This window comes from Vigna unguiculata, chromosome 8 (genome assembly GCF_004118075.2).
Source record: "Vigna unguiculata cultivar IT97K-499-35 chromosome 8, ASM411807v1, whole genome shotgun sequence".
Taxonomy (NCBI): Eukaryota; Viridiplantae; Streptophyta; class Magnoliopsida; order Fabales; family Fabaceae; genus Vigna; species Vigna unguiculata.
The window spans coordinates 13,527,031-13,599,119 of NC_040286.1; the positions used below are offsets into that span (position 1 = coordinate 13,527,031).

Consider the following 72,089-nt stretch of genomic DNA (forward strand, 5'->3'; position numbering starts at 1 on the left):
CCTACCTCTCTAGATGATTCCTCTTCTCTACCACTGAAAACTCTAACTTGCACCCTTCCTCTCTTTTCCTTCTCCGGTCTCCCTCTTTTCTCTAAAGAAAATTCCTAGGATTTAGCTTTATCTAATTCCACCCAATAGTTCTGTTAAGATTGTTTTTAGCCCATTTTATTTTTTTCCTTATCATTTAACTCTAAAAAATAAAATAAAAACAGAAGATAAAACAGAAAGAAAATGAGCAACGAAATTTTGAATGCCTGGAAACACAACCCCATTCAGCTCCATGGGTCCCACACCTTTAAAGGAGAGAAAAATATGGATTCTAAAACAAACACAAATCATACTTTACACCAGCCAGATTTGAACCCTGCACCTGCTCTTCTATGCACGCAATTATCACCACTAGGCTATATGCCTTCACATGATATTATATACATTATAAGATTTAAAGCCCTTAAACTCCACTAACCTTAATTCCTTAAATCACTTAAATAATTATTATAAACACCACAATAACTTAAATCACTCAAATAATAATTGTTTTCTATTTCATAATTTAATTACCTAATTAAATTAAATGAATCAACAATATTAATCTAACCATTAATTTTCTTTCTATGTGTTTTCCTTTAATATAATTTTTCCCGGGTCTTACATTGGTCATGGCATTTGGTTCCATGTTATCAATCGAGTTAACAAAAGCCTCCGACAAATTAATATCTATATCCCATCGGACAAGCGTCTCCAACAACTCTATAAGTCCGACTTCAGATTTCTTAACACCGCTAGAAGATCCTAGCCCCAACAAGCGGCCCTCACCCTCTTAACATCCTTTCCTCCACCATGCTTAGCGGCACCTCCGCTTTTCTTTTCGAACCCCCGTGTACGTGCACTTCAACCAAGGATTCTTATAAATTGGGTACTTCAGTGCTCCCAGCAGCCTTGACTTTCGTTGCTTTCTCCTTCCTCAGAGCTTGAAAAAGGTTCAATTTCTTCTTCCCAACCTGTGCCATGTGCCCTACAGTAATCACAACAAACGTCGATTAGTTAACTCAAACACAACATAACACTTAAAAATACAAAAAGATACCTTCTATATCAACAATTGGATGAATCAAATTATAAATCCTAACTAAGCCCTTATTGGGCAGCCTATCATTAAATTTCATTAGAGTCTCCACCACCTCCCTATCCGCCAACAATAATCTCTCAATCTTCATGTCCTTATACCGCCAAGGGTTGTCAGTGCAACTAAAAGGGAACTTAGTGTTCCCGTCATCATTATAAAAGTACGACTGGCCAAGCTCCTTCACTACCACCTTGAAGAACTCGTCCTTAAAATGCTTGAATGATTGAGTGAATGCTTCTAGCCTGCTTATACTCTGGCGGCTTATCAATGATAACCATGTTGTCAGATGTTGGGCCTCGTATCATAGAAATACAAAAATGATTGTGGGGAAGGCTGTAGATATAACAATCGACAAAGAACACGAAAAGCTTACAAGTATGCCCAACTGTTCGGATGCAACTGACTAGGGGCAACGTTCAGCAGGCGTAATATCACCATGGTAAAATCATCAAAGGGCAGCCTCACGTGGAGTTGTGAAAAGTGGCACATATACATGTAGAAGAACCCCTCGGCTGCTCCCTCTTGGCCGTGACAAACACAGTCGACGACACTTACCCTCTCTCAAGCCATTATGTCACGACTTATGTCTCTCTTCATGATAAGTATGCAGTTAAGCCGTGACTTAAGCAACCTAGACCATCTGAACAAGGAATATTGGTTTCGCACATCTTCTGCAACCCATTCATACCCGGCGTTGGCCGGCCAGATGCTCTTTGCTATTTCCTCTGAAGGGTCTTCTCTTACCTCAATGATTATCTCCATTGTAATCCTCCCCGTACCTACCATTGGACCACCACTCCCACCATCAGACCAACCACTCCCATCTCCCCTAGACCGTTCACTCCCACTACTCGAAGAAGACAATGACACACTATCGCTAGCACTAGACATACCTTTTTAAAAGTAAGATGGCGGCAGATACACAAAACTTATGGGATAACTCTCACACACAAATAACTCCTCTCAAATTTCTTGCAAATGAACCACGTGAGCAAACTTCCAACAACAACTGTATTTATAATCAACACACACGAAGCGTCATAATGGACGTGAAACCTCACAACACTCAAAATGGCGGTGCAAACCCCACGATTAGACCTCTGACATCTGGCACCCTTTCACCTCCTATCACCTCTTAAACTTTAGCCTTAACATTGTTCATCACACTTAAAGGTTGGGGAACTGGTGTACTGCAGCTAGACGGATCAAGGAAACTACCCACACATTTCCAATCCTTTGCCACTACACCTCCCCCAACAAAGGCTGGGGGACTGGTGTACTGCACCTAGGCGGACCAATAAAACTGCACGGCCAAGCCCGCCTACGTATAACCCCGCAAATGAAATTATCAAGTAAGTAACGGGTCAAGCAAAAGCGCATAACGACCCAGGCCGCCTACTTCAGAGGATAAGACGTCATCTATTGATCACTCCAAACTTAGAATATCACAAACAAGGCCCCTGGTACCAATAAACATTAACTAAGGGCCTAAGCTTAGCCCAGGCCCGTATAAGACCCAAACAATGGCCTAGCCCACAAGAAGGACAAAGATAATTAATGACTCTATAAATACACGTGGACCCCAGCAATTAAAGGTACGCTTTCATTAATCCCCTAATCGGAGATTTGACTTTCTGAGAGCCATTTCGCTGACTTGATCTTCGGAGCCCTCTCTGTAGGTAAATCCCTCAAGGGTCCAAACCGCATACATCGACAGATGGCATATGCAAGCCGAGGAGGATCCAACTTGAGAGGTTGAGGATTGAGGTAAGGCAATAATTAATAAACTCAGATTATGGTAGCATAATTAATAAAGATCAACTACAATCAATGTTATAGGCAAGGTTATAAAGACCAAAGTTATTATAAAAAGATTGTTCAAAACATTTTTCTTGAAAGGTTTTAGCAAAGAAAAAGCAAGGGAAAGAAGATTGAACAAATGCACACAAAATTTTATACCAGTTCACTTAAATTTGAGCTACATCCAGTTTGTCAAAAGCAACATTAGCATGGCTTTGCACTATTTCAAAATTTTTACAAAAATGTAACAAGATTATACTTTTGAAATCACAAAACTACACAAAGACCCTTGAATCCCATAAGAATCTAAACAAACCACAACAAGATTCCCACTTGTAGATCTGCAATCACATCAGACAACACCTAAAAATTTAAGAAAGACCAAACCTTGGTGATGGCTCTCCCTAGCCAATAAAAAATCTTTCTCTAAGTCTCTACGCAATATCTTCACCAAATCTTCATGCCTCAAAGTCAGTTGTGCTAACAACACATGCTTTGTTTTGGCTCTAAAATTCAAATTTCTAGACCACTTTTTGTCTCTCCTTTTTTAGACCATTTTAAGGTTAGCTTGGCCTATAAATAGAGGCATTCACTTAGGTATTTTTTAGCTTGAATTGAGTAATGAAAAGTCGCCCAATTTTGTGCACATGCCTCTTGTTTTATCTCCCTCTAGAGTAGTCTTCTTTGTGGTCTACTTTAGCTTCCTTCCCTAGGAGTTGGCCTCATTTTGAATATGTTGTGTCTAGAGTCATGTGTAGTCGTTGGATTGTCATTACATCCCTGTTTAACCATTTGATTTTCATATTTTTCTATGCCTATTGTTCTGCTCATATGGTATTGCACTTTGAGTGATTGAACTCAATTTCTCCTCTCTTCTTGAGCCTTGGAAATGAACCTTCACATCTAGGTAACCTTTGTTATCTTAATGTCCAGTGGAAATCTTCCTTGTGCTTTCTTAATCACTTAAATATATTGTGCTTTGTGTGCTTTAATTTTTTGAAGTTGAGTTCTTACTTGCTAATTAGTTCTTAACAAGTTCTTAGAGCCAAGATTCTATTATGTTTCATGTGTTTCATATTATATATTTTGATTCCTTAAGTTTCAATTATACTATTATCTTCTTGTTTCATTACAAGTTTCATATTACGAAGTATAGTGTGGTAGTGATTCTGCTCTGAATTAAAAGTGTTGCTGAAAAAAGTGTCAAAGATAAAGAAAATAGTACAAAAGAGCAAAAGAAAAGTGCAAAAAGAGTTAAAGAAGTTAGAAAAACAAAATTGAAAAAAAGGAGTGCACAAGAATCACTACTACTACTACTTGATGCATTTAATAAACAAAGCTCTTTCCCAAAATGCGGGAAATTTTCAAACTTTATTAAAAGTAGTAAAAAGCAAAATCCATAAATGTGTTCAACGCCTACAAATATAAAACAATTTATAGTAACTGAGTACAAAAATAATCCCTAAAATCCATAAAATAATTCCATGTAAAAATTTCCATGCTGACCCCACTCTGCTCTAAGTATCCACACGCTCACTTGCACCAATATCTACTCTCATGTAACAAGTTACATGATCATCGCCAAGAAGGAAAATTATAACATGACATAATTAAAGCATTTCATAACCATAACCCATGTTAACCCCAATCCTCAATCCTCCACTTCCAAACTTTCTGTTGGACGCATCTTGATTCTACGCCCTTAGATGAGAACACTGATTGATCTTTGCAGCACGAGTGTCTACTCGCCCCTTTGACTACAGGCCACCACCTAATAGTCCATACGCGGGAATAAATTGCCACGGCCACAATCCATGACACCAAGTGGAGTTTCTCAAAACGGACTGTAGTTCGTAGTTGTCCCCAGACTACCAAACTCAATCAGTTACATTGAAGAAGGCAATCTTCCTAAACCTCGTCGTACGAGCCACGATCTCGCACACTCCAATACAAGTTACACTTGTAATTGGGCCCCAGCAAAGCATCGTCTCATGACCTCCATCAAAAGCGATGTAGGAATCCTCCTCGTGATCCAACCTTACTCCCAAAACCGCCTGGCGCACCTCTTGCGTCGCTAGGCGGAACTTGGATCCAGACCGCTTGGCAGACACCTCACGCCGCTAAGCGCCATATGCTTTCGGGAGCCTCTACCAAGTCTTTTCCGCCTGGCGGGATCACATTTTCCGCCATGCACCATTCGTTCCAAGCTTCTCTAGTTTTCCCTTATGACCTGGCAGCAGACCCCAAGCCGCCAGGCAGCACACCTTAAGTCGCTAGGCGCCATACCAGTAGCATCACTACTACTAGTTTTTGGCACTTTGAAGCAAGTTCCAAAGAACCCCAAGCACTATACATACAATCCATAACATGAAATATGATTATCCAGTCATAATCACATGACTAGATCATAGTCCAACACAATCCTGAACAATGAAATAATATACAAAAGTAGGAAGAATACATAACCATTGTCACAAAATATCGCACAGACAATAAAATAGTAATAATGATAATAATAAAAAAATTAACAACAACAACAACAATAATGATAATAATAATAATAATAACAAAATGAAACAATACAAATTAAAAAATAATAATGAAAATAATAATAAAATGAAATGAAACAATAATAGTAAAACAATAATAATAAGATAAAATAATAATAATAAAATAATAAGATAAAATAATAAGATAAAATAATAATATTAAATTAATAAGATAAATTAATAATAATAAAATAATAAAAATAAAATAAAGTAATAATAATAAAAATAAAACAAAATAATAGTAAAATAAATAAATAAAATAATAATAATAATAAAGATAATTATATAATAAAATAAAATGAAAATAATAATAAAATTATAAAAATAAAAATAGTAATAATAATAATAATAAAATAAGAATAAAATAATAGTAAAAATAATATAAATAATAATTATAACAATAATAATAATAGCAATTAAACGAAATTTTAAAAATAAAAATAGAAATAATGAAAATAATAATAAAATAAAATGAAACAATAAAAATAAAACAATAATATTAATAAAATAAAATAATAATAATAATAAATAAAGCAATACTAATAAAATAATAACAATGATAATAAAATCATCAATAAAACAAAACAACAAAACAATGATAACAATAACAATAATAATAAAATAAACAAAACAATAATAATAATAAAGATAATTATAAAATAAAATAACAAAATTTTAAAAATAATAATAATAAAAAAAATGAAAATAATAATAAAATAAATCAATAATAATAAAACAATAATATTAATAAAATAAAATAATAATAACAAAATAATAATAAAGATAAAATAAAGCAACAATAATAAAATAATAATAATAATAAAATCATCAATTAAATAAAACAATGATGATAATAACAGTATAATAAAATAATAGTAAAATAAAATAAAATAATAATACTAATAAATATAATTATAAAAAAAATGAAATTAATAATAATCAAAATAATAATAAAAATAAAAATAAAAAGTATAAATGACAGTAATTGTAATAATAATAGTAAAATAAAATAAAAATAATAGTAAGAATAATAATAATAAAAATAATAATAATAACAGTAATAATAATATATATAATAATACTAATAATTATAATTATTATTATTAGAATTATAATTATAATTATAATAAAATAATAATTATAATAAAATAATAATAATAATAATAATAATAATAGTAAATAACAATTCCAACCTTCAAATACTCTCCTAAGTTCTGTTTTTAGGGTTCTAAAACACTCTTTTGGTAGCCATACGAAAATGCCTTATCAAATAATTGCACAACCATTCAACCAATTCATGTTTCATGACAAATCCTACACCTTTAGGATTATATTATCACACACCATGATCAAGCATATTATTAAAATAATTAAATAATTAAATTAATACGCTAATGACATACATAAAGCTTGAACCCAAGTCCTCTCATAATAGCCAAGTACTCTTAACCACTTGAGTTACCATTACTCTTTATCTTCTCTTTCCATATTAATTAACTTAGGGATTCCAACTCTCACATTTATTAAATAAATACTTATTTATTTATTTAATTTTCTCGGGTCTTACATCTTTAATTACTTATGTTTTGTTTGGTAGCTTAATGTGTGTCATCTTAGTCTTTAACTTAATTTCCATTAATAAGTCTTGTGTGACAACATTAAGTTCCCTTGACTAGGAAAGACTTGGTACATAAGCAATCCAAGTAATTCATGTCTCTTTCCTAGAGGAGAACTCAAGAAGCTTGTTATCTACTTTTTCTTTAACATTTATTTTAAAGACCAAAGTTTTTAAGTCTTACAAAATAAAAAGAAAATTTTAAGATGTTTAAAGATCCCTCATACCAAATTGGAAGTGACTTAAGCGAATAAGAGAAAAGTTTAAACCAAATTGCCTAAGAGCTTAAGTCACTTAAAATTTGGAGGAAGCAAAAGGCTATTTTTAAAGAGAAAGAAAAGATTGAAAGAGAAGCCCAACTTGACATCCTAAAAGAAGATCTTAGGCTTTTTAAACAAAAAGAAGAAAATTTGCAAGAAAGAATGAAGGGTAGGAGCAACTCTAAAAGCTCCAAGACTTTTACACTTATCACACACTGTGAGTAAGATAGTAGATTAGTGGATAACTTCTATCAACTTCCTCCTCCACCACCTAGAAGACGTAGGAGAGACCATGTTCCTAGGAACTAAGAGAACATAAAATAGACCTCCCTCTCTTTTATGGAAAATAAGGTGTAGAAATTTACCTACTTTGGGAGATGAAGGTGGAACAACTCTTTGCTTGCCACCAAGTAAGTGAGGAGAGGAAGGTGATCCTAGCTACCCTAAGTTTATGAGGTAATACAATATTGGTGGACATCCCTAGAAAGAGAGAGGAGAATAAACAATGCTCCTCAAGTACAATATTGGAATGACTTTAAGAGTGCCTTTAGAAGGATGCACATTCTCGCCTACTACCATAGAGAGCTTATGGACAAGCTCCAAAGACTCTATCAAAATATCATAAGAGTTAAGGAATATAGGCAAAAGATGGAGTTATACACGATGAGGGATAGGATTAGGGAGCATGAGAATACCACAATTTCTAGGTTCCTTAGTGGTCTGAGACTTAAGATAAGGGATAAAGTGAAATTTTTGCTCTACCAAGATCTAAATGACTAGTACAAAATTTGCATAAAGGTAGAGTAACAAATCTTAAGAAAAAGTTTTAAAAGTAACCACTCTAGTTCTTATGAGAAGAAAGACTATAAAAGGAAGGGAAACAAGTTAAAGAAGAACATGAACCCCTTAGGACCCTAAGCAAGGAGAAAGAAAAACCAAGGGAAGGGCCATCATCACACACTCATATTAGTGACATCAAGTGTTTCAAATGAAAAAAAAAAATGAAGAAAAATAAAATTATACCTACATGCATATTAGTTAAACAACGTGTTCCAATTGTTTAGGTAGAAACACAAGATTTCTGAGTGACCTAGCAAAAGAGTCGTCATAAGGGGCAAAGACGTGTGTGAAGGATAGACATGTCAAAGTGAGCCAATCTGGTTCACCACGCAATCAAGCCGGGTCGGGTTGGAAAATGAAAAAAATTGCCGATTATGAGCTAAAATGGGTTCGGCTCACTTATCCCACGGGTCAAGCGGGTTCGAGCCGGGTTATAGCGAGTTGACCCATAACCCATCTTATTAAAAAAAAAACTAATTTAAATTAAAACTAATAAGAGAAAAGTAAAAATCAGTTCCCCCCTCTTTTTGAAATCTCAAATAACCCTAATTAAAATTTTTGTTTTAGTCTCGTTCTTCTTCCTTCATGGTCATCATTTTCACTTCCACAATACACAAACCTCCATCTTCTTCGTCATTCTTCCCTACTCCATGCATCTGGGGTGGACGTTCACGCATCAACATCAGTTCTTGTTCTTCATCTACGGTAGCTTCTCCTTTGCGCCTCAGTGGTGGACGTCTGCACATCAATGATGGTCATTTGTGCATTAGTGGTTGTCAGCATCATTATCGTTGCTCCTCTGCTTGGCTGCAATCGTTCTCTATCTAAGGTACTTTTTTTCCTATTTTAAGTGAGTGTGGTGGAATAGATGCAATTTTGAGTTTAATGTTTAGTGGCTTCAAACGTTATCCTCTGCGTGGATTCAAATATTTTCTTCCTATGTATCAAAATGGCACCATGCAATAATTTCATAATGTTTACTTTGTTGAAGAGTTTTTAAGCAGTTTTGAATTCTTAGATACTTATATTGGTTTCATTTGTTCTAGTGAGAAACTCCATTTAAGGTTTTGTAGAAGGTTCATGTAGAAAATGAGAAGTTATGTGATAAATTGAGTGAGGAGAAAGCAAAGCATCTCTGGCTAGATAACCTAAGGTAGGATATTTATTTTATAGTAGTTGCCATTTGATAAATTGCTATATGTTATTTGTATACTAATCAAACTCAATTATCACCATTGCTATATGAATCTGTTTGTTGAGAGATGCCTAATTTCATAGTTTGTGAATGTAACTTTTGTTCACTTTTGAGGAGTTATGACTTATATTTTTTTTTTTTACAAATTAATGTGCAACATGGAATCTGAAACTATTCATCAAAGTGTTAATGTGAATTTTTATGTTGATGGTAATATAAATAATGAAAAAGATAATGACACTACAAGAAATATGGATATTATCTATGCCAAAAATTCGTAGGTAATGAGTAATTTTTGTAACTAATTTGATGTTATCTATAAATTATCTACGAAGAAAATTTCGTAGGTAGAATGCTGGTAGGTAATTTTATCTACGAAATATATGTTCGAAGGTAACTTACCTACGAATGTTATCTACGAAATCGCGACGTCAGAAATTATCTACGAAAACTATTCGTGGAAAAAATATTTGAATTACCTACGAAAGAGTTTCGTAGATAAATTACCTACGAAGATTTTCGTAGATAAATTACCTATGAAGATTTTTGTAGATAACTTAAATATAAAAAAATTGAAAAAGATTTTCAATCCGTGGAACAATATATAGAACTCAATGCAATAGTTAACAATATATGATTTTTAGCTTAGTGGTAGAGCATTTGTCTACTCTCCAAAGGGTCACGAGATCAAACCCAATTTGGCCACTTTTTTATTAGCACTATAATTAAAATACTATTGAGCTATGAAGAGAATTTTAATTTACTTGTTCCTGAAAACATTTTATCTGCTAGACGTCGTAGAGAGTTGAGAATTACAATTTGTTTAGATCCAAATAATATAAATAGTATGCATAGAAACACAAAATTTTATAATGAAAATAAAGTCCAAAATTGTTTTAAAGTTTTAACTAAAAAAATAAATGAGAAAGAGAAAAAAAAAACTAATGAATTTCAAAATTTTAAGTCTACAATACTGTTGAGCTATGCAAAAATTAGAAGACTGCTAGAATTAAATAAATGCTAAAGAGACTAATCCAACAAGTTTTAAATGATGAAACCATATTCAAGAAAATCATAACATATCAAAATGAAAACTTATACTAAAATTTACTGTGCAAAACTAGAATTTAAAAACTATTCTAATAACTAGCAACTATAATGAGTATGCAAAACTGAGACCGACCTAACACTATTAGGATTAACTAGAAACAATTAAACAAGTTTGAATGCATCAAACTAAACTACTTATACATGTATTTAGATATATAGATCTAAATTGCACAAATACACTATATGCCTAGAAGTATACCACTAAAATAGAATCAAAGAATAAAATCTAAAATCGACAGTAAAATCTAAAATTGACAGTAAAGAAATCTAAACATTTATGGTTTACTTCTTATCCTCTCTCAGGTACAATGTGTGCAGTGGCGGATCTTGCCCACTAATATTGGGAGAGTCAAAAAAATGTATTCAAAATTTATATTTTTAATTATTGTCACTATACAATAAAAATTAATATATAATTTAATATAACCGTAACTACAAAACAAATCACACATATCTAAAGTATTGTTTTTTCAGATTCTTGAACTCATCAATAATTAAATAAAAACTAAAATTTTCAGCTATTTCTTTTAATATAAATATGAAAACCTTTCAAATAATTAATAGGATATTTCTCATGTCACTCGTTGAACTTTAAGAAAAGGATCCTCTAATTGAACAATATGATCATTAGTATTATGTTTCAAAATATGTAAAAAATTGAATTAGTCTTGTTTTCATCTTCACATGTAACTTTCCTTTTATCACTTTAAAACAATGAATCTATTATCTTATTCTTCATTAATATTTATCACAACCTAATAAAAGATTGAGAGTTCCTAAAAATGATTAAAATCAAAAAAAAAGTTATTACAATCTAATGAAAAAATGAGAGTTCCTAAAAAAATCTATGATAATAAAGTCACAATTCAAAATCGGTTATGAAAAAACGCATCATACATTACTTTTACTTCCATATTCATAAAAAATAAACATAAGACTCATGAGATAAAAGATAATGCTAACTATTAAACAAATATTTCAGGATCAAGTAAGACATGAGAATTTCCTTTTTTTTCTTCAATAGTGAAAGAGAACAAATGAAATGAAAAGAAAAAAAAAAGTTTTTATCCAACTTTTTTTTTTTCAAAAACAAAAAGAAAACATGTGAGAATAAGAAATAAATCTAATATGTAAAAAAGCTCAAAAAAATAATAAAAAAGATGTATCTTAATAAATATTTTTAATTTTTATTATATTTAATTTTATGTTTTATCATTTATTATTATTAAATGTTATACTTTATAAAAAATTAAAAAAATACCTAATTTAATAATCATAATTTTTTTAATATAAACTACATATAATTTAAACTTTTTAAAAACATTAAAATTTTCTAAATTACATATAATATATAAAACAATTTAAAAAAAATTAGGGGGGGCATGGCCCCTCCCTGCCCCTCAAAACATCTGCCGCTGAGTGTGTGTGTGTGTGTATGGGTTGAGTTTTGAAGGCAAATGTCTGGTTTGTGTGAGCCAAGTAATGCAGTATTATGAGGAATTAAGAATAACCCAATTTTTCTTTTAGTGAGTACGTAGGTCATGTACTATAATGAAGGTTCAGTCACATGCCAACTATAGCACTCTAAATTATTCATAACTATAAATATGTCCATTCGGATCTTCCAACTATGATACACATTTCTTCTTGTTCACACACATACACACACACACACATATATATATATATATATATATATATATATATATATATATATATATATATATATATATATATATAAAAAGAGAGAGAGGATCTGCATATTGTTCTGCTGGGATGAAGGTACCATGAATTTGGAGTTGGAGATAGAGAAATTAACAATCTACAAACAACTACATAATAGTGAGTGAAGCTAATTTCAACTGTTGAACATTAATCAACTATTGAACAATGACAATACCTCAAAACAGACTAACATTAATACCTCAACAACCTTTAGAGACTTCTTCAGCCTTTTGGGCTCATTCTTGATAGATTGTAAGATGCTAATTCCATACTAGATGCTCGCAGAAAAGAAAAATCTAATGATTAATAACATGACCCTTAAGAGTTTTATGTGTACATGTATATTAAATAATTACCTCTCAGAAGACAACACGAGCTTTACATCAGGATCAGTTTCAACATTATAGCCCAACCAACAATATTCTTCTCTGCATCTGCAATATAGTCCAACCAACAATATTGTCCTGTGTGGCTTTAGATATCAAGAATACTTAGATATCATAAAAGGAAACTACTCCTTCATTAATAATTTAGAAAAAGTAAGCCACTAAACTTTACAGATCCAATTAAAAGCAAGTAAAGACATGTTGTCGCATGCATTTAGTAATTGTTTCAGAGAATTAAATTTAAAATACATCTTTTATAAAACCTCTATTAAAAATCAATAAAAATAGGAAACTAAATAAACTGATTTTTTATTTTATCATATATTTTCATATATGATAAAACAATATACATTATAATAGTTATTTTAATAAGTTGTATATGAAATTATTTATAATTGAACGTTAAAATACTTTTGTTAATATAAATGAATTTAAATTCTCAAAATGAAACACTTCAAATATGGGAAAAGGAAGCAAGAAATTTGGCTTTGGAAATAAGAAATGAAAAACATGAGAAATGCTTCCCTTGCACTCTTTATAAACCATGTCCTTTTATTTGACTAAAGTTTATTCAAAATAGTTGTCTTTTTCCCAAATTGTAACCAATAAGCATTTTTCTCATCCCTTCGAAAAGTATAATTCAACAAACCAAGAACAAAGAGATAGCACATGCAAACACACCAAGAATTCTTCTCATCCTATGGAAAACCAAGGGCATAAATTTCAAATTCTTAAAAAAAAGGTGAGAGTTTTTAGTTTTGTTCTTAATGGGGAATCTTATCTGTTAGCAGTACTTGTGCTTTGAAGCAAAACCGCAGAGTGTCACGTCATCTCTTATGAGGATTTGGAGATTTATCTTTTTCTTCACAAACCCCTAAACTTTGAACTGATATAACATGATCAAGACTGGAAATAAGAATTCATCAATCAAAAATGGCTTTTATATTTTGCCTAAAGCATTTATATTTTAAAACATCACACAACTTCGAACTCAATTCCACAGAAATTGGATATATCATCACTATAAAAGGTAATAGAATCAAATTAATGGAATTTAACATAAAATTCAAATTAAAATCTTCCAAGGTTATGTCATGTGTATTAATGTAAGATCTAATTAAAATCTAGTGACCAAGACCCACCCAAACTTACTTGCAGACCACCACATACAATCCCTTTCACCTCATTCAAAATGGCTCCCTAACGAAATCTCACCTAAGGATATGCATTCAATGGCTGAGCTACCTCGCAACACTTGGGGCTCTAATTCCTCATTCAAAGAGGTTCTTGGTGGCAGGTTTGGAGAGCGTGAGGCTGCTCGTGCTCGAGGTTGGCAGAGAAAGCAAGTAACTCTAAAAGAAGAATGAGCGATTTGGGGGTTTAGGGTTTTCAGACACCCTGGCTTTACTGCCCGATCATTAGTCTTGTTGTTGTCGTTGAAGTCATTTTGTGTGGGTCAATGAAGGTTGACATGAGCTGCTGTGCGGGATACAGGCCAAGTTGTTGCGTTGCTGCAACAGAGGCACGGTCCCATGCTAATGGAGGTTTTGAGTGAGGGTGGAGGTTTCGAGTGATGTCGATGGAGGTGCAAGTTACTAACTTGGAAAAAAAAAATAGATCAATATTAGTTACAATGTCTCTAATTTAAAAAAAAATATTTTTAATAAAAAATAATATAACTTTTTTTTAAAATAATTTATATATTTTTTTAATATATTTATTATCTACACTGAATTTTGTAGGTAATGTTTCGTAGAAAATTTTTTTACCAAAGTCTGTCATATTTATTTATAAAACTCTTGTAGATAATTTTTTTTATTTTTATTTATGAACTTTTACTTTATCTATGACCAATTTTCGTAGATAAAATAAAATTATCTACGAAAAAAGTTTCGTAGATAATTTTTCATAGATAATAACCAATTTTCTTGTAGTGTTAGTCAAAGCTACCTTTTGTTAGTAATGAGATAATGAGGTTCAAAAAGAGAGTAAGAAAGCTAAGACTTCTACCTCTAAAGTTAGGAAATATTTTTCTAAATTTGGGGTGAAAGATGGTAAAGAAAAAGCCAAATGTAATGCATGTAGGCAAGAATATGTAATTGGAGGCACTAAAATAGGTACTTCAACATTCTTGCATCATTTGAAAAAATGCAATGTTACCCCAAAATATAAAGATGTAGGAGGGATGATAATTGTTAATACGGGAAAGTTAAGGAGTAGGGAACTTGATCATAAACATGTTCGAGAGATTATAATAATGGCTATTGTAAAACATGGTTTGCCTTTTAAGTTTGTTGAGTACAAATGGATTAGAGAATTGCTTTCATATTTGAATCTTGATGTGGAGCATGTGAGTAGGAATATTGTTGTTTCTAATTTGTGGAAATTCCTGTTAGTATTATGGTGCTTGATTTAGTCCCATAACGCTTAGAATTGTGAGATGTGGTTCTCCATTTTACTATATAAGAGACCCTATGTAAAGCTTGAGATACACCAGAAATAAAAATACTTCCTAGTGTAGTCGTGGACGTAGGCATACACATTGTACGCCAAACCACGTTAAATTCTTGTGTCATTTATTTTTCTCTCCTTATTCTTTCCTTTATTGCCTTGTTCCTAACAACTAGTATCAAGAGCCATTTTTCTTAGTATGCTTTGTGGTTGCACCATTGTTTGATCTTCCACATCATAAAAGATTTGGTTTCTTTTTCTTCTTGGGAATCTTAGTTTAGAGAAGTAGTGGGAGCTTTGGTCAAAAGCAGCATGAGCTTTGGTCAAAAGCAGCATGAGCTTTAGTCAAAGGCAGCAGGAGCTTTGGTCAAAGGCAGTAGAAGCTTTCATCAAAAGCAGCAAGAGCTTTTGTCAAAAGCAGCAAGAATAATGGCATTGGAAGAAGGTCAAAAGCAGCAAGAATAATGGCATTGGAAGAAGGGAATATGAGGATTGAGAAGTTTGATGGCAGTGACTTCGGGTTCTGTAAATGCAGATAGAGGACTACATGTATCAGAAGAAGTTGTATCTACCCTTAACAAGGCAGAAACCAATCGACATGGCACAGCCAGAATGGGATTTGTTAGATCGACAAATACTCAATGTGATCCGGTTGACATTAGCTAAGAATGTTGCATTCAACATCATGAACGAGAACACAACCGTAGATTTGATGAAGGCATTGTCAAATATGTATGAGAAGCCATCTACAGTCAATAAAGTGTATTTGATTTGCAGGCTAGTCAACCTAAAAATGGGTGAAGGTAACTCGATTACTAATCATTTAGTGAATTTAATACAATTATTGCGTAGTTGACATCAGTGCAGATAACACTTGATGATGAGGTGAAAACATTAATTTTATTATCATCTCTTCTGGAAAGTTGGAGTGCAATTGTTAGTATAGTTAGTAATTCTGCAAGTAATAGTAAGTTGAAACTTGATAACATCTGTGACTTGATCTTAAGCGAAGATGTTCGCAAGAAAAGTTCAGGGGAATCTTCCAGTTCTAGTTCTGGTTCAGCATTGAGTATTGAAACTAGAGGAAGAAGTAGCCAGAAAGGTCGTAATCAAGGCCGAGGCAAATCAAAGTCTAGAAGGAGATCAAAACCAAAATTCCGGTATGATATCACTTGTTGGAATTATCAGAAAAGGGGTCACTTTACAAATCAATGCAGGGCTCCAAGGAAGAAGAACAACAATAAGAAGCAATATGATGATCAATCAGCAAATGCAGCAACTAATGAAATTGAAGATGCATTATTATGCAGTCTAGGTAGTTCTATTGACTCATGGATTATGGACTCAGGTGCGTCATTTCATACTACACCTTCCTTAGAACTATTATCTAACAATGCTCCAGGAAAGTTTGGCAAGGTCTACCTTGTAGATGGAAAATCTCTTGATAGTATAGGAAGATGTGATATTAATATCAGAACTTCTAATGGAAGTGTGTGGACTTTGAATAATGTCAGACATATTCCTACTTAAAGAGAAACTTAATATCTATAGGACAGTTGGATGATGAGGGGCATTACACCACCTTTGGAGATGGACATTGGAAAGTAGTGAAAGGTAATCTTGTTTTTGCTCGTGGAAAGAAGCAAGGATCTCTTTACATGATTGTAGATGAGGATATGATATCAGTTGCAAAACTTGGCAACAGTTCCTCTTTGTGGCATTAGAGGCTTGGGCATAGGAGTGAGAAAGGAATGAAGCTCATGGTCTCAAAAGGTAAAATACCTAACTTGAAGCATGTTGACGTTGGACCTTGTGAACATTGTATCTTTGGAAAGCAAAAAAATGTTAGCTTCTCCAAAACAAGTAAGTCGTCTAAAGTTGAAAGACTAGAACTAGTGCATACAGATGTTTGGGGGCTAGCTCTAGTGAAATCCCTTGGAGGTTCACAATATTACGTAACCTTCATTGATGACTCTACAAGAAAGATATGGGTTTATTTTATTAAAAATAAATCTGATGTGTTTTCTATGTTTAAAAGGTGGAAAAAGGAGGTTCAGACTCAAACATGTTTAAAGATTAAATGTTTGAAGTCTGATAATGGTGAAGAATATGACAGTAGTCAATTCAAGGAGTTTTGTTTAGAGAATGGGATCAGAATGATTAAGACGGTTCCAGGAACAACAGAACAAAATGGTGTGGCAGAAAGAATGAATATAACCTTGAATGGAAGAGCAAGATGTATGAGAATCCAGTCAGGATTACCCAAGGTATTTTGGGCAGATGCAATAAGCACAACAACTTATCTCATAAATAGAGGACCATCAGTTACTTTAGACTATCCATTACTTGAAGAAGTATGGTCTGGAAATGAGGTAAACCTTTCACATCTTAAAGTTTTTGGTTGTGCTTCATATATTTTGTTGAACTCTAATAGTAGAGATAAACTAGACCCTAAGGCAAAGCGATGCTATTTCATTGGTTATGGATCTGACATGTATGGCTACAGGTTTTGGGATGACCAAAACAAGAAAATTATCAGAAGTAGAAATGTTACTTTTAATGAAAACATGTTCTATAAAGACATGACTGCAGAATTTTTAAATGCAAATAAACACCAGAGCATGTATCATTAGAAGAAATTTCAGAAAGTGATGTAGTCAATAAAAGGCAAAATATAGAAGTAGAGCCTGAGTCAGAGCTTGAGTTAGAGTCTGGGTCAGAACCTAAACGAATAGTAGAGTCGGTAACTCCTGAATTACCGCTAGAAGGTATAGCAAAACAATTGTAGCACCACAAAGTTATTCTCCTTTATTGCATTACTTATTGTTGACTGATGCTGGTGAGCCAGAGCATTTTGTTGAGGCTATGCAGGGAGATGAATCTATTAAGTGGGAGCTAGCAATGGAAGATGAGATAAAGTCTCTTTAGAAGAATAAAACATGGTCTTTAACCAAGCTTCCAGAAGGAAAGAAGGCTTTGCAAAATAGGTGGATTTATCGGTTAAAAGAAGAATTAGATGGCAGCAAACGATATAAGGCTAGACTTGTAGTGAAAGGGTTCCAACAAAGACAGAGAATTGACTTCACAAAAATTTTCTCTCATGTTGTCAAGATGACTACCATCAGAGTTATCTTGAGTATAGTAGCTGCATAAAATCTTCATCTCGAGCAGTTAGATGTGAAAACTACATTCCAACATGGAGATGTTGGGGAGGAAATCTTTATGGCACAACCAAAAGGTTTTGAAGTATAAGGCAAAGAGAATCTTGTATGCATGCTTCATAAAAGTTTTTATGGATTGAAACAAGCATCGACACAATGGTACAAGAAGTTTAATGAGTTTATGAGAAACTCAAGATTTCACAAATGTGAAGAAGATCATTGTTGTTACATGAAGAAATATGTTGACAGTTATATAATTCTTACCTTGTATGTTGACGACATGTTGATTGTTGGTGCTAATATGAAAGAAATTGATAGGTTGAAGAAACAATTGTCAGAAAATTTTGAAATGAAGGATCTTAGTCCAGCCAAGAAAATTCTTGGTATGAGAATCTCTAGGGATAGATCTGAAGGTATTATGAACTTATCTCAGGAAAAATATATAGAAAAATTGCTTAGCAAATTTAATGTTGGAAATGCTAAAACCAGGAATACACCTTTGGGAACTCACTTAAAGTTCTCAAAAAGGCAATCTTCTCAAACAGAGGAAGAAGAAAGTCACATGTCTAAAGTGTCATATGCATCTGCAGTAGGGAGCTTGATGTATGCTATGGTTTGCACCAGACTTGATATAGCACATGTAGTGGGAGTTGTGAGCAGGTTTTTATCAAATCCCGGAAAAGAGCATTGGGAAGGCGTGAAGTGGATATTAAGATATTTGAAGGGCACTTCAAAGATGAATTTGTCTTTTAGAATAAGTAATCTCACATTACAGGGGTTTTCTGATGCAGATTTAGGAGCTGATTTGGATGGTAGAAAGAGCACAACAAGTTAGATTTTTACGTTGGGTGGTACAACTACTAGTTGGAAGTCCAAACTTCAAGGAAGAGTCTCCCTCTCAACCACTGAAGCTGAGTATGTAGCTATCTCAGAAGCAGTGAAGGATCTTCTAAAAGAATTAGGAAAAGAGCAAGATGAATCCTTGTTGTTCAGTGACAGTCAAAGTGCCATTTGTCTTCCTAAAAATCCAATTCTTCATTCCAGATGCAAACACATTGAATTGAAATATCATTTTATCAGAAAGTTGATAAATGATAGAGACTTGTTTTTGTTGAAGATTCCAGGTGTAGAGAATCTACCTGATATGTTGACCAAGACTGTCACAACGACTAAGTTGAGGCTTTGCATTGCCTCAACTGGCCTTCGAGAAAATTGATGATGAAAGCACTACACTAGGTGGTAATGTAAATCAAACTCCAAATGGGAGAATTGTTAGTATTATGGTGCTTGATTTAGTCCCACATCGCTTAGAATTGTGAGATGTGGTTCTCTATTTTACTATATAAGAGACCCTATGTAAAGCTTGAGCTACATTAGAAATAAAAATACTTCTTAGTGTAGTCGTGGACATAGGCATACACATTGTATGCCGAACCACGTTAAATTCTTGTGTCGTTCATTTTTCTCTCCTTATTTTTTCCTTTATTGTCTTGTTCCTAACAATTCCATCTTGATATGAAGGAGAAATTGAAAGATGAAATGCATCAATGTTATAATTGAATTTGTTTGACTTTGGATTGTTGGCATGCTTGTACTCAAGAGGGATATATTTGTTTAATAGCCCGTACTGGTGATAACAATTGGGAATTGAATAGTAAAATTCTTTCCTTCTATTAAATGAAACCTGCACATACAAGTCATGATTTAGCAAATAAAATTTTTGAATGTTTGACTAGCTGGGGAATTGATAGGAAAATATTTTCTATAACTTTAGACAATGCTACTGCCAATGATTGTATACAACAAATTTTGAGTGAACAATAAAGCTTACAAAATAGCTTATTGTGTGAAGGTGAATTTTTTCATATGAGGTGTTGTGCTCATATCTTAAATATAATAGTTCAATAGGGTTTTAAAATGGCTGAAGTTTTTTTGCACAAATTTAAAGAAAGCATTAAATATGTGAAAGCTTCAGAGGCAAGAAAAATAGCATTTACAGAATGTGTTGTTAAAGTGAGGGGTATTGATACTAAAGTAGGCTTAACGTTAGATGTACCTACTAGATGGAATTCTACTTTTCTGATGCTTGAAAGTGGTCTTAAGTATCGTCGCGTTTTTGGAAGTTTCATTATACGTGATAGAAACTTTAAACATTGCCTAACAACTGAAGAGTGGAAAATAGCTGAGAGGATATGTGAATTTTTAAGGCCATTTTATAAGATAATCAAATTGATTTCAGGCACATCTTATCCAACCTCTAATGAATATTTTATGCAAGTATGGAAAATTGAGTGGTTGTTAAGGGAAACTTTAAGAAGTGTGACCCCTTAATGAAAGACATGCCAAAAAGGATGATGGATAAATTTGACAAGTATTGTAGTGAATATAGTACCATTGTTTCAATTGCCATGATTCTTGACCCATAGATGAAACTTTAAGCACTATGATTCTATTAATGAAAGTTTGATCCTTCCATTTGTGATGAAAAGCTTAATCATAAAACAGAAAATATGTACAAACTTTTTGAAGAATATGTGAGTTTGAGGTCAAATTCATCCAATGCATCAAGTTCTCAACTCACTTGTTCAACGTAAGAACATTTGAACATGGAAGAAAACCAAGAGATTGATCCATATAATGTAAGTTATTCATCATTCCTAACTAATTTTCTTATTTATTATTATCTTATCTTTTAACCAATTTTTATGTTTACATTATATTGTTATAGGAATATATCAATTATGTAAGCCAAAATGTGAATGTAATTGGCAAGTCTAAATTGGATCAGTATCTAACGCAAACACCACTTGAGCTAACGTATTTTCCAAAGTTATATGTTTTGAGCTATTGGAAGGATCAACAAGAGCATTATCCAAATCTATGTAGACTAGCATGTGAGGTGTTAAGTATTCCAATAACAATTGTTGCCAGTGAGTCTGCATTTAGTATTAGGGATAAAGTGCTAAGCAAGTACCGACTAACCTTCTTTTTGACAATATTCAAGCTCTCATTTTAACTCAAAATTGGTTACATGACTTTTGAAAATATTGGTAATTTAATTTGTATTATTTTTCAATCTTTTCTTTACATCATACTTCTTATTCTAAATTATATCATTTGTTAATAATTTGTTCTTAATTGTGAAGATGAAGATAATGAAGATGCTAAAAAATAACAGGAAATTCTTCTAGACTTTTCAACCCATGACTCCAATGTAACTCATGTGTAGTAATTTGAGGTAAGGAAGGAAAAAGTATACCAAACTGAGACTATTTTCTGGTTTCACAATAGACTAGGGCTATCACGTGCATTTGCATTTGCATTCTCTAGTTCCAGGTTCATTACTTGCACCATTCATATTTTGTTTACCTTAGCATATCTTGCAGTTGTTCATTCATCTTAATTTCTTCTTACCATTTGGAAGCATCTTTGCATTCATACTCCATTACAACACTTTCTGCCTTTAAAGCTCTTCAATGCATTAATTCTTATGTGAATCTAACCTGGTTTTGTTGTTGTCTTAAGTTGGTAATTACGAATTTTGCATCAATCTACATGATTTATGAGTATGTGTAAGCATTGCTGTAGTTTATTCTTTATACATCTTTGAGTTTCAAATTAAGATGCCATGTTTTAATTGCATTGTGGGTCTGGATTTGTTTGTTGTTCTGATTCTGAGATCAAGCTAATGTTTTAAGATTTAAAATTACTACATTTGCTAGCAGTTTTAAATTACACCAGTATGTGTTATTGGGTTTATTTTTCAGCATTTGAGTAACATCATTTCGTGCTTCTTTGGACAGTGCTTATATTCCAAATTCCTCTATGAATGGAATGTTTGATGCTTGTATGATCACGTTAGATTCTTCATTTGATGTCATTGTTGAATTCAGTTAGTTAGTGTACCATATTTTTTCACTGTTGCATGTCATGCATTGCGTTGCCAAATTGAGTTTAGTGTTTTGAATTTGGTGAATCCATTCAGTAGCATTCATGTTAGCATTTCTAAATAATTATGGGCCATTGTGAATAAGTGTTAATTGAATATAAATTTTGTCTAGAGAAGTGCATATCATTCATGAATGATGTTGAGTGGAAACTACTTAAGCATCACTTGCATCTACATATCTACATCAGTTTTGTTGCACAACCACATGGATTTCAGCTCTATTTTCATCTAGCATTTACACATTGATGCATCTATCTTATACATAAATTTGATTTCGCATTTGCTGCCACATATAAAACTCCAAGGCATGTTTTGTTCATAACTGTTATACGTAGTGATTAAACTCTAAGGCACACTTCGTATCCCTATCATACTATTATATTCCATTTTCCTAGCCTAATTTTTTAATTTTTATATTCAAATTTCATCTACAGAGAAGTGCAAATCAAGATCTGAAGCAATTAGAAGACTGAAACAATTATGTTATGAACAAAAATATCTAAATTAGCATGACAAAAATCTGTAGTTTTTTCATTTATGTTTTGTTAAATAGCATGACAACAACTAAACTTTGTAGTATTAGCCATGCTTTCTTGGACATATATGGATCTTTTTGGAAACAATTCATCAAGTATTGGTAGTAAGCATGATGAAGATATTGGTACTTGATTTTAATGTAATTTTCATTTCATGGATTACTTAAAACATTATTTAAATATTTGAAGACTAAAAAATAAAAATGATTTTTTACATGGGTTAGTGATCCAACCCACTTAACCCACCAACCCGTGGTGGGTTGAGCCGGGTTACAAAAATGTTGGCTCACCATAAAGTGAGTGGGGTTGGCTCACTTTGACATGTCTAGTGAAGGAAAGGTCAATCTTAATTCTTCCTCTCAAGGAGAAAAGCAAGACCAAAATAAACCTTGTGTTGTAAAAGAAAATATCTTTGAGATTTTATGTATTAAACACAAAACAAACAAGGAACTAAATGAAAATGCTCCTAAAAACAAATTCTTTTGTCATTCACCTGATAAAAGGTGTATGAACATTGGGAGTTACACTCTTTAGATTATTATCAACATAATACTTACATTGTTAGTCGATGATTGTTGCATAATGGTCTTTGATCATGGAGGAGAAAGACATAACATGACCAATAAAGGTTGTTGTCATGGAAAACCATGATTTGAGGACTGATTCTTCTTAATAGGGTGGGGATGATGGCAAACGCCCCAACCATGGCTAGTGCATACAAGAAGAGTGGACCTAGTCTCTACAAAGACCAAGCTCTTATCTTTTAGGCCAAATTTATTTGTAAATATTAAAATAATAATTTTTTTGGCTTTGTATTATAGGCTTAGTAATATAGGATTTTATTTGGGCCATAATTTGGACTTAGGCTTAGTAGTCTAGTTTGGGCCTAAAAGACGATGGGCCTACTTTTTGGGCTTGATGTGAGACATATGGAAATTAGGATTTTTTAACCCTAGAAAGTGCAAACTTAGAGAGCAATATTTTCCTTTATACACACCATGGTGTGAGATATGTGACTTAGGTGGCAAGTCACACCTTATACACGCTCTCTTTTGGCTCCAAAATTCAAATTTCTTTTTGCCTCTCCTTTTTTAGACCAGTTTAGGGTTAGCTTGGCCTATAAATAAAATCCCACTACTAAAAAAATTCATATCTTCTGCCAATTTTGTTTTGAAATTTTTTTGTAGGACATACTTACAAATTTTGTTATGAAAAAAAATTGCAAGAAATTACTACTAGTTTTTTTGCAAAATATTTTATATAAAACACTTTTCGCAACAAATTTTGTAGAAAATACTTGCGAATTTATAATTTTATAAGAAATAATTACCCACGAAAGAAATACCTACAAATTAAGATTCTTAGAAAAATTGGCAAAAAAAGTCTTTTTTCTTGCAAATTTTTTAACAAATTTGTAAGAAAGATCTCATGTAATATGAGAATTTCTAATAGTGTCCTTCACTCATGTATTTTTCATCTTGAATTTGAGTAATAAAATGCTACCCAATTGTGTGCACATGCCTCTTGTTTGAGCTCACTCTAGAGTAGTCTTTTCTCTAGTCTACTTAGCTTCATTCCTTAGAAGTTAGCCTCACCTCTCTTAAGATTTCTCTAATTTAATCAAACCAAACACACTTCTCCTTCACCATTCATAGCTTATGCAACCTTCCATCCATAGAGTCTTCATCTTATGCTTCATTCGTCAAACAAGTCTCCAAGGAGTTAGGAGGAAGGCCATCAGAGTGTTCAAAACTAAATACCTTGTCCCCAAGGTTTAGTTGTCAATCCTACTTCAAAGGTTGTATGTAATCTATGTATCCTAAAACGTCTACTTGATTGCCTGAAACTCCTACAACAAATACATAAAAAGACTTAAAATAATCCTTAAAAATATTGAGCCCTAAAAAGTGCCTCAATATAGTACATTGATCGAGCTTCCTTGATCAACAAGCATGCATTGTACATTACAATTCATCATGACAACCAAGATCATCACTAAGTGGTCCTCTTGCGAAATCACATCCTATATGACATCATTCAAGAAGGTAATGACAAGAGTTTTATTTTTATTTTTATCTAATGTCACATTCATGACCTCCTACGAGTATTACTTTCATGTTTCCCCTAAAAGCAACCTCCCTCAAAGAAGCCCTTGAAAATAGTGTTGAAATCCTCGAGAATAGGAGTTTGATGTTTGTCATCCACCATACTCCTCCCATCATTGTTCCTTTCAGGGCTCCTACTTTCTTCATCCTTTTCGTCTCATAAAGTGCAAAATTTTCTTTCTTTTTTGTAAGTTTCTCAATTTTTTTGGATCAGTATGTAGCAGTTTATGGTGTTGCAACCATTGGCGATGAGGACAAAGTTTTTTACTGGGTTTCTTTGGTAAAGTTAAAAATCTTGTGACTTGAACAAACTTCATTAGTTGACATTTTGAGATACTTAAGGGAGACAGGTGTATATCTACCTCTCACGTCACTCGTTTTGGGCAAGACAATGTCGTTCATTAGTAAGGTTTGAGAATTCAAACATTTTATAGTTGTTTCTTGAAGTGTTTGTATAAATCATTGTTATCCTTCTTTTCATCTTGTTGTTTTCATATTGGATTTGACATTTATATAAGAGAGTGCATGAGATTTGATCTCGACCATGCTTTCAACTGAAGTTTGAATTAGGGATTCTTCATATGGGTCACTTAGAGTCCCTGAGAAATGCATCCACAAACATGATCTCATTGAGTTGAGGAATTATTATTGTGACATCACATAATCTCCTTAAGTGTTTCTTCAAAGATTCCAAACTACATTATTTCACGTTAAATATATCACTAGCTTAGGTAGCTTTGGGTTATTCACTGAAAATTGTGCAACAAACATTTCAAAGAAATACCCAAATGTCTTGACAACACATGTCAGAAGAGTGATAAGTCATTACAATTGTTAGAGAAAAGTCCAACCCTATTATTTTGATTACAAGCTGAAAAGAGATAAGTATAAAAATTGATTATGCTTCATATGAAAGATGATGACCTAATGCACAACAAATCATGAGAGACATAAGTGCTCATCTGTGACACATTGCAACATTGTGTAACCTATGTTTATGTTTAATAAAGCACAAGTTCTCTTAAACAATAAAGCACAAAGAAAGCGTATTAACCTCATTAAAAATCAAAAAATGTTATTCTATGTATTAGGAAATGTCTACCTCTTCCGTCTCACGAAAGAGATATGTTAGACAACTAGTAAGTCACATAAGACGGATCTCCTGAATGAAGAGTTAAAGTTGCTTTTCTTCACCAAATCCATGAACAAAGAATTATCCACTTCATAAGGCATTGTAGTTTAAGATGAATAAAGTATATGCTTATTGCTTAAGAAGAAGATGAGTACATCCAACTATAAGAATGTTGATAAAAGGAAAGAAAGAACTTTTATCACTACATGGAATGCATTAATTGCATCCATCACTTTCAAGCTCTTCAAATAAAGGAAAAAGGATTCAAAAGAGTTGAAGTTTCTCAACAACTAAAAACAGTTTCACAATGTCTACTTTCTTCAAAAATCCATATAAAACCATTGAATAAAAAGAAAGGAGGAAACCATGTTGTGCCAAAACACCAATAAATTTTATGGGTTAACAAAAGCTTCAAAAAGAACATTATTAGTGTTCATTTCAACAAGCTATAAGAAATAGAGCATCAATCTTACATACATCAACAGATGATTTCTCTAGCGAGCATAAGTATGATCAATGATCCTAAATCATATAATTTCTTCATCTTAGTCAAGTGTATTCATAAATAGTTGTTCAAAAAATACTTGTTTGAGTTAAGAGTGACTTGTAAAGGAAACTCAATTGGTTGATGTAGAACCGAATGTAGTTTGTGTGATCAAATGTCACTATAAAAGTATGGTGTATACTTTCTTTCTCTATCTTTTACTTTGCATGTTATCGTCTAAACTAACAAAGAAGGAGAAATATTAAAAATAAACAAGTAAACCAGTTAAAAATTAATTATTTATTAACTATCATTAACTGATTCCTTGATTTATATATAACTATCATTGTCTGAATATTATGAATCAAATTACGTCAGTGAAAAGCACCAAGAAATTTTAAAAACACGATTTAACCATTTCTTCTTGTGTTTTTTCTATTTTCATACCGATGCGGAGTGAGTTAAGGTACATTTGAGCTCTTAAGATTTTAACATGGGCTACGAGGTCTTGGAACCAATAAAATATTCAATTTTAGGAATTAAATAATACATCAGGATATGTTCATTCATCATCTCCATCGGAAAAAGGCTGGAAGTTGAGAAGTTTCAGTCTTGGGGATGTGGCATGAGCCTTGTCGTAGTACTTTGATGCAACTCCTCATTCTATCTATGTATATCCTCTTGTTCTTTATTCTATTGCTTCCTCTACTTTTTTATTCTATTGCAAGAGCCCACTACGTCAACCACTTTATTATCAATATATGACTAGATATATAAAGACATATTATATTAAACTAAAATTCTAATAACTACAATATTAATGTATGATAAAGCCTCATATATTTAGTAAACTATTAATTATGATAAAAACAACAAACTATAATTATACGTAATAATTTATTATTAAAAAGTTAAACTATATTATGCATAGTCAAATTTCTCTTAAAACATTACTCATTTTAGTTATCCTCATTCCAAAAACCACAGGTGGCATATGGTATAGATAAATTTATAAACAAAAGTATATATGCTTTTAATAAAGAATTTCCATTTTTATTTTAATTGTTCATAGTTTACTAATTGTACAGTATGACCAATCGGTCAATCGGCCATTAATAACCCTCAGGGGACCATCGGTCTCACGGGTAAACGAACAACCATGTAGCATCATTAAAGGGCCATCGGTCGAACGAATAACAGATGAAATATCAGACCATCGGTCCATCGGTAAAGCAGCAATGAGGGACCTTCTGGCTTCAAGGGCCCATCGGTTCATCGGTACGATAGCAGCGATGGACCTTCTGGCTTTAAGGGCCCATCGGTCCATCGGTAAAACAGCAGCGATGGACCTTCTGGCTTCAGGGGCCCATCGGTTCATCGGTACAACAACAGCGATGGACCCTCTAACCTTGAGAGCCCATCGGTTCATCGGTAAAGCAGCAGCAATGGACCTTCTAACCTCGAGGACCCATCGGTAGGACAGCAGCGACGGACTTTATAAAACCTCCTGACGGTCGATCGGTAAAACACATCGATAGCTTGTTCAAAACATAACGTCATTAACCCAGCCAAGCGACCATCGGTCGCGCGGTTATATAGCTTAAGCTAATGATTATCGGCTAAACGAGTCAATAATCTTCATTAAGGGGTGATTGGGCCGTGATTAAGAAACCCTAATTGCGGGCCCATGTCGAAAGCTATAAATAGGGCCCAAAGGTAGGTTGGTGAGGATCTTAATTTTCGCATTTATTACAGCTGATATTCTAATACACCGATCGGCCCCTTTCTAACTTAAGCATCGGAGTGCTTTAGACAGGTACCCCGATCGTCATCCCAACCGATCGAGCTGAGGAGTGGATTTCGCTGAAGTCATTGGGGAGGAGAAAGATAACGTAAAGTGAAGAGGTTCTCTTAGTGGGCTCTTGGTCCCTACACCCGAAACATTTTGGCGCCCACCGTGGGGCCGAGCAGTCTCCTTTGAGAATATACCCATATGGTGACCACTAGGAACCGAAACAGCAACATGGACGGAGGAAGATTAGCAGATGATCAAGCGGATACTAGGGAGATGATACGGGTGATGCAGCAGAGGATGGATGAGATGCAGAGAAACTATGAAGCGCAGATGCAGATTTTACGTGAGGAGAATGCCATCCTAAGGCAGAAAGAGGACGGAATCCCTTCGACGCCGACCGTACCCGACCCGAACAGGCTAAGTCGGGTACAACAGCATCGGGATGCTGAGCGGGGAGAGAGCCGTCTTCCACCTACGGGACATGAGCAATCACAACCAGCTCGGGCTGAAAGGACGCAGGCTTCGAGGGGAAATTCGTCACACACGGTGGCGGAAAGTTCAGGAGCAAACAACGGGGGCCGCCCGTCACGACAACCGATCCCCGCGTCGGGGTCCTCCCCCTTCACCTCGTATATTTTGGAGACGCCGCTACCGGAGAAATGGAAAATGCCGACTTTTGACAAGTACGACGGCACGACCGACCCAGACAATCACATGCGGGTCTTCATGCATCAGATGATGTTTCACGCTGTCAGCGATCCCATCTGGTCCCGAGTCTTCTCAACTTCATTGACTGGGGAGGCGCTGGAGTGGTTCTCCGAGCTACCGACCGGTTGTATTGACTCGTTTGCTACTCTGAAAGCGAGGTTCAGCACACAGTTCGCCCCCCTGAAACCGGCCATTCTGACGGTCGACAACCTGGTGAACATCCGACAAGAGGACGGGGAATCACTGAGAAGTTACCTTGATCGGTATAATCGAATGTCGGTCAAGATAAAAGGTCTCAGCGACGAGATTGCGCGACATCACTTCTCTTACGGACTTCAGCCGGGAGTTTTTGCGGACAAGATAAGCCGAAAGAAGCCGCAGACGATGGAGGAGATGAGGGAACGCGCGGCCAAATTTATACAGATGGAAGATATGCAGGAGTTTAGGGTGAAGAAGAGGGAGAAGGAGGATGCTGCACTCCAAAAGCCGATCGCTCCTAGACCGAACAAACCTGTAACCCGACCCACCGAACGGAAGCCACCGAAGTTCCCAACCTACACTCCCCTGGCTGTTCCCCGAGCCAGGATCCTGCAGGAGGCCCTCAGCGCCGATTCGCTCCTAGCGATTAGGAAGAAGCCTCCGCCACACGATGCCGACGGGAGTAAGCATTGCCAGTATCATCGGACCATCGGGCATACCACCGAAGAGTGCCACACGCTCCGCGACAAAATAGAAGAGCTCATTCGACAGGGACACTTGAAGAAATACATTCGGCAAGATCGTTCCCCGCGGAGTCCGGTGAGGAACCAAAGCCCGAAGAGAAGGGTCCCCCCAACCCGTTCGGAGAAGAAAAGGGGGCCCGAGCGTGAGAAACGTAGGAGAGGACCATCCCGGTCACATCGGAGTCCGAGAAGGAGCCGCAGTCGTAGCCAGGAGAGACCCCTGAGGGGTTATATCAATACCATCTCCGGGGGGTTCGCCGGAGGAGGGTCAAGCTCCGCAGCTCGAAAAAGGCACGTTCGGGCGTTGAAGTCAGTTCATTTGGTCGAGAGGAAGGTCCGCTCGATGCCCCCCATCACATTCACGAACGACGACTTCAAGGCGCCCGATCCTGATCATGATGACCCGATGGTCATCTCGATAGAGGTGGCCGAGTATGGGATCGGGAAGGTGTTGGTCGATCAGGGAAGCTCTGTCAACATCCTATACTGGAAGACTTTCCAGAGGATGAACCTCTCCGAGGACTTGATCGTACCATACAATGAGCAGATAGTAGGTTTCTCGGGCGAACGGGTGGACACGAGAGGATATGTGGACCTTCGTACGAGGATCGGCTCGAGGAAGGACGGCCGAGAGGTAAGAGTTAGATTCCTTCTGGTTGAAGCTAACACTTCATACAATGTATTGCTAGGGAGACCCTGTTTGAACGCTTTCGGAGCGATTGTGTCTACCCTGCACCTGGCCATGAAGTTCCCGTCAGACAAGGGGACAATATGCACGGTGCATGCAGATCAACAGGTCGCCGGGCAGTGCTATGCTGCAGGATTGAGGATCAGGCCTCACAGCCGACCGCGTAAACAACACCGATCGGAGGTAGCAATGACAGACCTAGATCCCCGGACGAACACAGAGGATCGGCTGCAACCAGAAGGAGAAATCAAGGAGATCCTGATCGGAAGCCAACCGGGGCAGCTCACGAAGATCGGGGGAGTCCTGAGCGCGGAAGAAGAAAAACTCCTTGGCGCGGTGATTTTAGAAAACAAAGACTTGTTTGCGTGGTTGAGCGCCGATATGCCAGGCGTCCATCCGGACGTGATGTCCCACAAGTTAGCTATCTTTCTGGAAGCTCGCCCGGTCGCTCAGAAGAAAAGAAAGATGGGAGAAGAGAGAAGGAAGGCGGTCGAGGAAGAAGTGAGAAAGCTAGAAGGGGCGGGGTTCATCAGGGAGATTAAGTATACTACATGGCTGGCGAACGTGGTCATGGTGAAGAAAACGAGCGGGAAGTGGAGGATGTGCACGGACTTCACCGACCTCAATAAAGCCTGCCCGAAGGACGGATACCCGCTTCCCAGCATCAATCGGTTGGTGGATGGAGCCTCTGGGCACAATTATTTGAGTTTCCTGGACGCGTACTCTGGGTACAACCAGATTCCCATGTATGGCCCAGACAGATCCAAAACGGCATTCATAACAGATTGAGCAAATTTCGGCTACGAGGTCATGCCGTTCGGTCTGAAGAACGCGGGGGCTACCTATCAAAGGCTGATGGATCGCGTCTTTCGTGAGCAGATCGGTCGGTCCATGGAGGTGTATGTGGACGACATGGTCGTGAAGTCGCAGACGGTCGAAGAGCACGTACGCGACCTCGGGGAGGTCTTTCACCAGGTGCGCAAATATAATATGCGTCTCAATCCAGAGAAATGTGTTTTTGGGGTGCCGTCAGGGAAATTTCTAGGCTTCATGCTGACGGCCCGAGGCATAGAGGCTAATCCAGACAAGTGCGCTGCTATCGTTGAGATGAGGAGCCCTAAAAACTTGAAGGAGGTTCAGCGGTTGATGGGGCGGCTGACTTCTCTGGCACGTTTTCTACCCAGGCTGACAGAGAAGGTTAGGCCGATCCTGAAGATCATGAAGAAGCAGACTACGGAGAAGTGGGATGATCAGTGTGAGGCGGCGTTTCAACAAATAAAGGAGATGATCAGCAGTCCACCAATAATGAGCCGACCGGTAGAAGGGTTGCCTCTGCAGTTATACCTGTCGGTATCAGACGACACGATCAGTGCGGCTTTAATACAAGAAGCCCCGGAGCAGCGGCCCGTTTATTTCATCAGCCGAGTTCTACAGAGTGCAGAAACGAGGTATCAGTTGATAAAGAAGATAGCCTTGGCGCTATTAACGGCCGCACGTCGATTGCGCCAGTACTTCCAGAGTCACCAAGTGATCGTCCGAACCGATCATCCCATAGCCAAGATACTCCGAAAGCCCGACTTAGCGGGTAGAATGATCGCCTGGTCGGTTGAGTTATCCGAGTTCGGCCTCAAGTACGAACCTAGAAGATCTATCAAAGGGCAACATTTGGCCGACTTTGCAGCCGAACTCCACGGACCGATCCATTCGTCCGAGCAAACATGGGTTCTCTTCGTCGACGGGTCGTCAGACAAACGAAGTGCTGGAGCGGGAATTGTCATTGAAGGACCGAACGGCTTCACGGTGGAGCACTCCTTGCAGTTCCAGTTTAAAGCCTCAAATAACCAGGCAGAATATGAAGCGCTGATCGCCGGGTTAAGACTAGCAAAAGACTTAGGCGCGACGAAGTTGAAGTGCAACACTGATTCGAAGCTCGTGGTTGGGCAGGTACAAGGTGAATATCAGGTTAAGGATGATTTGCTGCTTCAGTACTACCACAAGGCTGTTGAAGCCATGAAAGAATTCGAAGAAGTTACCATCCATCACATTCCCCGAGCGGAGAACGCCAGAGCCGATAAGCTATCTAAGCTGGCTGAGGGAAAGGAGAAGGGCCAATTGAAGACAATTATCAGGCAAACCCTGATGAGACCTTCAGCTGGAGAATGCGCTGCAGCAGAACGATCGGCTGATTGGACGGGCGAGGTGCGAGAACTCTTAAAGAGGTGCGAAGCTGGAGAAGAGGTCAAGCCGACGGAGAGAAGGCGAGCACTCCGTTTCGTGATCATCGGAGAAGATCTATACAAGAGAGGCTTCACAGCGCCGCTCCTCAAGTGCTTATCGGCGGACGAAGCGGAGTACGTCATGAACGAGGTCCATAACGGCATCTGCGGGATGCACACCGGTCGGAGGACGATGAAAGCAAGGATACTCCGAGCGGGATATTTTTGGCCGACCATGGAACAAGACTGCGAAGCCATGATACGCAAGTGCGAAGGATGTCAAGCCCATGGAAATGATGTGAAGAAGGCTCCGACCGAGTTACACAGTTTAACAGCTCCATGGCCGTTCGCTCAGTGGGGCATGGACATCGTCGGACCTTTCCCAATTGGCCGAGCGCAGAAGAAATTCATACTCGTAGCAGTAGACTACTTCACCAAATGGGTCGAAGCGGAGGCTCTGGCTAGTATCACCGCTCGGCAGGTTCACTCCTTCGTCTGGCGCAACATCATATGCCGCTTCGGCCTTCCCCACACGATCATCACCGACAACGGTCGTCAGTTCATCGACAAGAAACTGAAGGACTTCTATAAGCAAGTAGGGATACGACACGTGACCAGCTCGGTCGAGCATCCCCAAACCAACGGCCAGGCTGAGGCCATGAATAAGGTAATAGTGGCCGAGTTAAAGAAGAGGTTGGGAGAGGCCAAAGGAGCGTGGGTCGACGAGCTGCCACAAGTCCTTTGGGCCTATCGATGTACGCCGCACGGGACAACCGGGGAATCCCCCTTCAACCTGACGTATGGAACAGACGCCATGTTGCCGGTCGAAGTAGGGGAGCCAACCCTTCGGCGTGAGATGCAAGACCTTGAGGTGAATTGTGGACGACTGCGCGAGGAATTAGACTGGACGACCGAGCGAAGAGAACGAGCAGCCGTGCGAGCTGAAGCGTGTAAGAGAATGGTGGCAAGAAGGTATAACGCAAAGATCAAACCGAGAAGCTTCGTCAGAGGGGACTTGGTTTGGAGAAAAACCAATGACGCCCGGAAGAAGTCAACACAGGGAAAGCTAGCACCAAACTGGGAAGGCCCGTTCCGCGTGACCAAGAGTCTGCAGAATGGAGCCTATCGGCTGGAGCACTTGAGCGGCAAAGAAATACCTAACACATGGAATGCATCACACCTCAAAATGTATAACAGTTGACCATGAATAAAATGAGCGTTTCATGCAACTTTATCCAACTATCTGACCGACGGGGCTCCCTACGGGACCCAAGCAAAGCCTGACCGATCGAGACAGGGACTTCCAAGAGGAAGTCCCGCTCTGTCAGCACCGATCCAAGCGATCTAATTACCCCACGGGTAAACAAGTGACACGAGCTGTCTCGATCGATCGGGGTATAACACCAACAGTCTAAAAAATAAATTGAACGCGCAAAAGCCCACCGTACGGAACAGATAATCGACATAACGAGTATAACGTTTGAATACCGATCGTCCGGTCAGCTCATTACTAAGCGCAAGCAAGCAACATTAACAAGTTAAACAATTACAAGGCCGATCGCCAATGATAAACAACAGAAGTACGACCGGTCGCCAAAACAAAGCAGTAAGCGAACGAAAGAAGGAAAGAGATAATCTATGACATAAATAGGGAATGGAAAATTTACACAAGAGTTTATCAAAAAGTAACCTAATAACCGAGCGAACGCGATCGATTAAACGGTCGATCGGGTTCGATCGGTTATATCAAAATATACAAGTAAAAATAAAAATCCTATACAGGTGGGTCATTGACCTCATCCAGCCGGTCGAAGACCCTCTCCACTTTCCCATCAACCACCCTCATATGTACGTCGAACCTATCGGGAAAGCACTTGTAGTAAAAGACCGCCAGATCGACGGCACTCTGAAAGCCCGCCTCATATTGAGCAAATACTTGCTCATCGGCCACTCCCAGCTCGGCCTCTAACTCCTTTGCCTTCTTCTGCCAATCTGAAGCTGAACCGACGGCGGCCATCTGCTCCAGAGATAAATCATCGAAGCGTCGCTGGAGCTTGCGTAGTTCCTCGGCGGCTTCACCTGCTTTCGCCTGCTCCGCCTTGGCTCGATCGTCTGCGGCCTTCAATAGCCCGTCGCACTTGGCATGCTCAGTTTTAATGCCATTGAGCCGATCGAACTGAGCCTTTAGGTCGGCCGCCGATGCCTTCACCTCGTTCAGCTCAGTCTTGGCCGCCGCAAGCTCTTTTTCCAAATCCTCTATTCTGCTCCGCTCGGGGCGAGGAAATTTGGTGTACAGGGCAGCCAGCCTGAGGGTGAGCTCCCCAGCAGTCCGAAGGGCATCTTCTTCAGACACGTCCTTTAGTGCCTCAGTCATTCGAGGCCCCAGCTGAAGGAAGACTTCTTCATCAAGGCGAGCACCGCCGTCGAGGAAAGCATCGGCCAGGGATCCAGAGGTTTCCCCCTGCTTCTGTTTTTTGAGGGGACGAACGGTCGGGGAGTCGTCTTTTTTGGACTTCTTCCCCTTGTCCCCAGCAACGGCAGTGGCAGCACCCGAACCGGGCCGCTTCACAATCAGACGAGGCCGAGAGACGGCGCCCGAAGTCCCGGCCGGTGCGGTGGTAGGTGGAACCCGACTAGTAGGAGGAGCCGCAGGGACGGTCGAGAGTGGCACCACCTCCTCTGCAGTGTCATCCCCTCGCCGTCTAGTCTTTGCGCGAGCCAAAAATTCAGCACTTGGAGCGGTCGTCCGAGCCATTATATCTGCAAAACAGCAAAGTAAATAAGTTAACTGCGATCAATACAACAATTAGCAATATCAGAACAACTAACCATAAACCGCCCTCGATAAATCCGGGGAGCGGAGGCATTGGATTAGTGGCCGCGGGTGTATCTTGTCGGGCAAGGTCTTGAGGACGGCCAGGTCAGCCCGCTCGGCCGGGGTCAACCGCTCTTCAACCCAAGCGTCAGTGGGAGGGGGGAACGCCGTCTAGTATAGAGGAAATTTCGGTCGGTTTTGCTCATCAAAAATGAATCTCCTCCCCTTCCCGGGAATCGCGACCTTAAAGAAACCGGTCTTGAAACCCTTGTAGGAGGCGAGGTAGAGGGTGAACAGACTCTTGTTCGCCCCAAGGAAGGAGACCCAACCTTTCGACGCCGTCGGTCGAGTCTTGTAGAAGTGCAGGAACAGAGGCATGGTGGGTGTCAGGCCGGCCGCCCGACACAAAACGTCGAACGCTTGCATAGACGCCCACGCGTTCGGGTGTATCTGCGTCGGCGCGCACTGTATCTGTCGGAGGACGGCCATCTGCCAGTCGGCAAACGGCACAGTCAGGCCCAGGTCATGAAAAAGGCAGGCGTACACATAGAAGAAGTCTAGCTTCGCCTCGCCCTTCCCATGGCACACCCTCTCGTTGCTGGCACATATTTTGACCCGAAGGAGCCCATCCTCTACTTCCTCGCCGAAGATCCTGGTCCGCTCGACCAGATCCCCCAGGTCGTTGCCCCATCGAAACCTTGTCGCGAGTGTGCGCGGCTCATAGGGGGCCCAGTCGTACCCTGATATTTCCGGCAGATCGGCTTCGTCGCGAACGTCGATGCCTATGATGTCCCCGCTCTCGTCAGAAATAGCGACCGGCTCTCCCACCTCAGCGACCGGTGGTTCGGCTTCAGAGCTGCCACTAAGGAGGATGGGGGAACTTGTTGCGCTCGACACCCCCCCGAGCGAGGTTCCTGACTCAGACGACTCGAACAAGGCGGAAACCGACCCAGCGCCCCCAGACCGCCCGACCACTTCACCCGACAGACCCTCTGAACCCGATGCGCTTGAAGACATTTTTACCTGCAGATAGAGGAAAACGATCGGAAGCTCGGCTAGAAAGAGAAAGGAAAGCGTGAAAATAACGACAGCCACACAAACCTATTTATAGGGGGGACCATGTGACACGTGGCAGCCCTAGAACCCTACGATCATATTCAGATCGACGGTCCGGGCTTCGCGACGCTTCAGATCATAACTGTCAGGCACGATCCACGAGGCAATGTAACCGTTGAGAAACGCCAGCGGTCAGTCGGCACCACGGTCTGGATAAAACCTCCTCGCTTCATTCCCATTGCTCGAGGCTGGGGGGGCTTGTGTACAGTATGACCAATCGGTCAATCGGCCATTAATAACCCTCAGGGGACCATCGGTCTCACGGGTAAACGAACAACCACGTAGCATCATTAAAGGGCCATCGGTCGAACGAATAAAAGATGAAATATCAGACCATCGGTCCATCGGTAAAGCAGCAGCGAGGGACCTTCTGGCTTCAAGGGCCCATCGGTTCATCGGTACGATAGCAGCGATGGACCTTCTGGCTTTAAGGGCCCATCGGTCCATCGGTAAAACAGCAGCGATGGACCTTCTGGCTTCAGGGGCCCATCGGTTCATCGGTACAACAACAGCGATGGACCCTCTAACCTTGAGAGCCCATCGGTTCATCGGTAAAGCAGCAGCAATGGACCTTCTAACCTCGAGGACCCATCGGTAGGACAGTAGTGACAGACTTTATAAAACCTCCTGACGGTCGATCGGTAAAACACATCGATAGCTTGTTCAAAACATAACGTCATTAACCCAGCCAAGCGACCATCGGTCGCGCGGTTATATAGCTTAAGCTAATGATTATCGGCTAAACGAGTCAATAATCTTCATTAAGGGGTCATTGGGCCGTGATTAAGAAACCCTAATTGCGGGCCCATGTCGAAAGCTATAAATAGGGCCCAAAGGTAGGTTGGTGAGGATCTTAATTTTCGCATTTATTACAGCTGATATTCTAATACACCGATCGACCCCTTTCTAACTTAAGCATCGGAGTGCTTTAGACAGGTACCCCGATCGTCATCCCAACCGATTGAGCTGAGGAGTGGATTTCGCTGAAGTCATTGGGGAGGAGAAAGATAACGTAAAGTGAAGAGGTTCTCTTAGTGGGCTCTTGGTCCCTACCCCCGAAACACTAATTATGAATTACTTGCCATATAAAATAATTAATATAATTAATTTGATAACAATAGCAACATGTTATCACAATTATAAAGTTAATTATACAGAATATAAAGTGAGAAGTAAAAATAAACTAATATTGGCTACATAAATACACTATAATATGGAGATGAAATTTTGTTGAATTTAAAATTTATCCATTCACGTAATATTTAATTATCAAAACTAATCAACACCTATTACAATAACCATTTTCATATTTTGACTTCATATGTTGCTCCTATCATTCATAGTTTCAATTAAGATCAATCAACATTTTTTTCACTCTTTGATTTGTTCACTAAAAAAATCTAAAATTATTGACGGAATTTTATCGACAGTTATATTTTAGTCGGTAAATTTAAATTACCGACAAATTTTCATATTTTAATTATAGATGAAAAAATCCGTTTGTAACACAGATTTCATTTATCGACAAAAATATTCATTAGTAATTTGTATTGTCGACGGATTCTTTTGTCGGTAAAATCCGTCGATACTTACATAACTTAAATCTGTCGATAAAATCTGTCAATAATTTTTTTTTTCATTGATGAATTTACCGACAGATTATCTATTGGTAAAAGAAGTGGGAAATTTCTGCCCAAAGCTCACCTTAAAAGAAGACGAGAAGAAGAAGACGAAGAAGAAGAAGACAACGATGACAACTACGGGATGGAGACGACAAAGAATAAGAAGACGAAAAAAAAATGAAAGAGAGAGGAGAAAGAAGATGAACAGTGTACGTTATTTACCTGTAGATTTTTTGGTAATTACTGACGGATTTTTCGGTCAGTAATTACCAACAGAACATAATTTCTATCGGTAAAATTTCCAACAAGAATTTTACTGACAGATTTTTAGCCGTCGATAATTCGTCAGTAATTTTGATTTAACGACGGATTTTAACTATTACTGACAAATTTTAACCGTCGATAATATCAGTTTTTCTTGTAGTTATCTTATGAATTTATTACTTTTAAATACTAATAGTTTGTTATACTTGAATATTTTGTAGTAGTATTGCTTAAATTAAATTTTAATTCTAAGCTCTTAATTATTTTAAGTTATTTTGTTGAACTTAAAACAATAAATACAATGAAATTTTATAACATCACGTTCAATCTAGGAAAAATAGTTAAACAAAGAAAAAGGTAGGATTCAAAAATGTTTTGACACGTGACTTATTATCGTAAGTGAGAAGATGTTTTATTCTATTTCATTAGTTATGTGTTTTCTTTTTCTCAATGAACTTTTATATCATTCTTTTAAGATAAACGTAATTAAAATTATTTTTCTTTTATCAGAATGTTATTGTAAGAGTAAATTTAATTAAGATTACGAAACACACACACGCATATATATATATATATATATATATATATATATATATATATATATATATATATATATATATATATATTATAGATCAGGTCAGATTAATGATTTAAAATCAATTAAAAAAAGAAAACACAAGATCCAAGTCGGAGAATCATTGACATACATATCTGCACACAATTCAAATCAGTGGATTAAAAAACCAATATCATAACGAACAGAACATGTAAAAAAATCACAAAGATTAAATTAATGGGATTCCACGTGTAAAATATGCAAAATGATTCTATTTTGGTCATTTTTCTAGTTCGTTGAATGACTTTGAATTGGAACTTAGAAAACCTACTAAATAAATAAGGAAGCTAGAAGAAATTATAAAAGATTAATCCAATAAATATGTTATGGTGTTTGGTATAACATACTAAGTGACTATAGACGTTAATTAATGAATAAATCTATATTATTAAAAAAAAAAAAAACTCATGTGGCTACTTTTCAAACCCATATGTACCTACCCGGCCCAACTCGAGAGATTGTAACATACTAAGTGACTATTTCAATTTTATCTCAAAATAATTTTTATAACTGGGATGAAATCTTTCTGTTACTCTCATCGCCATCAGAAAATTGAAGATATACACATAGTGTTCTTTTATTATTTTAAATATTAATTAAATATTTTTTTATAAAAAATAAATAAAATATTATAAAATATTCAATGTCAAAATGAATATGAATATCAATGAAAAACTATCATATAACAATTAGAAAAAAAATTAAATCATTCTATAATATAGTAAAAAATTATATATACTTCTTACAAATAAATTACGAAACTAAGAACAAAAATAATTAATATAAGTTTATTATCACTAAAAAAAACTCCTAGATAATATAACCAATTGTAGTGATTAAGAATTATTAGTTATTGTAGTGACCAATATAGATATCAATTTACAAAATTTAAAACTATTGGTTATTAAAATAGTTACTATTATGAATAAAAAATTATAATTGATCACTAAATTGATTTCTAAAGTTAATTACTAAGATTTTTACTATCAAAAGAATTAGTTTCTATATTAGTCACCAAAAATTAGTTATTAAAGAGAGAATTAGTGACCAATTTAATTAATAATCATAATTTTTTTATTCAGTAATTATTTTAGAAACCAATTATTTTACATTTTATAAATCGGTTAATATAATGAATAAATAGAAATTTTCTTATAGTTTATAATAACATAAATTAGAAGCATTTCTTTAAAACATAAGATAAAATGGGGATAAAACATAACAATTAGAAGTATTTCCATACTATGTTCATCTTCTAATCATTTAATGTGTGGATTCTCCAATAAAATTAAGACAGATTAAAAAAATAATACTATGGATATTCATTTGGCATTCCTTTCAAATAATTATGTAATAAAAAATATATTATAACTTCTATTTTTTACTTTCATCCTTTATTTCTTATCTGTTTTAGTGTAGGTAATTGATTAATTTATTATTGTCTTTTTTAAAAAAAAAATCAATAATTCACACTAAACCACGTTAGAAAATAAAGAATATGAGTCATAGTATACTTTTCGTACATAATATTACCGTAATAGTCTCATTCCGCCGTTATATAAATGGATTTAAGTTAAAAAAAAGGTCAAGTATCTTAATTTTAACACTAATTTATTCTTGACCTGAGTGTCACTCACCTGTTGTACTCTCAACCGAAAGAAAAAGAAATAATAAAAACATAGAAAAAAAGACGTATATCTAATGTTTTTTAAGGTTACAGAACACAAAAAAAAATTAAAGAGAGATTTCATGGTGTGATCGATGATCTTGGTAGGAAATTGAGATTGATGATTTATAAATATATAAATAGGTGGGTGAAGGCACATGCAGATGGAGCATGGTAGATTGTGATGGATTGGTTGAAACAGACATTTGCTAAAAATAATAGTAGAAAACAGATCATCTTCACCACTGCTGTTCTCACTCACTTCTAAGTCCAAGCAAGCATGTGTCATTTTCTTCACAACCATCCAAATTCAATCAATTCTTTTAATATTAACCACTCTTCTCTCACAACTACCTTATGTCTTTCTTAATAATCATAATTAACAAATAAGCAAATGTCTTCAATAAATTAATTATGTCATTTAGACTATATTTAACTAATAAAAAACTATCATATTTAGATGTGAAGGATTATGATAGTAAAAATTGAAAGTAAAAGGAAAATACGTAATTAGCATTTCGTTAGTTAGTTCCGACCATACCATGGTACTACTTTTGTCAGAAATAAATAGTTGTTGGAATGCGGACAGCATGTTGTCATAATAATGATGGGATGAAGGTTTGACTGAAACACTTATTTTAGGTATTTTAATGGATAGATTAATACATTGAAGATATAATTTTACACAAAAGATTTATTTATGTAAAATTATATTTTTACTTTTAAATTTTTAAATATAACAGTTTTAATTTAATCAAACATTTTATTCTGGAATAACCTTATACTCAACAACAATCACATCTTATCAAACACTTAATTAATGGTTGGTCTTCACTGCAATCATAATGGTATAATCTCATTCAAATCCTTCGCTATTTGCTATTTGCTATTGATGACAAAAGTGAACAACTTTTTAATTTCTTCTCTTCTATTTTTAGAAGATGTATGCATTTCGTGATACAGGTATTACAATGAATTAATTATTGTAATAACTAATTCATCACACACATATATGTCAAATAGAGTGTCTTCTATCTAATAATAGAACCTTCTATATAATAATATAAATAGAAGGTCTAATGTTGGTAATAAGAAAATTGTTACAACACAATTGACTTTGTTTCTGTTTATAAATTCAGCCATTAATTGTAATCACGTTATTTTATTTAATTTGATAATATTTAAATGAATACTTGTAACAAATTTATTCGCATAAAATATCGAAATTATATGTTCAAATTAAATAAATAATTATATCACATTGTGCGTTATAAAGAAGGAAATATACTTTTTGTGATATTATGTCTTGTACCTTTTTTTATTTTTATATTAAACATAGGTAGAAAAAGAAACGAGACCTATATAGACAAAAGCATGAACTTAGTAATATTGTATATCATCATTGTTGGATTAAATTTCAATAATCCAACATTAACTTCAATGATTTTGATTAAGTATTTAAAAAAAATGAAATATAAAAGAGCATTATTTAAGTATTATATTTCAAAAAATTGCATCATTTCACTACAAGAATGTTGGCAAATGGCGTCAGCCAAAATAGGACATACCAAAGCCAAAGCCCATGCAAATAGGTAAATTGCATCAGTCTAGAGACGAAATGTGAAGCACGTCAAAAATACCGATGTAAAGCCTCCTTGTGTCAACTAAACACAAACGAAGAGTAGCTTCTTTATTATCGTCGACATGATCGACACGAAGGAAAAGGAAAATATAACAATGAATTTAAAATGCGTTGGTCTAGCCCATGCATAATAAAAAAATATGATAAAAGTTTTAAAATTCTTTTACACAAACCAGGAAGAATTATTCATTATAACGCATCCACTATAGTGTCATTATATTCTAAACTATTAAACTTAGTTAAACAAACAGTCAGATCCAAGCCACAAATAGGAGAACAAACACATAACACAACCCCTGTGACATAAAGCAAAAATTAATGTTTCACAAACTAACTTGGAAAAAATACATACTTTTGTTCAAAAGCCAAGAATCATCAAGGATAAAATCGATTACAACCATAAACAAAACAAAGATATAATCAAACCCTATATCTGAGAATCCCAAATTAGAAGAGAGAATAAAACAAGAGAAGAGGAACAACAAAACCTTAGAATCTAAAAATCCTAAATCAGTGCATGAGAATCATCCCCAACGATGCATATATGGTAGAAGGTATGTAGGGCACACACAATGGTGTTGACTTTGGCCTGGTGTCGTAGTAACTCCACTATAGAGAGTGTGAGGAAGCAGATATCTAGAAGGACGGAGACTTCGAAGAAGATGACATTTTGGTTGTAACACCCCTTTCAAGATGCCACGTGTAATTTTATAATTTGTCAAAACTTCAAACATAAAAACTTTGATATCATCCTACAAAATAGGAAACTTCACAATTCATTTTCTCTCAAATCCACTGTCCAAAATTTTCATCCAAATAAAACTTTATTATCCACAATGAAATTTCATTAAAATAATCAAGACGGTTTAAGTCATAAAAAGGAGACTTAATACAATTTTTTCCAAGTTCAAAACTCAAAACAACTAAACTATTACATTTTATTCAAAAGAAATATTTTTAAATGTCTCCAAAAAAAAACTCTCGAACAACTTTCCCACAAGCTCCTCACAACTAAGTCTCTCTAATTGTATTTGCATCAACATCTACTACCATATAACACACGTTATACGATCATCGTAGGTGGAAACCACAACCACAAACATGTAAGGGTGAGATAACCATGTAACACATCACATAACCATGTATATCAACATACAACTCACCTAACATTATCACAATATAACAGTAACTCATCCACAATATCCATTAGCACATTTCTCAAAACTACAACATGTAATCATCAACGTATTACCACCAAGTAATATCAAACAATATGACATTCTTGTAAAACTAATTAAGGATCTCTAAGAGTTATGATTCTCACTCCATAAAACATAATAGAGCACTAACCTTGATCCATGGGAGATCCTATGAATATGCGTTCTTCAAATTTGTAATCTTGTGTGCTCTTCAATCACCGTTTCCCAATCTATCTCTTTGCCTTTCTTTCTCTTCTCACACGTTCTTGATGGGTTACTGTGAAAAGAACCTTATATCTAGAGACAGAACCCCAATTCCTTTTATAAAACCAACGTCCATCAAGTTGGTTTTTATTTTATCTTTATCTTTATTTTATTATTATCACTTCCCATAATAATAACCAATAAGTCCTTATATTTTATTAAATCACAATTGGGCCCATCATAATATTTCAAATGAGTCACTAATAGAATTAATTCGTCAATTAATTCGTCAATTAATTCTAACATTCTCCCACTTGACTCATATGATGTCATAACATTATGTGATTTAATACATAAACATAATGCGCAATGAAAGACCTTGCATAAATTGGTTCCATCATTATTCATAATTAAAGATACAAAAATAATAAGAGTCATGGCGGTCACACATCATTTGATCGACATGATCCCTTCCATGTACTACTATATCATCCCTTTCTCCTTAATATGATCTTAAAAAACGAGAAGTCCATAATGGGTTCAAACATAATGTCATTTTACAAAGCAATAACATAACATAATTTGTTTTCTTCATCATAATTTGCATGCATAAACATAAAGAAGAAAACACAGATTTCAGAAATTTATACATTAGGGAGCTTAGAGTGTCACATAAACATTCAAAACATTAACATTCAACATTCACTAGTAGACATAATGCTCATATTCTTTACATGACCAACATACAATTTAGGCGGTAACCCTTTTGTTAAAGGGTTAGCAATCATAAGATCTGTGCTAATATGTTATATTGACACTTTACGTTTCTAAACTTCTTCTTTAACGGAAAAATATTTCAACTCCATACGTTTAGCACCTTTAGAATACTTGTCGTTTTTAGAAAATAAGACTACTGCAGAATTATCACAATAAATTTTCAGCGGCTTGGAAATATTGTCGACTACTCCAAGTCCTGAAATAAAGTTCCGCAACCAATTAGCCTGAACTGTGGCCTCAAAGCATGCCACAAATTCAGCTTCCATGGTGGATGCAACAATGACAGAATGCTTCGCACTTTTCCATGAAATCGCTCCTCCGGCTAAAAGATACACATAACCAAATGTAGACTTTCTTGTATCCACACAGTCGGCAAAGTCTGAATCTGTATAACCTATCACCTCAAGGTGATCGGATTTTCTATAAGTAAGCATGTAATTCTTTGTTCCTTGTAGGTATCTTAAAACTTTCTTTGCAGTTTTCCAATGCTCCAGACCTGGATTTATTTGGTATCTACCAAGCATACCAACTGCAAAGCTAATATCTGGCCTCGTACAGGTTTGAGCATACATCAAACTCCCAACAACATATGCATAAGGGATATTTTCCATATGTTTCCGTTCCAAATCATTCTTTGGACATTGCAAGAGACTAAACTTGTCTCCTTTCTATATTGGGATAGGAGATGCTGAACATTTATCCATTCTGAATCTCTCTAAAACTTTATTAATATATGCATTCTGAGACAAACCTAACAGTCTTTATGATCTGTCACAGAATATTTCTATTCCTATCACATAGTATGCCTCACCCATATCTTTCATTTCAAAGTTATTAGAGAGAAACCTCTTAGTCTCACTTAATAGACCAAGATCATTAGTCGCAAGCAAGATATCATCAACATACAGAATCAGAAATATAAACTTACTCCCACTGACCTTCAAATATATACACTGATCAATGGTGTTTTCCTTAAATCTAAAGGACACAATAGTATCATTGAACTTAAGATACCATTGTCGAGAAGCTTGTTTAAGTCCATATATCGATCTCTTAAGTTTACACACCATGTGCTCCTTTCCTTCTTCAGCGAACCCCACCGGTTGGTCCATATAGACATCCTCTTCTAAATCCCCATTCAGAAAAGCAGTTTTAACATCCATTTGATGCAGCTCAAGATCATAATGAGATACTAATGCCATGATAATTCTAAAAGAATCTTTCTTAGAAATAGGAGAAAATGTTTCCTTATAGTCAATGCCATCCTTCTGAGTAAAACCTTTGGCAACAAGACGGGCCTTGTAACGTTCAATATTGCTTTGAGAGTCACGCTTAGTCTTAAAGACCCATTTACACCCAACTCTCTTGCATCCTACTGGCAATTCCACAAGGTCCCATACGTCATTATGTGCCATTGATTTAAGCTCATCTTTCATGGCATCTAACCACTTATCAGAATTATCACCATTAATGGCTTCTGAAAAAGAAATTGGATCATTATCAATACTTAAGTCATTTTCTAACTCTTGTAGATAAACCACATAGTCATTCAAAATAGCAGACTTTCTATCTCTGTAAGATCTTCTTAGTACTATTTCTTGTGGTTGTTCTACTATCGGTTCATTATTAACCTCGGGATCATTAATTTGTTGTTCTTCTTGATTGTTGTGAGTTTCTACAACATGTGGAACAACAACTCTTGATAAAGAAGTACTAGTTATAGGAACTTGTACTCTAACTTCCTTAATCTCCACATTTCGTGAAGCTTCATTCCCATTGGTTTCACCATTTTCAATGAACCGAGCATTTCCAGTTTCAACGATTCTTGTACTATGGGTAGGACAGTAAAACATATACCCTTTTGATTTTTCTGGATAACCAATGAAAAATCCACTAATTGTTCTTTCATCCAGTTTCTTTTCTTGCAGATTGTATATTCTTACTTCTGCCTGACAACCCCAAACATGCAGGTGTCTCAAACTGGGTTTCCTATTCATTCATAACTCAAAAGGAGTCTTTTGAACAGCTTTACTAGGAACCTTGTTCAACAAATACATGACAATCTTTAAAACATACATCCACAATGATACAGGTAAACATGAATTACTTAACATACTCCTAACCATATCCATTAAGGTTCGATTACGCCTTTCTGATACACCATTTTGTTGTGGTGTGCCTGGCATTGTGTATTGAGCACATATACCACGTTTCTTAAGGAACTTAGCGAACGGACCACGGTGTTGTCCACTTTCATCATATCTTCCATAATACTCAACAACTCTATCAGACCTTACGATTTTCACCTTTCTGTCTAATTGCCTTTCCACTTCATTTATATAAACTTTCAAGGCATTTACTGACTGAGATTTCTCATGCAGTAGATAGACATGTCCATAACGCGAAAAATCATCAATAAAGGTGATGAAGTACTTCTCTTTATTGAAATAATTTACATCAAATGGACCACATATATCGGTGTGTATAATTTCAAGAAGTTGAGTGCTTCTCGTGGCTCCTTTCTTTGTATGTTTAGTTTGTTTGCCTTTAATACAATCCACACACACATTCAGATCAGTAAAATCTAAATCCGGAAGGATTTCATTCTTTACTAATCTTTGCATCCTTTCTTTGGAAATATGTCCCAAGCGTTTATGCCACAAATAAGCAGATCGTTCATCCACTAAACTACGTTTAGTGCCAACATTGTGATGCAAAGTCATAAGAGTTTCAAAATATAAATTATCCAAATTCAATTTATATAAACCATCATAAAGTGTACCATATCCAATCATAAAAGTACGCTTAAACAAACTGAAACAACCATTCTCAAACTTAAAAGAGTATCCAGCAACATCAAGCTTAGACAAAGAAATTAAATTCCTAGTGATACTAGGTACATAAAAAGTATCCATAAGGTCTAAGTGATATCCAGTGTTGAGAATTAGACGATAAGTCCCGACCGCTTCCACTGGAACTTTCTCTTTATTGCCCATGAAGACAAACTTCTCATTTGGGTTTATGGTTTGGGTTGTAAGAAATCCCTGCATCATATTAGAAACATGAGTCGTACATCCAGAATCAATCCACCACGTATTATGGGAACTTCAGTTAAGTTTGATTCAAAACATACGTAAGCATTATGCTCACCTTTCTTTTCGAATCAAGCTCTACGCTTTATGCAGTCCTTCTGGAAATGTCCAGACTTCCCGCATAAATGACATTTGTCATTTTTCTTCTGGATTTTGGTTAAGAACTCGTCAATCTTCAGTGATCCTTTACCCTTTCCATGTTTCTTAGCAACTTTCTTTCCAACAGCTCCTTGATTCTTCACATATTGAATAGAGTGGCTTCCTAAGTTCTTCAGTCGGGTCTCCTCCTGAACTAGCATACTGTGCAATTCATGCACATTCCATCTGTCTTTCATGGTGTTATAGTTCATCTGGAACGGACCATACTCAGACGGTAATGAGTTTAGAATGAACTGTAGGAGAAAACCTTCATCCATTGCCATTCCTAAAGACTTAAGTCTTGTTGTGATATTTGTCATCTCGATCACATGCTCATGCATAGTACGCGAACCGTTAAACTTCATAGTGGTCAACGTACTCATCAGTGTCCCAGCGAGAGACTTATCCGCAGTTTGGGAGCGCTCTTCCACAAATTTCATAAATTCTTTTGCGTCATCAGTTTTGGGAAGAGCTGACTTTATATTGCTTGTTATGCTCATTCTCATAAACATTAAGCTAAGTCTGTTTGATCTTGCCCAAGCTTTGTAATGGGCTTTCTCTTCATTGCTACTAGCATCCGTGATAGCAGCCGACTTTTCAACTAGAAGAGCTAGATCAAGATCCAACACACCTAAGTGAAATTGGACTTGCTCACTCCGGTCAGGGAAATTCAACCCATTAAAGACTGGAACAGATGAAGCATGCTAGTGTAAAGATACCGGAACAGAGACTGCAATTAACACATGCCTAACATTAATGCTTTGAGTCATAAAACTAAACATAAAAACAGATTCAGATATAAATAATCATTCTATGCATATTAATGTTCTCCTTTGGGAGATCCAATAATATACAAACATAAACATAATGATGCTAATCATATTATAACATTATTGATAATTAAAATATGCATCAACTAGAATCACCTACTACCTTTGGATATATAAATAAAACTAGTGACGCATACAAAATTATCTACAATCATGTTCATTAATTGTGAGAACAATTAATTAACCTTTGGGCGATCCTTAAATGTCTTATAATTAATGAATTTCAATTAACCCATAAATTTAATTATTCATAATTTAGCATCCATACTATGGGTAATTAAAATAAAAATATTAATAATTTGAAATCATATAAACTTTAAAATTTTGGCCACTTTGGTGAATAACAAAATTTATCATACTTAATTTCAAATAAATAAATACACATACATTTAATTTCTATAAACTTTATATAGCATCCTCATTAATTTTAATTTAACAATAACAAACATAAATATTATTGCAAATTAAAATAAAATTATTAATTATTTATATAAATAAAATAATTAATATTAATTTATTGGTAACGTAAACCAATAAAAACATTACACTTTAATCTTAATAAATAAATTAACAAACAAATAGAATAGCATAAGAGAGAAGGAATTGGAATTGGCACATACACACAATAACAGTTTACATCACCGCATTCATTCCTTTATTCCAATTTAAAAAAAAAATAACAACTTACACACGTAGCAGCGGAAAACATGATTCCAAATACTCTCACAACCAACCACTCTACCTTTCTTGCGCAACAATGCATCTTGGAAAAGTCTATCCCCCTGCTTTTCATAGACTTACAAGTAACAACTCAACCCGCTCAACAAAGCCTTGGGTAGGAGCACTCTTGCTAAGCTCATGCCAAAGACTTAATTATGACGGAATGAAACCATTTAATCTGACTTGACAAAGCCATTCGGGTAAAAGAACCATCACGATTTTATGGTGGTTAGAGAATTCATATTGTTCCCTCATATATGTATCCATATGCATGCAACATCTCATCACATGATCAACATACCTCAACTCATCATGCAACTACATCATATCATGCCACATCATACCATGTCATACATATACGCATATAATTCTCATAGTTATGTAAGTAACCACACATCATCATCATATCATGTCCAAACGTTTTGTACACTACAAATAGGGACCCATCGCAAGTTATCACAACACAAGTATCCACACAATACATAAAAAAAATAGCAATCATGCATGACAAATATCTCCAACTATTGTCATCTAAACAAAGATCACACTGTTCGAACTGAATAACATGTTATGGACCATTTATCAAAAATTAGCTCAATCCAATGGTTAACGAATCGGGAAAACTCAATTTTACAAAAATTAAGCAAACCAAAAAAACATTTGTGGCTCTCAATGCCTGGTGGCAGGAAGCCAACACCCAGCCCCCTAAAACCCAAGACTCATCGCCTAACGACAAGAAGCCAGCACCCAACCCCACAACTTGCGTCAGAAATTCGAAAAACAACGTTAAAGCACACTAGAACCCATTTTCAACACATGCAAACATCTAAGATATGAAACCAAACTTACCCAATATCTAATCAACATAATACTTGGATTCTAGAACCTTAAGACACAAAAAAAATATTCTTACTCCAATAGATCATCCAACCCAAAATTTCACAACTTCCAAAATTATTATAACAAAGAAAATTATGCACTTTTAATCCAATTACAATGATCAACCATCAACTCATTTTCTTCTTCAATTAACAACTTTAAGCCATCATGCTAATTCTAAAATCATATCAATTTCCAAATAAATAAAAATTACCAATATTGGCATGGACAATTTTTTTCCAAGAACCAATAACCCAACCAAAACTCTTTTATGCTACCAACAGAAAATTTCATTGCACAAAAATTATTATTAACACATATTGTATTCATGAACAGAATATTGACATTCTTCATATCAAGACCAACATGCTCTACAATCAACTCATACCCCTCACTCAAAAAAATCCATTTCAGAACTCAATTCCTTGCAACTAAAAAATTAACAAAAATCGTGCACTTAACCAATTATACCTTTCTCCCATCCCCAACTCATGTAATTCAACCAAAAATTAAAATTATGCACTCACCACTTCACTCTTATGAAATGCACGTTTAGAACTCATATCCAACAAAAATCTGCACTTACAAAAATATCTGAAAAAAAAAAAACAGAATTTCACAAAATCACATTACCATACAAATTCTCAATTATGCCCAATTTTATTCTGAATTAATTTCTCCAACCCAAACTATTTCAATTCCATCCAAAAAAGAACAAAACATAAAAAATTATATTTTACCCTTAATCCCAAAAGAAATTTATGCCACCAATATCTTCACATAATCTCACCATAGAACTCAAGCATGGAATAAGAATAACTATCCAACGATTACACCTATAAAGAAATTGGATAGCTCCCCTTACTTGAAAATGTTTTTATCACCAACTCTAATTCCACTGAACCAATTTTGCACCAAGACTTTTCTCTCCACACTAAGAACATGTTGCCTCAACAAAATTTTGCAGCCATTCTTTTCCTTCTCTTCCAAAACTAACGTTGAATTCTAGTCTCTTTATGCATTCTTCTTAAAAAATAATTCCTAACTTAAATTTTCTAACCATTCAGCTACCTAAATTAAAATAAAAATATATATTAACCTTAATTTGGTTTTAACATTGAGACAATGAGACATTCTACAAAGGTTTGAACACATGACCTTTAATTAGATTAACCACTTCATACCAACAAGCCAACACATTTTCCATATCAACTATAAGCAAAACAAGTAATACAAACACCCAAAACACACTAAACACATTTTAAAATATTTATCAAAAATAAATTACATATAATGCACATGATAAAAATTGAACACATGACCCTTAACCTTATCCTAAGGCTCTCAACCAATTGTGTTATACTTCACTTCTTCTATAAATTACCATTATTGATTATTATTTATTACTTCCACACCCCCATTTCTCTTACCATGTTACTTATTTATTTTAATACTATTTCCATGTCCCACCAATTTACTTACAAAAATTAAAAATATTTTTCCTGGGTCTTACATTGGTTGTCGATGATGAAGAAAACAAGCCCTCTTTGTCTTCTGCTCTCACCGTCAATATTGCCATCCCTGGTTCTACCATCTCAAACGGCTAAGCTGCTCCATTATAGATGCCCACCGCCACCACCATTGTCATTGGGGATTCCTCAAATCCGAAGCAACAATACGCAAAGCCAATCGAGGAGTAGAAGCCGCCATCTAGGGCTCAATCAATAGGGAACTGCTTGGAACTTATTTCTGGCTCGACAAATTGAAAAAAAGAAAGAAAGGAGAGTTGTGACTAGATCTAGGTGATTGAAGAAAAAGGTTGAGAAAATATGAGGGTCTAAACGAAAAAGGGGAAAATGAAAAGCGACGCTAAGAAAAGGGGAAAGTAAAATTAATCCATTTTAAAACTTTTTTCTTATTTTTCTTTAGCATAAGATAAATTATTGATTTTTTTATAGTTTTTTATTTAGTCTTCCTTATATTTTAATGTTTTTTCACTTTTCTATTTAAGTTGTGTCTCACATTTTTAATATAAATTTTAATATTACTATTGTTTCTTCTCTTAAACAAATTTTAATACTTTCATTAATTTTTTTTAACAAAAACATTAATCTTTGCGTCGGCTTGACCAACGTTATCATTTATATATGTTTTCTGATCAGTATGGCATTATTTCAACTGACTCAAATAACATTCGACAGCAAGTCGACGCCGCATTTTCGACGCTAAATCAAACACATTCTTGTAATGTTTGTTAATCATAAATGCAAAGTAACTTGCAATATATCTTTCTTTTATAAGTCAATGTTTTGTTAAATGATAAGATATATAGTCATTAACATTACATACTCAACTATAATTGCTTATTCTATGTTTTCATAGAGAATATTCCTTTATTTAATCACCAAGACAAAGACATCAACAACAAAATTTTCTCAGATTGTTGTGTCAAAACTATCAAACGTCAACAACTATTATGCAAATTGTGTTTGTTACCTTTTTATAGACCACCCACCATGTACATTTGTAAGCTTTACCTAAGATTAAATAAAAGTTATCTTACCCAAATTCGATAAGTCATGTTGTATGATAATAGAAGCAACTTGAAGAACAAAAAACACTTCAAGATTTGTGATGATTATACTGAAAGAAAAAGAATGAATGGCTTTGTTAAACTAAAAGAGAGTGAACCTTCCTAGACTTATCAATCTTATTGATTGTGGTATCTCTATTATTGGTTCTTATTCCTTATTCTTTGTAATTATAAAACTAATAAACTTTGATTTATCTTTCTAATTGTTCATCTATTTTACAAAAGATATTCAAATTCAGAAAAGATTATTATCTTTCTAGTTAGGATCGTATCACATATTACTAATCATAGCAAAAGCACACAAGGACTATGAAATTCAGTACAACCTTTATCTTTTAAACTTTGAAAACACTTTAGAAAATTGTGAAACTAGTCAAAAAATCTTAGTGTAAATTGATCTAGACAATTGCAAAAGTCATCGAAAAGATTTTAAATGAGTTTCTATTTAAAGATTTTCCAAAACACTAATTTGAAACAAAAGTTGACGTATTTAATTGATTAAATCAAGCTACTAATTGATTATTCTAATAGGTTTTTGAAAGTAGTTACACCATCTCTATGTTATAAATTATTATGCCCCATGATAATCGATTAAACAAATTTCTCATTAATTCCATAAAATATAGTTAATCTAATATATCTAGAGATGTTAAAAATATCCGTACCTGCGAGTATCCGCGGATAAAACCGCAATGGGTAGGAAATGGATATTAAAAATGGATACTCGCTACAAGTGGGTATGGCTATTTTTGATACCTACATGTTAACGGGGTGGGTATGGGTATCATAGTATCCGTACCCGTGGACAGTGGCAGACTCAGGAAGGGACGGGGGGGAGCCGTGGCCCCCCCAACGTTTTTGATTTTTTTTTATTTATATTATATGAATTTCTTTTTGTTTTTAATTTTTTAAATTATGTATAAAAAATTTAATGTTTTGGAATTTTTTAAATAATAAAAATATATATTAGGAATTGATAAATATTAAAATAGGTATCTTTTTATTTATTTTATAAAATATAACATTTAATGTTAATAAATAATAAAACATAAAATTAAATTTAATAAAAAATAAATAAATTTATTAAGATATTTTTTATTTTGTCTCTCACTGTTTTTTGAGTTTCTCACATATTGTATCCATTTTAAACTTTTACTTGTTTTGTCTTCTTTTGTTTATGAAGAAAAAAAGAAAGTTGAACACAAATTCATTATTTTGTGCTCTCATTTTTGTATGCTTTCTTCTATTATTGAAGAGAAAAGTAATTCTTTTTTTCTCAATTGATAGTGAAATATTAGTTTAATAATTAATATTATTTTTTATCTCACGAGCATTTGGTATATTCATTTTTATAAATATCAAGAAAAAGCAATGCACTAAGTGTTTTTTAATAACTGATTTTTAATTGTGACTTGATTATCATATATTTTTCTTTTATTAATTACATATCACAATTTTTATTTAGATTATGATAAATTATCTTTTAGTATTTTTTTTAAAACATAAGTATATTGATGAAGAAATAAAAGAATAAATTAATTATTTAAAAGTGATAAAATGGAAGCTACTGTGAGGAAAAAAATAGAAAAAATCAATGTTTGACAAAAATAGGAAGTCAATTACATCTATTTCATTGATTTTTTAATTTGTCTCGTCTTATTTTAACTCTTCTTGTTTCTACAACTATATCAAAAAAATAATTTTCTACAATGAAAATTATCAAAATAAGACTGCAAAATAATACGGAAGATGAACTTTTGCTGACGATATGATTATTTACATTAAAAACAAAATATAACTAAAAATTTTAGTATTGATTCAATTATTATTAAGTTAAATAATCTTACGGATCCATAATTAAATATATAAAATAAATATATAAATTTTAAGTATATTTTGGCACCCCCATAAATATCGAGCAAGTTCCGCCACTGCCCGTGGATACCCGTACCCGCTAAACTTTAATTCACAGAAATACCCTTATATATATATATATATATATATATATATATATATATATATATATTAAAAAACATTTTGACCTAATTTTTTCTAAGCTACACATCTTGTCTTGTCTTCTGTCTTCATTCTTCCAGCTTCAAATATTGGTATGTTTTTTTCTTCTAAGTACACCCCTTGACAATCTTCTCTTTCCCTTCTTTGAAATTGGACATATACATCAAACCCTATATAGACAATGATGTTTATGGTATGCTTGTTGTCAAATGATGGAACCAAAATAAGAATATTTGGCATGTGGTAGTTGAGGTTTATTATTTGATCATTTTTCAGGAATCAATTGGAGAAAGTGAGCTTGTTGATCAAAACACTAATTAAAGAATTTTCATTGTGTTGAACGTCATTTTATATTTATTTTTATAATTATTTGGACTTGTATAGACTAGAGTTTTTTGAACTTTATTTAAAATTTATGACAGTGATGTATTTTATTTTATTTTATGATTAAATATTTATTTTTCAAATAATTTTGTAAATACCCGCGGGTACCCGTGGATACCCGCGGATATGAAAAAAAATAGACGGGTACCTGCATAACGGATACATGACGGATATGGGTACGGGTACAGGGCAGATATTTATCCAGCGGGTAGGGTACGAGGGAGCTACTACCCGTACCCTACCCGCCCTGTTGACATCCCTAAATATATCTAATTTATTGATTTTGAGAGTTTGAAAACACTTAAACGCTCTCTAGTTTAAGTAAACATTAACCTAGATAATTGATTACCTTGTTCTGAATCATCTCAAGAACAATTTAATCATTACAAATAAACATATCAGATTAAAAACGTTGAAAAGCTTTTGATACATGATTTTAACTTTTTATAAAAACATATTCTTTATATTTCATTTATAATTGGCTATATGCTAAACTAGAAAGACCTTATGAATACCTTTTGTGAAAGACACAGACAAAATTCAACGAAAGTTAAACTCTAAGACACATCTTTAGCGTCTACATCTTCAATCATCATCAAAACATTTTCATATTCACTTAAATCTTTTAAGTTTCTTTTCAAGTTCAACAAGCTCTCCATTTTTAATGATGACCAAAATTTCAAAAGAAGAATTTGATTCACTTTAGCTCTTCATGTTTGATGTTGATGTAAACAAAAATTTATTTGAAAACTCCACACGGGTACAACATCATAACAATGGACTCCCCCTTGCTATGAAACTCTCTCCTCTCAAACTCCATTTGTATAAAATATAAGGAAGTAGAATAACAAAGAGACTAGAAATATGACAAAAGAATACTCTCAGCAAACATGCACAAAATCACATTAATTCTCTCCCTTGGGACATTATATAAAAGAAGGTAAAAAAAGTAGCATTTGTTACAAAAAAAAAATAGGATAAAAATTCAATCAATAGTTACATAGTTACATAGTTGATTATTTATCTGGGTATATGCTTTGAAATATGAAATAAACATGGTCCTAATTGTTTGCTCTAATTAGGTTCATAAAATTAATTATAAAAGTGCAATAAAAATCAAGGAAAGACAAATTTGTAGAACATATGGAAAGTATAGATTGTAACATTTAGCTCATACTTATATAATATCAAAATTCAATTAAAACAATGAAGATCATTGTTTTCTAACCGTAGTATTAAAGTCGACAATTTGTCTTGATGCCTGACTTAAAAAAAAAAAGACATGTATATTCTATTGTGATGAGACCCAATAATAGTTAAGGTGAGAAGGGAAATGCATGAAGATAAATGGATGGGGATGTCCTGGTAGTAACTCGTGGTAAAACTTGATTCACACATGAGGGAGATGGTTAGAAATCCAAGTATAATTTGAAACAATTGAATAAAAATAACAAAGTTGAGTTACAATATAAGGAAAGAAAGACCGTCATGTCCAGTGGCAGATCTTGTCCAATAATGTTGGGGGAGCCAAAAAATATACTCAAAATTTATATTTTTAATTACTGTCAATAATGCAATAAAAATTAATACATAACTTAGTATAGTTGTAACTACAAAACAAATCATACATATCTAAAGTATTATTTTTTCAGATTCTTGAACTCATCAATAATTAAATCAAAACTAAAATTTTCAGCTATTTTTTTAATATAAATATGAAAACCTTTCTAGAGAATTAATACGAAATTTCTCATGTAATTCGTTGAAGTTTAAGAAAAGGATCCTCTAATTGAATAATATGATCATTAATATTATGCTTCAGAATATGCAAAAAAAAAAATGAATTAGTCTTGTTTTCATCTTCACATGTAGCTTTCCTTTTATCACTTTAAAATAATAAATATATTATCTTATTCTTCATCAATATTTATCATAATATAATAAAAAAATTGAGAGTTCCTAAAAAAGATTAAAATAAAAAAATAAGTTATTACAATCTAATAAAAAATGAGAGTTCCTAAACAAATCTATGATAATGAAGTCACAATTAAAAATTAGTTATGAAAAAACACATCGTACATTACTTTTACTTTTATATATAAAAAATATACATAAGACTTATGAGATAAAAGATAATGCTAACTATTAAACAAATATTTCAAGATCAAGTAAGACGGAAGAATTACCTTTTTTCTTCAATAGTGGAAGAGAACAAATGAAATGAAAGAAAAAAAATAATGAGTTTGTATCCAACTTTTTTTTTCAAAAACAAAAAGAAAACATGTGAAAATAAGAGATGAATCTAATATGTAAAAAAAACTCAAAAAGATAATAAAAAAAATATGTATCTTAATAAAGTTTTTTTAATTTTTTTTATATTTGATTTTATGTTTTATCATTTATTATTATTATTAAATGTTATACTTTATAAAAATTTAAAAAAACCTAATTTAATAATTATCAGTTTTTAATATAAACTACATATAATTTAATTTTTTTAAACATTAAAAATTCCAAAATTAAAAAAAAAAATTGGGGGGTGGGGTGGGGGCATGGCCCTCTGCCCCGCAAAACATCTGTCATTGATAATGTCCGTATAGTACCACATGTCATGTTACATCACATGATAGTGCTTGTCTTCAATTTAGTCCCCTTATTTATAACTTTGATTCAATTTGGTCCTCTCTCTTATCAAAGTTATCAAAGGGAAGCTATTTGATCCCTCTCTAATTTGAGACCAATATAGTAATTAAACTTAATTACAATTTATATAAACATGTTAAAATATTTTTTAAAAATTTGTATAACAAATTACTCCGTCTAAATATTCAAAATATTTTTTTCTTACATTTTAACATAAAAAAAAAATCCCTGTTTAAACTTATAATTTTTTTAAAATATTAAAAATGTAAATGTTCAGTGATACTTGTAATTTTTAAATGTTTAATGTGACAAATATTTTTAATGTGACAAGTGTCAAATTATATTTACATTTTTTATATTTTTTAAATATTATAAGTTTAAATATGATTTTTTTTATGTAAAAATTTAAAACAAAATAATTTGAACATTTAGATGGAGTGATTTGATATATAAGTTTTTTAAAATTTAACATATATATATATATATACATATATATATATATATATATATATATATATATATATATATAAAAGTTCTTATCAAGTTTAATTACTAATTTGGTCTCAAATTTGAGATCAAATTGCTTTATTTTAAAATAAAAAGAGGACTAGTTGGACCAAAATTATAAATAAGGAGACTAAATCGAAAATAAGCATTGTCATGTGACAATAACATGACACGTGACACTATATGGACATGACATTAACATTAGTCTAACGGAAAGGACCAAATTGAACATTTTAAAAAATTGAAGGACTAAATTGAACAAATAAAAAATTATAGGTCTTTTTGAAGATTCGAATAAAATTAGAGGACCAAATTAGATATTAAGCCTACTTTTAATGTATTTCCAAGATTCTTCTTAATCACATCACTAGGGTGTTATGGATAAAAAAATAATACTAGCAAAAATAAAGTTGTCAATCGAAAAGGCAAAGTCAGTCAATGAGGCTAGTATTATTCATGCCAAAAGTCATCCTTTTCCTCCATGATACGTGAATAGAAAATGACGGTGCAGAAAAAAAAAAAAACAAGACAATGTTTTCAATTTCTAGAAGAATAGAATTTCCCAAAAAAGAGAGCAAAACAACTTTTTTTTCCTCTTTTTTCTCTATCTTCTAACCGAATTCTTATACCCTCTCAACACTCAAACTCACGTAATTTTGAGCAAGTAAACTTCAAACGCGTGCTTCTCCTGAGATCATTCACTAAAAGGTTATATGCCATGTTCGTCCTTTATTGATCAACCACAATTTCGGGTCCAACCTCATTTTCATCAATTACAATTCTTCCTCATTTAAAATCAACATTGTCCTTAAGGTTGAAAGATGGATATTGAAAGATGGATATGCTGTGATAAATGATTTCTTATCTTCCCATGTGACTGTAGACTCATCAAGACCTTCCCATTGAATTAACAATTGTTGGACCTATTTTTGGCCTTGAAGTATAACATAATCTTGCAAGATAGTGTTTGGCTGCATGATTGGAGCTTGTTCATTAAAAGTCAATGGTAAAGGAACATAAGGTTCAATATGATCTCCATATCAAAGTTTGAGTTGTGACTCATGAAACACAAGGTGGATCTTGGTTGAGAGAGGCAATAATAACTTGTATGCAACAACATTGATTCTCTCTATTACAAGAAAAGGGCCAAAGTACCTCAAACTTAACTTTTGATTTTGCTCAAAACAACAATGTGTTGCCTATAAGGTTGAAGTTTCACCAGAACCATATCACCAATAGCAAACTCTTTGTGATGTCTCTTCACATCAGTATATTTCTTCATCACTTATTGAGCTTAATATAAATTACTCTTCAACTTGAATAAGGTAGCATCCATGAGCATGAGCTGATCTTGTAGAATCGTTGTAGAATCTTGAACATTATAATATATCACATCAGTTTCAGGGGGTCTCGCCCATAAACTACTCAAAAGGGAGTCATACCAATACTAGTATGATAAGTTGTGTTGTACCAATATTTAGCCATGGCAACCACTTATACCACTTCTTAGGACTATCAAAAGTAAAGCATCATAGATAAATTTCAAAACATTTATTGCCAACTTTTGATTGACCATCCAATTGGGGATGGCAAGCCATAGTCATGTTTAGAGATGTGCCACTCAATTTAAACAATTGTTTCCAAAATTGACCTTGCCAATGAAACTAGGTTGTAACTCGAGTTAATGTCTTAGTATAACCTACATGGCCACCCATTAAAGAACTGTGACATTCGTGTACTATTTGTTGTTGGAGAGAGGGATCATCAAGAAGAACCAATATACTCTTCCAATATAAGAGACCATCATAGACCATGTAATGAGGATCATGGGGCTGATTTGTCAAACATAACTTGATGACTTTTTGCAATTTATCATCAGTATGCAGAGCCTGTTTGATTTTGGGGACAATATGAAAGTGCGATTGAGACCATGTCATGTAAGAAGACTGAGATAAAGAATCAACAAGAATGTTGTCTTTATTAGGTTTATACTCAATAGTAAAATCATAGCCAAGTAATTTATGAAGCCATGTTTGCTGCTCAGGGGTTTGTAGGGCATGGTTAGTTAAACTTCTCAAACCTTTTTTATCTGTTTTAATCATAAGTTTGTGTCCCAGCAAATAGTTTCAAAATTTAGCAATGGCCTTAGTGATTGCGTAAAATTCTTTGGTGTATGTTAACTTCTTCTACAAACTAGGAGTTAATTTCTTAGAGAAAAAGCCAATAGGGTGATTATCTTGTCCCAATACAACCCCTATGCCCAAACCAGAAGCATTGGTCTCCAATGTGAAAAGTTTAATGAAATCTAGTAATGCTAAAACAAAAGCTTGTATCATCGCTAATTTAAGTTAATCAAACTCGTTTAAGGCCATATTGCTCCACCAAAAGTTATCCTTTTTTAACACATCATTCACCGGTGCAGTGATAGACACATAACTACGAATAAATCTTCTATAGTAACTAGTGAGGCCCAAAAACCCTCGAAGTTGTTTGATAATAGTAGGGAGTGGTCACTCTAATCTAACTTTCTATTTCTCCATGGACACCCTAGATCTCGAAATCGAATGGCCCAAGTAATCAACATTTTGCAACCCAAATGAACACTTAGAGAGTCGAGCATATAGTTGATCTTGAAGCAATATCTATAGTATAATTTCCAAGTGTTGTAAATGAGAATTCCAAGAAGGGTTATATACGAGGAGATCTTTAAAAATAAACAGCACAAACTTCCTCAATAATCCACTAAACACATCATTCATCAAACATTGAAATGTGGTAGGTGCATTGGACAAGTCAAATGGCATTTCGAGCCATTTGTAGAGGCCTTGGTAAGTTCGAAATGCTATTTTATATTTGTCCTCCTCTTTCATCAGGATTTGATGATATCCTGATCTAAGATCCAATTTAGAGAAAAATTGTGCTTCATGTAATTCTTCAATTAACTTGTTCACTATAAGAATAGGAAAGCTATCCTTAATAGTGATGGCATTTAGAGCCCTTTGATAAGTGAAAAACCTCCATGTGCCATATTTATTTTTAACTAAAATTATTCGGAGAAGAAAAAGGGTTGGTGTTGGGAACAATCAGGCCCTTCTACAACATATCTTGAATCATTTTCTCAATCTGCACCTTCTGACTATGGGGGTATCAATAAGGTTTGACTATGACCAGTTTGGTGCGCCACATCCAGGGAATATTATGATTTTGAGATCAATTCAGAGGTAACCCTTTTGGGACAGCAAAAACTTGTTTGTATGTCTACAACAATATGGATAAATCTGGTGTCATGTCCTAAGGTATCTCAACCTAATCATCGCGAGGACCAACTTGAAGGCCAACCTGTAATGTAAAGAGCTCACCAATGGCGTTAATATGGGACATCTTTCTTAAATGATAGAACTGTGCAGGGCTGGCTGTCGTTGATTTTTCACCATGGAAAGTCACAAATTGCTTGTCCAAATAAAATTTCAGTGTCAAAGTACTATAATCAGAGATGTGGGGACCCATAGGGGCTAGCCAAGAAGCCCAAAGAACTAAATCAAAACCAGTCACAGACAATAAATAAGCGAACAATTGGAGGGAATGTCCTTGAATCACAACTTCCAAAGTGTTGACTAATCCTTCAACAATTAAAGAGTGGCCATTTCCAACCAAAACATGAAAATTATGGACTTGCTCAATAGGTAATTTAAGGAAAGTGAACATAATAATTAAGTAGTGCCTCTACTGTAACACCCTGTACACAATTAGCTAATGCAGTAAAGTGAACATAATAATCTTGGATAGACCCAATTTGCATCAACTTAAACAAATCAAATCTAGGAAACTCACACGGTGAAGGTGTGAAAACAAACATTGTAGTCAATATTACGAGATTCCATCATCTCCAAAATCTTTTTGACGTTGTTGGGTAGGTATTTAAGACATGTGTTGTCAGCCATAGGGAAAGATGAAAGCACCAAATGTTATGGATAAAAAAATAATACTAGCGAAAATATAGTTATGAATAAGAAAGGCAAAGTTATTCAACAAGGCTGGTATTAGTCATGCCAAAAGTCATCATATTCCTCCATGATACATGAATAGAAAATGACGGTGCAGAAAAAAACAACAACAAGAGAATGTTTTCAATTTCCAAAAGAACAAAATTTCCTGAAAGAGATAGTAGAGTAGCTTTTTTTTCCTCCCTTTTCTCTGTCCTCTAACCAAATTCTCTTGATCTCATTCTCTAGAGGGTTATGTGCCACGTATTCAGGGTTCCTCCTTTGTTGATCAACCATAATTTCAGGTCCCACCCCTTTTTCATTCATTACATAGAATTTCACTCAAAGCTTCTTCAAACATCTTATCATGAACATTTATAATTTATAACTAGATACCAATGTAAGAGATACATAGCACTAGCAACAACTTTTGTTTAACATTCTCTTGACATTTGTTTAGCCTTTAACATTTTGCCATGTATATGATGGTACTATTTTTCCTTTTGAAAATTTCATTGTGATGAGGAGTATATTTAGTTGTTAGTTGATGAAGGATTCCATGTTGGTTGAATAAGTTTGTGCAATCAATGTATAACCTCTGTTTATTTTTAAAGATTTAATTATGCAATCACTTTATTTCTCCACAAATTCCTAAAATGTTTTGAAGGCATCTAAAACTTATGATTTAAGCTTCAAGAAATACTATCGTGTATCTTTGCTAAAACAATTAATAAAGATAATAAAATACTTGATGGGTCTTTTGAGGGAGGATTCATAAGGGAGACACAACACCTCACACATAAGGGATTGACACAACCTCCTTTAAAATCTGGTGATATATTGTTGATGATAGTGAAAAGCTATTGTACTTTGCTTTTCTGGTTTATTCTAAGCTAGAGAGTTGAAAATAAGATATTGATATTAGAGAATGGAGAGATGTTATGATAGAACAATTATAGGCAATTGTGTAAACACTTGGGAGCTGGTTGATCTCCCTCAAAATAAACATCCTTGGTCTAGAATTTTTACAAATTCCCATGGAATACTACATCAAAAGAAGTATACATGTGAAATTTTGAAAAAAAATCAATAAGCTGAATTGCAACACAACACCTATACAAGTTGTGGTAAATCTGAAATTGACAAAGGAATTGGATAAAAAGGCAATAGATGCAACCTTGTTTAAGCAAATTGTTGCATCTCCTGGGTATCTTTGCAATAGTAAGTCTAATATCAATTATGGAATTGGTATAATTAGCATATTTGTGAACAATCCTAGAATATCTCATTTGATTTTTGCTAAGCATATCCTAAGATATCTAAGAGGAACATTGGATCTCGACAAATTTTTCCTAGAAGAAGCTTAATATTATCGGCTAGAAAATGGACTTATTTTGGATGCTTGGTCTGATTTAGACTAGTGTGGAGACAAGGTGGAGAGAAAAAGTACTTTTGGCTACCTTTTCAAGTACATGAATGCACAAATTTCTTGGTGTTCAAAAAAGCAAATTATAGTACCACTTTCTTCATGTAAAGTGGAGTACATTGTAGTAGTAAAAGCAACATGTTAATGTTTATGGTTAGAAACCTTACTTTAAGATTTGAAATTGAAATTGAAATATAAGAAGCCAATGTAGTTGTTTGTTAATAACAAATTTGCCATCAGTATCTCTTAGAAACATGTTTTCCATGGTAAGAGAAAATATATTGAAACAAATTTTCATTTTCTCATAGATCAAGTGAGTTAAGGAAGGTGGAGCTTATGTATTGCAACATTGAAGATCAAATTGTTGACGTCTTCACCAAATCCCATAAACATTTAAGATTAGAGAAGCTAACATTTATGAGGCTAAGATTTGTAGATTCTTTGATTAAGGGGGAATGTTGTAAATAACCAAAAATTTATGTAACTGTTTTTAGCTATTTTCTTTAACTATCATATGGTACATATTATAACATTCTAGATGTACTTTAGTTTAATTGCTAATGAGAAAACCTCCTCTTGTTTTCTCTACATATTTTTAAAACTGACGTAATATTTTTAATAGAAAACAAATATAATGAAAAAATGATACTTAAAACTGACATAATTATCATTATATTATGATATTTTTAATTGTCAATACTATAATTAATTCTTAGATAAATTACATCATTATCAAGTGTCATAATTTTAATATTTTTAATTATTTAATTATTTATTATTTTTCACCTACATTCATACTTTCATAATTTAGTAAAATTTATTTTTTATGATAGTTTAAAATATATAAAAAATTACTATAAAAAAAGAAATTAATAGACTAAATTATTTTATTATTAACATAACATAATTACACCAAAGTACCAAAATATTCAATCATCCAAAAAAAAAGACAACATTAAAATTTCATAAGACAATTATAAAATTGTTTTGCTTCCACCACTTGATCTTAGTATATTGTGTGGAGATTGCACACCACTTCCAACATTCGATGCCTACAATAAACAAAGAATATAAGTATATATGAGTATGTGAAATTCAAATAAATTAAGAGATCCTTACAAGGGAAAAGGTGTTCTATCCTCAAAACAATAAAATGAAATAATTAACTAAAATAATTAACAAACCAAAGTATTCATTCAAAGCAAATATAAAATAAAAGAGAAAACACACACTATACCTTCCTTTGGGGCCATAGCTTTTGCTTAGGCTATTCTTTGTCTGAATGTATGAATCATCTCCTCAACCTATATAACAAAAAAAGTTCAGAATTATGTAAGTGACTTCCCTTTCAAAAATGACAAAGCTAATGAAAATGGCTTGAAATAGATATAAAACATGTAACACAAATCGAAGGAAAAAGTTTTATAAATTAGTGTATGTGCTTAACTTTTAATAGATGCATTTTCCAAATAAAAAAGACATCTCTGCCTTGGCCGTGGCTGCATCTAGATGAAGGAGAACGTGATGAACTAGCATTATTTCTCTTCGTAACCAGTGAATCATTATGAATAAATGGATCATGCATTATTAACGAACCCACTCCACAGTAGTCTTGTGCATGCCATTGCCTTCACTTTTGGAAAAAAGCTTATAAACGATTCTATGGCAGCTGCACAACAAACAAAAAAACCATCAAAACAATTATACTATATACAATTATGATTGATTGAAAAAATGGCAACACCAAGAGCCGTATTCTTTTGGCTTTTTTCTTTTCTTAAAGCATCATTGTCATTGTTGTTATTTGCTTTGTTTATTTAGTATATAACCTCCTTTCACATTGCACAAAGACAAATGCACCAATCAATATTGGTTCCCCTGTTTTGCTCCAGAAAGGATAGCTAAGTAATGAGCACCAACACCAATTAATATTGAGTAACCTAGGTAATAATTAAATTAGGAGTGTTTTTGCAAAACCTTTCAAACTCCATTGAACATGAATCCATAACACAAGCAATTATTAGATGACTCACCTCAATAATATGATCCCAATTTGCCACCACCTATATAACTGGTACCACCACCTAGATACACTAACGAGTATGAGCTGCCACCAACCTGCAGCGTGGGAAAAAAAATAAAAGAATCACATCTAGAACACCCAATAGAATTTAACAATAAAACTCGTCAACTTCGTTTTCCCAATACTTATTTACACCTTGCCAACTCCCTATATCCTGTTAAGTTTAACAAGGAACACATCCTGACTTCATCAATATTCACAATCACACTAGCCTTTAAATTATATTTTGAAATAATAACTATAACAAGTAAGATAAAAATACCTTGGGGACAGTGAAGCTCTCTTTGACTGAGGGGGGAGACCGACCACGCCTAACTATCGTTACTACTGCTTCAGCGAGACTGTACAATAAAAAAAATTAAACTGTCGTTACTGTTGCTTCAGCGAGACTGTACGATAAAAAATAAAAAAAGTAACATTATATCACAGCACACAACTCATAAAACAAAAAAAGAAAAAAGAAAACCTAAGAGACCCTTAACCCCGCAAAATCAAGATTTACATAATCACCACAAGCACATTGCAACCAAATTTGATGCAGCATACACATATACAAGCATCGACCATGATTTGAAGTAGGAGGGGATGGTGAGCAAGAGGAAAGGATGGCGACTGAACTAGAGGGAGAGCGATGACCTCGCCCAAGTTTCACCATTGTTGCAAAGAGGAAGGAGGAAACCCACTATAAACCTTAGCTCCTTCGAACCAATCTTGTCAAGTCTGATGGCAAAGCGTTTAGCCTCTAAGGGCCTTTTGCACCATCACAATTTTGGTGTTGAAAGCATCACCTTCTGCGCAACGCGACTTTTCCCGATTGAGCCAACAACGAAATCACTTTCATGGAATTGGAAGAACTTTTTGGCAAGAGAAACTGTAACACTGACATTGCATTAGGAGGATGGTGAGAGTGGGAGCAGAGAGTGAAGGAAAGGAGAAACCCTTCATTTCAAGACCCTAAATTAAACCCTAAGTGATAAAGAGAATGAGAGAGGGTAATGGGCGAAATTTGAAAATACGGGCGTGAGGAAGTTAAAAAATATCAAGTGAGAGGGAAAGTGAAAATTGAGAAAGAGTAAAAATAAAATATTGAGATATACTAAAAAATGACAGTTAAAAACTTCATGTTTTGCGTCTAAAACATGACAGTTAAAAAAATGACAATTACAACTGTCATATTTTACATGTAAAATGTGACAGTTTTCCAAATATCGTATTATACAGTAAAAAGTGATGGTTTTAAACAACCGTCACATTAAAAATGTCACAATTTACATGTTTTTTTGTAGTGCTTGTGTATACATTATATGTGTGATCGACAATGGTTGTGTGTATACTATGTTGTGGTCGAATAATACTTACTACCACAACACGTTGGAATCTTAACTATACATAAGTATGCATTTAGAATCTCCTATAACTTATTTGCTTTTCATGTTTCATCCTTAGTTGGCAAGTTTCTCCCCTACATTATTGAAAATATTTACGACAAGTTAACTAAAAACATATTCTTTCTTTGATAAAAAGTTCACTCAAGTATCCAAAATGCATATGTAACAAGAATCATCATTTAGTATGATAAAACTTAAACTATTATACTTCTCATGTTGACTTTTCAAAAGGAATATCTTTGAGTCATTTTTACTTTAGTAACAAACCTCTACTTCTTGTCAATTATCAATTATTGTGAAATTCTATGGTAAATCTCCTTTTGTAGGTTTTTTCCTAAAAAAAAACTACAACTAAAAAAGAAAATAACTTCTTATTTCCACATATATGGTTACTACAAGTAATACCAAAGGTTTTCATATTCTAAAAAAAAATGTTCTCTTGTCAAAAATAAATTTTATGGGTTGTTCAAGTTCTCATGGATATTTGGATACTATTTTTCTACAATGTTAACCTATTGCTAAATTCTACGATGTACTACTTTGTTGACAAACTTTTCACAATGAAAGCCATTATTACTCTCTTGATAAAATTTGTCTCTTCTAAAGCAAACCAAGAATTATTATCAATTTTTCCTTTAGCTAGTGACATGAAATTATCGTCTCTCAATTGATTGAAATTACCACATCATTTTCTTTTCAAATTACCAATATCTCTTCCTTTAAAATTTTCTCTTCCTTTGTCATTAAATTCATTATGAACTCTACCTTTTTACCTTAGTTATATTATGTTATGTTGTTAAAATTCATATAATTCTTCAATACTCACTACTAAAATTTTGATTTTTAACGTCAGTTAACAGTGTGGTTTACCGCCACTATTTTTATTTCCGTCGGTTAATCAACCGACATAGAATTTAGCGCCACAAAAGTCTCATAACGTCGATTTAATACAACCGCCGGAATAATCGTCGTTAAGATTATTAAAGTCAGTTTTAACTGCCACTAAATTTTAAGAAAGAAGTCATCTAATATTTAGTGGCAGTTATAACCGCCAGTAAAATCCTAACTATTTAAAAAAAATCTAATATTTAACGGCAGTTGTAACTGCCAGCAAAATCAAAATTAAAAAAAAATTATATAATATTTAGCGGCAGTTATAACCGTCAGCAAAATTATAATTATTTTTTAAAAAATTAATCTAATATTTAGGGCCAGTTATAACCACTGCCATTAAAATTATATTTAAAAAAACATTTAATATTTAGATGTAGCTATAATCTACAAAGCTAGGGTAATATGCAAAATATATAGGTAATCAGATAAGGAAAACTTCACTGAATGTGGCAACACTGCAATAGCCACTCATAACCAACCAGAGATTGTCTAGCTCTCATCCTCCCCCACCCCAATCTTCCTAACAAAAATTCCACTTTGACCCTTTATCCATGTAGAAGTGGTTAACAAATGGTGAAAACAATAATTATCAAGCCAAATCTTTGTATAGGAAAGCCATGAGGACAAAGCATGTGACAGAGAAGTATACCATACAGAATCGCTCATTGACATTAAAAAACATTCTTTTCTGAAAATTACGAAGCCTGCCTACAGATACTTCTTAGCAATAAATAATGAGATCCAACAACCAGTAATAATTCAACTACAATTAACGTAATATGGTAACTTTTAAAAAGGAATTAAAATATTCATCAATTACATAAATGTGTAAAAGGTGTAATACAAATATTGAGATCCTAACCAGTATCTGCGAAGCACATATTTCCCACAAATCTTGAGGTTCCTAATTGAACTATTATCATCTTCCTGCTTAGTTGACCAAAAAACTATTGGGTACAAATCATCGAAGCTCGCATGAAATTCAGCAGTACGCTTCCGACATCTGAAAAGAAATCTAGAACATGAAAATTTTGACATTAAATACTGAGCAAAGAAAGGATCATGCATATTAGTAAAAGCTTTGTCTTACCTCCTAGAATAGAAGGATGATGAGCTACCAAAGACTAGAGGAACTTGATGATTGAAGCGCGAGTTTCTAGTTTCTTCATCTGCCAAACATAAAGCATTTGAAGTACCACCCACATCAATAAGCATAAAAAGACTAATAAGAAAAATAGATAATCTACCTTGTGCTCTAAGATGATGTCAAAAGTTGTAGAAGTTGCCTCTTTTACATCATAGATAACTTTGGCAATCTTTCTAAGTCATGAATACCATAAACATCAATATCTTCAAATATAAAATGAAAGGAAATCAAACATGTGGGCGTGTGAAGAAATGGACCTGTTCAGGATCTGAGACATTAGATGAAAAAAGCTCATTTTGAAATTTTGATCATCCAGACCAAACGAACCGCAACATTATGAACATTGCACATACAACTTCCATCAGATTAAAGCAAATTATATTATGATAAGTTTCAACATCCATCATATTTAACCTCATAATTTTATACTGCAGCAATTAGAACATTGATTTTTCCATACTACCTAGTGCCTAGTTTGTAATCATTATATGTATACAGAGTTGATATTTCAAATTGGTTTAATTAATCGTAAGGTACCCAGTTTGGTACTAGTGTGTCAAATTGGTACCCGCTTTTAAAAAAGTGTCAATTGCATCTCAACTTTTGAAAATTGCTTCAATTAGGTCCCTTTCAGACAGAGTTGACTAACGCCGTTAGTCAACGTGCCACATGTCAATCTGTGGTTTTTTTGATTTTTTAAAAAAAAAATTAATTTTTTTTTAATTTTAAATTTTTTTTTAAATTTTTTTTAAAAACAATTAAAAATGCCACGTGTCAAGTCCTTGTGTGTGACATGTGGCATTGTCAGTGCCACGTGGCATTGTAATGCCACGTGTCAGTGTCACTATTAGATGTCATTGTGTTGATTTCGATTTAGTCCCCACATATGTCTTTTTGTTTCAATTTAGTACCTAAGTATGTGTATCTGATTCAATTTTGTCCCAATTTTTTTTTTAATAATTAAAATATTTTTGTAATCCATTTTTTATAAGATTAAAAATAATTAAGTATAAATATTTTTACAAAATTAAGTACTAATATTTATAATGTTTCTCTTAATTTCAGACCAAATTTATTATTTGTATGAATGTTATGCTATTTTTTTTATTAAAAATGACTTAATAAAATGACTTTTACCACTAAATTTTAATATAAATATCAAATACTTAATTTTTTTAAAACTTTTATACTTAATTACTTTTAATTTTATTAAAAAATATTTTAATTATTAAAAATTATTAGGTCAAAATTGAATCAAATACACATAAGTAGGTACTAAATTGAAACGAAAAAACATAAATGGGGACTAAATCAAAATCATCGCAATGGCATCTGATAGTGACACTGACACGTGGCATTACAATGCCACGTGGCACTGACAATGCCATGTGTCACACACAAGGACTTGACACGTGGCATTTTTAATTTTTTTTAAAAAAAATTTTAAAAAAAATTTAAAAATTAAAAAAAAATTAATTTTTTTAAAAAAAAAATAAAAAAAAACCACATATTGACACGTGGCACATTGACTAACGACGTTAGTCAACTCTGTCTGAAAGGGACCTAATTGAAACAATTTTCAAAAGTTGGAATGCAATTGACATTTTTTTAAAAGCGGGTATCAATTTGACACACTAGTACCAAACTGGATACCTTACGATTAATTAAACCTTCCAAATTTAATTATAGCATCTGGCTTTAATAAGGTTGGTGCATGCATGTGTTATCGTTCAATAAAGAGCAAACATTGCAAAGTTTTAACCTAGGTGGTTTGTGAATTGAAATAAGCTCCAAGAACGATATAACAATATTGGCATCTATTTTATAAAGAAATGTTTTAAGGAGAGAAATAATGAGCCTACCTTGTGTACTAAACACCAGGGTTTGAATGATATTTCAATGGTTTACAGACACAAATACCTTTGGTTTCTTAATACAATGCTTTGAGTGGTGACCATATAAAATGGCAAATGCTCCATGTGCATCAATGTCTCACTAAAATACAAGAATGGGAACCCTGTTGCGGCCTCATGGCAGCTTGTGTTGCGGCCTCATGGCAGCTTGCTTACTTTCCACATGTTAATATGATACTAAACTTTAACTAGAAGATATATATTTTCTGCAGAAATGACATACCGTATTTCAATGGCTCAAAGTTTGTCATACTTTCATTAATTTCTGCAGAAACTACAAGATCATGGAGAAGAGAATACCACCTATCATGTACCTTTGATGTTATATTTTCGAGAAAATTGCATTGCACCTTTGACAAGTGACTCTAGCGAGGCACCAACCTACAAATTAAAAACTAAACATTAACTTAAACACTAAAACACAAATCCTCAACTATTCTCCAAAAATAAAAATAAAAACTGTTTGTTCTACTTAACACTGCAATACAATTTTTCTGAAAGAACCAACAATTTCTAGCACCTAATAATAAGCACTCACCCCCAAATCCAAAGAATGTGATTAATGTAAAAATTAGCTGTCCAGAACAAATAATAATCAAGTATAGCAAACGAATTTTAGATCTACAACTCACGTGTTTTTAATCGACAAACTTCCTTGGTGGAAGTTCCTCCATTTGTTTTCCCAATTTACTTTCCCTTCACCAATTCAGTATCTACTAAGAGCAAAAAAAGAGCAACAAATCATAAACACCCTTAGTTATGGGATGTAGGTACCTAAACACTAAGCAACCACGAAATTTCATTCAACAACATTAAGAAAAAAAAATTCAGAAAGAATGAAATAAAGAATCTAAAATTCAAACACTAAAAAGATAAGCTCGAAACTAACACGACAATAAATTAATGAATTCAATAAACATCATATTGCCAATAGAGGAAGAAGCAATTGTTGATCCACAACTAAAGATCTCAACTTCTA

General features: G+C 34.3%; 2 protein-coding genes and 1 long non-coding RNA gene across 3 annotated transcripts; 2 read left to right on the forward strand and 1 right to left on the reverse strand.

Annotated features, from left to right (window-relative positions):
• Positions 1-12,015: 12,015 nt before the first annotated feature.
• On the reverse strand, positions 12,016-14,196 carry LOC114194054. Its single transcript, XR_003606337.1, has 3 exons — positions 13,822-14,196; positions 12,577-12,654; positions 12,016-12,491 (listed from the first exon to the last, which is right to left on the reverse strand). It is a non-coding gene; the product is annotated as an uncharacterized LOC114194054 (long non-coding RNA).
• A 14,221-nt stretch (positions 14,197-28,417) lies between these two features.
• Positions 28,418-31,126, forward strand: LOC114194881. Its single transcript, XM_028085287.1, has one exon. It carries the CDS (start codon positions 28,418-28,420, stop codon positions 31,124-31,126), a length of 2,709 nt encoding a protein of 902 aa, XP_027941088.1.
• A 21-nt stretch (positions 31,127-31,147) lies between these two features.
• Positions 31,148-33,754, forward strand: LOC114194882. The gene has a single exon (XM_028085288.1). It carries the CDS (start codon positions 31,148-31,150, stop codon positions 33,752-33,754), a length of 2,607 nt encoding a protein of 868 aa, XP_027941089.1.
• The last annotated feature ends 38,335 nt before the right edge of the window (positions 33,755-72,089 follow it).

Bases quoted from the DNA above. Each gene is read 5' to 3' on its own strand.
- LOC114194882 (XM_028085288.1), top strand. From the start codon at position 31,148: ATGCCGTTCGGTCTGAAGAACGCGGGGGCTACCTATCAAAGGCTGATG.
- LOC114194881 (XM_028085287.1), top strand. From the start codon at position 28,418: ATGGTGACCACTAGGAACCGAAACAGCAACATGGACGGAGGAAGATTA.